The 60,948-nt window shown below is 44.6% G+C and overlaps 1 protein-coding gene across 1 annotated transcript; it reads right to left on the reverse strand.

The window, feature by feature from the left end:
• Window positions 1–15,119: 15,119 nt before the first annotated feature.
• Window positions 15,120–60,621, reverse strand: MAML1 (mastermind like transcriptional coactivator 1). Its single transcript, XM_029217494.1, has 5 exons — window positions 60,028–60,621; window positions 24,597–25,997; window positions 22,100–22,339; window positions 20,504–20,600; window positions 15,120–18,630 (listed from the first exon to the last, which is right to left on the reverse strand). Exons 1-5 carry the CDS (start codon window positions 60,352–60,354, stop codon window positions 17,651–17,653), a joined length of 3,045 nt encoding a protein of 1,014 aa, XP_029073327.1. The 5' UTR covers window positions 60,355–60,621; the 3' UTR covers window positions 15,120–17,650.
• Window positions 60,622–60,948: the final 327 nt, after the last annotated feature.

Genomic DNA, 60,948 nt, shown 5'->3' on the forward strand with positions numbered 1-60,948 from the left:
TAGCAAGAACACTGACCTGGGTAAATCAGGCAGATCCCTTTAGGGGCGGATGGAGGAAACACTGGCCATGCATTGCAAAGTTTTTACGAGGGCCCTGGCCTTGACTTCAGTCAGTAGGTTCTGGGTCTGAGAAGTGATTCAGGTCTGGAAGTGGGACAACGGATCATGAATTTTCCCGGGGCGGCTAACTTGGCTTTCTGCTTATCCACCTCTCTTGGCTGCAGCTGTTTAACAGTCCACCCTGTCGACTGCCCATCTCTCCCATCCCTAGGAACATCGTTCTGTGAGCCGTCCCTCCATATCCCAGCATCCTGATCTTGCTGTGACCATCATGGTCATCACTGACACTTTGTTTCTGACAGTTCTGTGCTGCCATCTAGCCTCTATTATTTCTGATTGTTATCATTTCCATCTTTCCCATGGTACCCAGTTCTATAATGGCATTTCCTATCATCCATCCCAGACTGCAGAGGATGGCCACTATGGGCTTTTGAGCAATGTTCCTGCCCCCTCACCAGTGCATCCCTTGTTGCCTTGGTAAATGGCATTCTCTAGGGAAAGAGCAATACATACTCTCGGGTCTTTGAGGACTATGGGATAGAGAATTGATTTAACACTGACACCTAGGGACCCAAAGCACCATCACTGGCTCCATTCTTAGTGCAGGGGTGTACTGTGGGGGTCAGGTGACAATCCAAGCTTGTTCCAGGCCCTCCAAATAGAGTCCTAGCCCAGGTCCATTTCACATGAACCCACTGGGTCCAAGACCTCTGGGTCATTTCCCTGGTTTCTGGATGTATCGTTAGAATGGTCATATGAGGCAGTTGGCAGTGTACAAAACACAGCAAACACAACAGTCCTGAGACTAATGCCCTTGCGACCTGCTTGCAAGGCTGGCCCTTGGCTGGTGTCTGGGAACTTCGATTTTGGGAGCGTTCCCACTACTAACTGATAAAAATAGCTCACTGTGCCAACCTGTTTGGGTTTACGTTGAACAACTGCTTTCCTTTTGGGACTTGAATTTTAGTTCATGCCAGCAGAGGGTACTTAGGTGACCAGCTGCCAGTAAGAACCCTGGGTGCTGAGTCTCTTATGAGCTTCCCCGGATGACAACATTTCACACGTATTGTCACAACTCATTGCTGGGGGAATTAAGCGAATCCTGTGTGACTCCTGTGACAAGGGATTCTTGGAAGCTTGAGTCTTGAGTTATCATATTGATGATGTGGTGTGAATTGGCCTGATGAGCAGGAAGTGTTGAGCACATCGAGGCTTTGTTAAGACACAGGCCCTCTGGAGGGTCACGGGCTTGTCCCCTCGGTGAGGTCACTAGGCAGCGGCATGTCAGACATCCCTCGGAATTAAATACAGGCTATTGCACTTTGCACCTCCCACCACGATAAAAGGAAGACAAGACTTGGGTTTTGGATGCAGCATATTCCACACTTGGGGACACTGCCGAGACACATTTATCAGGTGGCACAGAAGGCTGTCAGCTGTGAAGAGGACCCAGAGGAAGTAAAGGGCTTTGCAGCAGGGCCAAGCTGCAGGGCAAGCAAACTCCTGCTCAGTCCACAAGGTCCAGCAGGTCCCCTGGTACTAGAAGTAGACAGAGATGTGAGGTGTTTCCGGCAAGTCCCAGTAGGAGTCCTAGTGCACACCCTCAGGGTCCTGGAGCAAAGCTGTGCCTTACCCAGTGACTGAACACTGTTCCAAAAATGAAGCTAAACTTGACCATGGGACCTTGGGACATTGGGGCACCAAGTGACTATGTGGCCAGATCAGCCTGTCACATGAGCTGGTTCTGTGGGACCAAACATTCACAGCAGTGGCCCATCACACCATGGAACGGCTGGGTTTGTGGCACAAGTAAGAGTCACCCACCACTGTGGCCGCAGCACTTCTCCCTTGGCCACTGTCCAAAGCCAGCTTGGGGAGGGACTCCCTCTGACCGGAAGCTAGTGTCCGCAGGGTCCACATGGTGGCTTTTGGTACAGGAGCTCTTAATTTTACTATAAGACATTAATCCATGTTTTACATTATGGTTAACTCTTTTCCCATCTTGTTTAAGAAATTCTTTCCTACCCTCAGGTCATCAAGATATTCTCCTACATTACCTTATTGTAAAAGCTTGATAACTTTCACACTGACATCTTTAATCCACTTGGAATTAATTTGCTTATGATGTCAGATTGGGCTTGCATTTTTCCCCCCAAATTTTTTTAAAACATAATTTCATACTTAAAGAAAGTTTGCAAGAAGAATACAAAGGGGACTTCCCTGGTGGCACAGTGGTTAAGAATCCGCCTGCCAATGCAGTGGACACAGGTTTGAGTCCTGGTCTGGGGAGATCCCACATGCTGCCGAGCAACTAAGCCCGCGAGCCACAACTACTGAAGCCTGCGTGCCTAGAGCCCATGCTCCGCAACAAGAGAAGCCACCGCAATGAAAAGCCCATGCACCGCAACGAAGAGTAGTCCCCGCTTGCTGCAACTAGAGAAAAGCCTTCATGCAGCAACGAATACCCAACACAGCCAAAAAAAAATAAATAAATATATAAATACATAAAAAAGAAAAAAAAAAGAATACGAAGAATTGCAATATAGCCTTAACCCAAGTTTCTATTGTTTTAATACTGTATTTGATCTGTCTCGTCTCTCTCTTTTTCTCCATACACACAGACACACACAAACACACACATACACATTATCTTTCTGAGCCATTTGAGGGTAATTTGCAGACAAAATACATCTTTGCTCATCAATACTTCAGTGTGTATGAACATTCTCTTATATAGCTACAGTACAATTAGCAAAATCAGGAAATTAATATTAAGACAATACTATTATCAATATACACAAATATTGAATCATTATGTTGTTACACCTGAAACTAATATAATGTTATATGTCAGTTATGTCTCAATTTTTAAAAGATAATACCATTATCTAATCAATAGACCTTAGCCAGATACTGCCAATTGTCCCAATACTGTTTGTTTTTAATTAATTTATTTATATTTTATTTTTTGGCTGCATTGGGTCTTTTTTGCTGCACACTGGCTTTCTCTAGTTGCGGCGAGCAGGGGCTACTTCTTGTTGCGGTGTGCAGGCTTCTCATTGTGGTGGCTTCTCTTGTTGCAGAGCATGAGCTCCAGGCACGTGGGCTTCAGTAGTTGTGGCACATGGGCTTAGTTGCTCCACGGCATGTGGGATCTTCCTGGACTAGGGCTCGAACCTGTGTCGCCTGCATTGGTAGGTGGATTCTTAACCACTGCGCCATCAGAGAAGTCCCCAATACTGTTTTTATGGACTCCAGGATTACATGTTTGTTCAGCTGTCAAGAGTCTTCAGTCTCCTTTAGTCTGGAAGAGTTCATGAGTTCATGGATCTTTCTTGGTCTTTCATGATCATAGGTCAGTTATTTTGTAGAAATCTACCTATTGGGGTTTATCCAAAGTTTCCACAGATTATAATTGATGATACTCTTTGGGTGGGAATCTCAGAGAAGTGGTGTCTTTAGAGCACCATCCGTAATGTCAGTCTGTCCCATACCTGGGGATAAACCTGTGCTGTTAACATGGTGTCTGCTGGTTTCTATACCGTAAAGTGAGAACTGCAAGAACTCTCAGCCCACCCTCCCTGGACAAACCCCTCACACTAAGAGGTTTTGCCCAATCTCAGCCTAAGGCTCCACATGTCCCTGGGATGACCCAGCCCCCTTGAGTGCCAGGAAAACTCAAGGCTGACACAAGAATTTACCATTTGTTCCAGCCAACACCTGAAGCTAGGCTCTTGACCTCCCTGTTCTTAGAGCATTTATTTAAAAACCCTACAATTGTTAAGAACTTCTTCTTTCCCTTTAAGATGTATTTGTATCTCCTACAACCCAGGAGTGTCCTTCTCAAGGAGCTGAAAGTCATCCCCTTGAAAAGTCATCATGAGCTAGGCTGGGGCCTCTGTCTTCCAATCTCTGAGGGAGGAGAGAAATCTAACTTCAGTAGTGCCAGTTAGCAGACAAGGATGGCCTAATCACTTTGACACTGGCCAACCCTCTTACCGGCCTTTTGTAATCTTTCACTTCCTGTACTCTCCTGGAGTCCCCACTCTGTTACCTCCCTTACCTAATGTGTGACTTTATCTTTGACAAAAGTAACTTTTTTCCCACATTGAAATAAGTATCTTTGTAGGGCCACAGTTTGAGATTGTGTAAAAAATTCTGTTTCTTCTCATTCACCCCCCAATTTTAACAAGTATTGTTGATTCATGCCTGAATCACTTATTATTTATTATTAGATGATTGCCAAATGGTGATTTTCTAATTCCATCATTCTTTTTACCTTTATTACTAAGAAAGAACTTTCCCTTCTTCTCCACTTAATTACTTAACTGAATCATTGTGGATTCATAAGTTCTTAAATTAAAAATAAATTCTTATTTTACTTAATGGGTTATAATTCTTTATTGCCATTATTTATTTTGATGTACATATTGTCCCAGATTTGGCTAGTGGGTACACCTTTGAACTGGCTTCTGTATCCTTTTTACATGTCCCCATCTTCCTTTGAGCATTTCCTTATTTTCTATCACAACAGGATTCTCAGAGTGCATCTAAGTACTTTCCTTATTCCAGCTCTGGAATCAGTCATTCCTCCAACGACAAGAAGACCTGTTCTTTTTAGTGGACAATGGTATTTAGAAACCAAGATCTGGGTCCAGGTGTGCTCACTGCTACTCTGATCTCATTGCTTCTATGCCTTCTCAGGAGAAAAAACTGGGAAAGAGATGTATGTATACACATACACACATACATACAGGTGTGTATGTATGTATATATATAAATATATATAGTGTGCATATGTATATACACACAGATATATAGATACATATATTTACATATATCTCTATGTACATTAAAAACCATGAGTTTACACTAAGTTTTAGTTTTAAATCTAAAACCACAGGGTGCATTCTATCCCTCCTCCTTTCCATATTTATAACTCTATCTTTCTCTACTAGTGAAAAATCTGGCTCCCATTATCCACAATGTTATTTACTTACTTGCACAGGCAAGAGTTCCAGAATTGGTAACTTATGCCTCCAGAAACCTACAAGCTAGGGTTGCACATTTGTTTAGCTTTCCCTTTGTCTTCAGCCTGAGGGTATGTAGTCCAAATGTTATACATTTGAAAAACTGGTTCATGTGTTTGTCATCCTTGTTTACTTTATTTATTCTCTTTTATTTGTGAATGTAAAACATTCACAAGTCTCCAAAAATCGGCTCAGAGAAACATCTCTGCTTCCATCCCATTTCTTCAGTCTTTCCATTCCATCCCCACCCGCACTCCTAGTAACTATCCCTTCAGTTTCTGGCTTATCTTCCCTTTTTTTCTTGTTGCACAAATGAGCAGACACATGCAAATTTTCTTATTTCCTCTTTTTTCTTATACAAAAGGTAACATACTAGATATGCTCTTCTGCACTTTGCTTTCTTTCCTAACGAAAGAGATCTTAATTCTTTCTTACGGCTGCAGGCAACCCCATTGTGGGGAGATCCTGGAGTTTATCCAAAGATCCTGCTGCATGGGTAGTTAGGGTGATTCCAATATTTCGCAATTACAGATGAAGCTTCAGTGAATACTTAGTTGTATTTTTTTTAATATAATGATTTTAGAAAATTTAATTTTTATGAATAGCTGATACATTCACTTGAATAAAATATAAAAATACAAAAACCAGCTATCTTTATAAAATGAAATTACATCGATACTGATTTAAACATCATAGGCAGTAAGACTTTTTGATGACGTTCACCAAAATTCTCTACCTGGCAGTTTTCTTCTTTTTTTTTTTTTGGCCACGCTGCATGTGGGATCCTAGTTCCCCGACCAAGGATTGAACCCGCGCCCCCTGCATCAGAAGCTCAGTCTTTTTTTTTTTTTTTGAATTTATTTTTTGGCTGTGTTGGGTCTTCGTTGCTGAGCGTGGGCTTTCTCCAGTTGCGGTGAGCCGGGGCTACTCTTCGCTGCGGTGCGTGGACTTCTCATTGCGGTGGCTTCTCTTGTTGCAGAGCACAGGCTCTAGGTGCATGGGCTTCAGTAGCTGTGACGTATGGACTCAGTATTTGTGGCTTGCGGGCTCTAGGGTGCAGGCTCAATAGTTGTGCAACGGGCTTAGTTGCTCTGCGGCATGTGGGATCTTCCCGGACCAGGGCTCGAACCCATGTCCCCTGCATTGGCAGGCGGATTCTTAACCACTGCGCCGTCAGGGACGTCCGAAGCACAGAGTCTTAACCACTGGACTGCCAAGGAAGTCCCTACCTGACAGTTTTAAGAGAGTTTAAAATCAGAAGGAAACATTCCACAACACTGAAAATGTTCATTTCGCAGAAGCCCCACGCACATGCTGGGAGGCCACAGTGCTGGGAAATAGCTGTTCTCATTCCTGTAGGCTATTCTAGAGGCTGAGGAGGGTGGGCTTTCAATTGACCTGTTTTGGGCTGCAAAAGCCTTTGAAACGCTGATAAATCTACCCTCAACAAAAACATACTTAAATGTAAAACCTTCCATTTTTATGGATTGAGTTCCTCAGAAACAGAGGATTTGTGTGCGAGGAGTTTCTTGGGAATGGGGCCTGGAAACATCAGCTGTAAAAGACAGGAGGAGAGTAGGGCAGGTCACAGGGAGTGTTGAGCTGTGATGTGGTTGCAGCCAAGCTTCAGCTTGCCCCAGAGAGGGCCCTGGAGCTGGAAAGTCCTTCAGAGTGGCCCCAAATTGGGGCAAGCAGGTTAGGCCTGTGCATCCCCCACACAGGGACCAGGCATTGTACACGGGCGGCCCTGGGTCGGAGTTGTAAACTGGGGCCAGACAGCTCCCTTGCCAAGGTGATTCCCAGGGAAGGGATCCTGCTGCCATGTACCCATGGTAGCACTGCTGTGGAGAGGGTCCCTTGGTCCAAAGCAACATAAGATGTATTCTGTACTGGCAGGTCAAACACTGATCCCTTGGATAGCAGTGCTGGTCCCCACTTACCTGCAGGACAGGCAAAGCCACACCCGGACTTTGTGCCCATTCCAGGAGATGTGAATAGCTGGTGCCAAGAACATAAACAACAAAGACATAGGAACTGTCACAGACCGGGGATACTAAGGAGACTTGACAACTCACTGCAGTGTGATTCTGGATAGGATCCTGGACCAGAAAATGGGCATATGAGACATTTGGTGAAATTTGGATAAGATCTCTCCATTTGGGACTTCCCTGAGCCTACAAGCCACAACTACTGAAGCCCGTGCGCCTAGAGCCTGTGCTCTGCAACGACAGAAGCCACTGCAATGAGAAGTCCGCGCACCACAACGAAGAGTAGCCTCCGCTCACTGCAACTAGAGAAAGCCCGTGTGCAGCAACGAAGACCCAACGCAAAAATAAATTAATTAAAAAAAACACATTTGTCCATTAGTTAACAGTCTTTGTTTCAATATTAATTTCCTTTTTTTAAATAATTGTACTGTTGCTATAAAAGATGTTAACATATGGGGAAGCCGGGTGAAGGTATATAAGCATTCTTTGTACTATTTTATTTTTTATCTTAAAAAATATTTATTTATTTGGTTGCATTGGGTCTTAGTTGCAGCAGGCAGGCTCCTTAGTTGTGGCTCGTGGGCTCCTTAGTTGTGGCAAGTGAACTCTTAGTTGTGGCATGTGGGATCTAGTTCCCGGACCAGGGATCAAACCTGGGCCCCCTGCATTGAGAACGTGGAGTCTTGACCACTGTGCCACCAGGAAAGTCCCTCTTTGTACTATTAAAAAAAAAACTTTATTGAGGTATATAATTTATATACTATAACATTCAGCCAATTAAAATGTACAGTTCAGGGCTTCCCTGGTGGCGCAGTGGTTGAGAGTCCGCCTGCCGATGCAGGGGATGTGGGTTCGTGCCCCGGTCCAGGAGGATCCCACGTGCCACGGAGCGGCTGGGCCCGTGAGCCATGGCTGCTGAGCCTGCGTGTCCGGAGCCTGTGCTCCGCAACGGGAGAGGCCACAACAGTGAGAGGCCCACGTACCGAAAAAAAAAAAAAAAGGTCAGTTCAATGACTTTTAGTAAATTTACCCAGTTGTGCAAGCATCATGATAATCTGATTTTAGAACATTTTCATCTCCCCCATAAGATCCCAGTCCACCACTGATCTGTTTTCTGGACGTTTCATATAAAGGGAATATACAATATGTGGTCTTTCATGTCTGCCACAACTTCACATAATGTTTTTGAGGTCTTTGTATTACTTTCACAACTCTTTTTGTAAGTTTGAAATTATTTAAAAATGAAAAGCTGCAGGGAGGGAAAAAAGAAGGAAAGGAAAGAAAAAAAAGACGAATGTCTTCCCCTTTTCGGCATGGAAGGGACCAATGTGCCACCAAGTAGCTAGTTGGTCTCCTCGAGGGATAGATTGACTCAGAGGCTTGGCATTGGTCTCTGTCACTGGCAGGATGGACATTCAGCAGTGACAGAGCTAGAGTAGCCTTGGTGAGTTGGGGCAATACTGCTGGGATCATGTGGAGCCTCCACCACTGCCATCATAGCTAGTCCATTCATAAGCCCCTTTTTTCAGCACCAGGGTGGTTGATGGCAGAAGTTGGCTGATGTTCATCGCAGCTGCAGTTTGGACTCAACTAGGCTGAGTTTGCAGCAGTCCAAGTTCTCTGGCAGGGACTATCTGCTATTTGTAGTGGCTGGTGGATTAAATGAGCATATGGGAGGGAGACCACCACCTCTGCATCCTATAAGGCTTTTAAAACGGTGGCACTAATCTCTGCTTTTCCCTCTGGAATGCAACATTGTTTTTTATATACTCTCTTGGCTGGGAGGAGCAGTTTCCAAGGCTTCCACTTGGCCAGTGGGAGGGTTCTGTAATGATAAGGTGTGTCCACTCTGATTAAACCTCAGGGCTAGGGAAGTAGTCAGGTGCAGCTGTGGATCCAGTGGTCCCATCGTGAGCTAGACCTGGGCCAGGGCTCCATTTCATGTATTGCTCTTACACCCCTAACCTAACTTGGGAGCCACGAAGACTCCTGGCACCCCCAGTTGTCAATGTCAACTCAGACTTCATATCCAAGTAACCTAGCAAAATCTAGGTATTCCTCCTCCCTGGGGTATGGTTGTCTGAGTAAATGACTACGGGTCCCTTTGGGGAGGACAGGGAGAATCATTACTGTGTCACTCGCAGTGATGGCTGCCTTTCTGGAAACTGGGCAGTGTTTTGTAACTTTTGTTTTGGGACAGCTTCCCTCAGCCAACCAATCAATGACCCACTGTTGATTCCTTCTGCTTGTATAAAGGAAGCCAACCTCTTGTCAGCTGCCCTGCACTACACTGTTGTCCCTGCACTACACTGTGATCCATTAATAGCTCCCTAGTTCTCTGTGGGTTAGGTCCTCCAACCTGGCCGCTCATTATGATAACTGTTCACATCTGGCTTCTGAAATGTCCATGCTGCCACCTGGCCCTATTGCTTTAGGATTCCCCACAACCCCACTGCTATCAGGGAGGCTGGTTCTGTTATGCCTTCTACTGTCAGTCTGGGCCTTGGAGGAATGGCCACCCAGCTTCTCAGTGATGTGGTGCCCCTCTCCAGTGTGCCTTCTCTTTTGGGTAAATGGGATGTCCTCTGGGTCCTCTTGCAGAACATAATTGGCTGGTAGGTTTTGTGGCCCATCACAGTCTGTCCACTCTAGCATGTCCTTCACCGAGCGTGTGGAGCCCTGCCTCTACTGCCTGCTGCAGCAGCTCCTGCATTTCTACTTCCCTGAGCACAGGCCATGGCTTTCTCAAAGCTTCCAAGAGCCAAGCTAGGGGCCTATTATCAATGTTTCCTGGGAGTGTAGCGTTCAGGGTAATAAGTCCTGTGTTACAGCAGGGCACTCCCATATGGATAAAGCCCTCCCTGGACCGATTTCCTGTTAACACTGCCTTCCCCCCACCCCAGCCCTTTCAGTCCCACACACTCCTGGCTCCTGCCCATCCATCTTGGCAAGGTCCTTCAGTGCCTTCGGCATATTGTCCCTTTCTTCTCTCAACAGGCCCAACACTTGCCGAGACAGGTTGTAATTACATCACCCTCATTATTGATCCAGTGGCCAGAAGGGGAGGTGGGGAAGAGGTCTGTGCATGATTTTTAAGCAAGATGAAGGCACCAATCCTTAAGAGGGAGAAGCAGGCTGTGTTTGCAGGCCCAGGGGTTGCAGGGGGACCTGGGTTTCCAAGGCTTTCTAAGGCATCAATCAGATGTTCCCATCCCAAGTGTCAGGGACCCTCTCCTTCCTAATGAGGACAGTGACTTTTGTGTAGGAGATTTGGTGGGTTGAAAGTTCAATCTGCCCTCTTAACACCTAAGGCCTGGCTTGATCCCCTCAGCTTTGTCTGCCCTTCTCAGAGCCTGCCAAAGAGGCCCTCTGATTTCACACTCAGTCTTTTTTTTTTTTTTTTTTCAGCCGCTCCGTGGCATGTGGGATCTTCCCGGACCGGGGCACAAACCCGTGTCCCCTGCATCGGCAGGCGGACTCTCAACCACTGTGCCACCAGGGAAGCCCAATACAGTATTCTTGACTGTTGTTATAGAGCAGATCTCTAGAGCTTCTTAGTCTTGCTTCACTAAAACATTTCGCCTATTCATTAGCATCTCTCCATTTCCCCTCCCACAGCCCCTGGCAGCCACCATTCCACTCTGATTCTGTGAATTTGACTATTTTCAGTACCTCATCTCATGTAAATGGAATCATACAGTATTTGCCTTTCTGTGGCTAGCTTTTTTCACTTAGCAAAATGTCCTCAAAATTCATCCCTGTTGTTGCATATGGCGGAATTTCTTTTGTTAAAGGCTGAGGATATTCCATTGTATGCATGTACTGCACTTTCTTTATCCATTCATCTATGGGTGGACATTTAGATTGTTTCCACATCTTGGCTACTGTGAATAGTGCTGCAATGAACATGATTGTGCTAATATCTGCTGATTTCTGTACTTTTGGATAAATAAATGGCCAGAACTGGTATTGCCTCATCACGTGGTAGTTCTAATGCTTTGAGGAACACTCATACGGTTTTCCATAGCTGCTGCACTATTTTGCATTCCCACCTTCTCCACATCCTAACACTTTTTTTGGCTTTTGTTCCACAGTTCTTATAATTACTCCTTCCCTTAAACTTCTTGGAGGCGTAGGATATTGCATTCCCTTCTCCAGTATCCTATCCCGGTATCACCATGCTGAAAGCCTGTTAACTTCAGCATGCTAGTGGCTTTTCCTGCCCCATGGTTACCAGTGATGGGGCTCTCATGGCCAGGCAGCTGGCAGTAAGCCAGCTCCAGCCAGCTCTGAGAGCACTCCCCACTCCTACTGTCTCAGGTTGGCTTCCCCAGAAGCAGATTTTGGTGAGTAGGCAAGGGCAGCTGGACTGGGCAGAGGGGTGTTGAACCGAGAGGCAGTCGCAACAGAGGCCTCAGATGGTCCCACTGGCACCGTGGATCTGGGTGGCCCTTTCATGCCCCAAATTGAGGAAAGGGGCTGGGCCTTTGTACCCCCATATTGGCCAGGCTCCAGATGTGGGCTGCCCCTGAGTAGGGGGCATAGCCACAGGCAAGGCAGCTCCTTTCCACTGAAGGCAATTCCCAGACTCAGCTGAGAGCTGGCAGCAGCCAACATTCCTGGCATTTGATGGAAGGAGCCCCTCGGTCCTGAAGAGTCAGCTGGGCTCACACCTTGTCTGTAGTGGCAGGACTGGGCTCAGACAAGCCTGTTCTCTTGTTCTAGTCTTCCTATAACACTACGGCAGGGCTAAAAAGTTGGATGGATGGAGAGAGGAGCCAACAGAGGAGGCTGGATAGGTTCAACAGAAGGAACGAGAGGCAGCAGCAGAGTTTAAGCGTCTTTTACTGCACAAGCAAGTATCAAAAAGAAGAAATGGCATGGGGGGAGATACAACTAATAGAGCAGATTTGGTTTTTTTTACTACTTGGGTGAAGGATTTTCTTGGGCCTCCAACTCCAAGGGTAACATGACATAGTAGGAAGGACGGCAACATTTGCAGCTCTTGACTTTGAAGATGACTTTATGTGGTTGGGCTTCGCCCTGCGTTAAAGAAGTGGGTACTTAAAGTATATAACCTATCTAGAGCCTTAAAACTCAAGATGAGAGATGGTGGAGGTGTCAGTAGTGATAAATCCAAAGGTAGGGCAGCAAGTACTCACCTCAGCTGCGTCAAGTGGAGCTAGATCCTTCACAACTTATTAAGAATATGTATCTCCAGCTTTTTTTCTCTGTAACCTTGAAAAATTCTGCTTTCCAGATACAAAGACAAATGGAGCCTTCTGCTTGGACTCCCGGCGCCGACCACCTAACAGCCCCGGAATGCATGGTGTGCCTGTCCGGCCAGGACCCGCCGTGTCACTTGCAGCAGAGGACTCTTCCCACCCGGCCTCATTAGACAGGAGAGGGAATCCTGAACCCCCTCACCCCACCCTCGGGCAGCTGTTGTATTTGTTGCCGTATCTGTTTTTGCAGCAGATATCTTTTTCTCAGACACCTTCCTATCTTTTTCTCACACAGGTTACTTCTCTCAGAGTTTGCATTCCAGAACATTGACATCGAGGTGGAGCCGTGTGTTCTGTCCTTGCCATGCTGGATTTCACTTTGAGTGAGGGTCTGAAGCTACTTTTTCCAACTTCCATGAAATGGTCTGCAGGTACTGACTAGGGTCTGCAGCCCAGCTAACTGCAACCATTCAGAAGGCAAATTATCTTTGCCACATAAGCATAGCCTATCTGAAAAGTGGCAAGTGCATCACCAGCTTTCCAGTAAGGCAAATTGATCCCATGTGCAGAAGAGCTGACCTGTTTCCAAGACATCACCTACCATTCTTTGTGCTGGTCCCGGAGTACCTGGCACTTTTAGTTGACTGGCCTTGGACCAAGTTCACAGGCAACCACCATTTTGCATCTTTCAACACCTTTACCACTTCCACGTTGCCACTTCCACACCCTCATCAGCTGACTGGCCTTAAGGTTGTCTAATTGATAAAGCTGCTAATGATGGCAGGAGCAGTCCAACCCCAGGGATGAATGTGGGACCCCATCTTACCTTCAGCATCTCCTTGGGCTGGGCTGGCAGAGGCCCCAGAGTAGCACAGGCTTGCACTGCGGATGCTGCAGTGCTGGGGTCACCTGGCAGAGGGGCAAGGGCTCACTCTCCTACTATATGCAACATATGTCCTTTGTGCTTTTAATTGAACATGTGTTGGGCATCTGTTGATTTTACTTTCTCAGCGTTCCTCCCTTCCTGTTAACAGCACCCTCTTCCTTTGGGGAATTTCCTTTCCTGTTCCATGTGGCTGTGAACTGCTCTTCCCCAGAGCTCTGGCTGGCTCCCTTCCAGTACTCGGCCTCAGTTAGGTGTCTCCTTAGAGGGGCCTATTCTGCCCACCACATCTAAAGTCTCTCAGGCCTCCCCTCCCCCACGGCAGCCTCTACCTTATGCACTGCTTTAGTTTCTTCCTGACACCATTTTGAAATCATCTGTCACATGTTATGACATCCCCTTCACATGAGACTGAAGGTCCACAGAGCAGGGCCCTGCTCTCCTATACTGCTGCTACTTTCCCTGCTCCTAATACAATGCCTGGACATAGTGGGTGCTCTATAAACATGAGCTGAGGGAGCTGTGCCTCAAGAAGGCTGCCTCGGTCACCACATGAGTCTGGCTTGTAACTCTTGACAGACTTGGGAAGGTGGTCAGGAAGCAGAGACTGGAACGGCCTGACCCTTGGCACTCCTGAGGCCTGGCTTGTTAAACACCTCCTCTGATTCTGGGAATTAGCTGGTAACCTAAAATACAGACTGGGGGCAGGGAACGTTCAGGGTTTTATTAGCCAGTTTTTCTGTTGGCTCCCAACAGGAAGCCCAACAAAACCAGCATTCCAAGTTGCAATGTTCAAAACCTTCCTAAATATTTAAAGTAACTATATTGTATCTCATCAAGAGGAAGTACTGCAATTTACTTAACCAATCCCCTCTGACAGCTCTTTAGATTCTCCTAGTTTTCTGCAGTTATAAATAGTGCTACTAGGAACACCACTGTGCTATATAACCGTTTTCTGCACTCAGAATTATTTTCAAGGATGGCTTCTCAGAACTGGAATTTCTGGGGCGGACAGACAGCACAAATATTTTAAGGCGCTTGCTACCTTTTTCAAAATTTCTTCCCACAAAAAAGTTGTACAGCAGCCTGCCTCATCACACTGCAGTCAGCACTGAGGATGACTGAGGTAATCTGACAAGCAGAATCATCTCCCTTTGGTTCTGTTTTGTACTTCCTTCACCACTCATGAGAGCGTGTCCCCCCCCCCCCACGCCAAACAACACACACATTCTGTGCATTCTCAGCCAAGACTTCATGAGTCTTGTGTTCTTTCTTCCCTTTACTGTGCCTTATATACATGGCTATGTTAGGCTTCATTAGAGTAATTAAACCTTTTAATTCCATCACATGACAGGCTTCCTCCCTGAAGGGTGCTCTTTCCTGCCCTTCTAAGAGCTCCAGCTTCTCTAGGTCTGACCCGCTTCCAGCCTATGGCTGAGGTGAGAGGTCACTGAGAAGACTTGCCTTCCAGGCTCCCGGGATGGCTTCTGTCATCATTTGATGCCCCTTCACAGTGTGACACTGACAAGAGTGGGTGGGTGAACATGCCAGAGCACACACTTTCTTACAATAAAAAAGAAAACGAAACAAGACCTAGAGAACTGCACTGACAGTAAATCTAAGGGTTTAAGTAAAACATCTGAACTGCTAAGGATCTAAAGTATCCCTTAAGTCCAACTTCCCTCACATTAGATTTAAGGGCATGGATGAGGTCTAGAGAGGGGAGAGACTGGTGGCCCTGGGCAATGTCAGTGCTAATTTCCTATGTATCACCAAAAAACAAACCAAACACCCCCACCACCAATGTGCATTAAGAAAGCAGCTAAATCACAAAGGAAATCAACTACCAAACAAAGCAGCTGTGTACTGGTCCACCTCCTGCCTGTGGCACAGCCATGTGAATTGAAATACATGGGCAGTTTCCATACTAGCAAAATACTTTTATTATTTTATAATGATAAAACAGGAAAGTAAAGATTTCTTTTTGGTGTATACCAGAGTTAAGGGAAGTAGAAGAATAAGGGAATTAATAGGACTTTTATGTACTTTGATGACAGTAAAAAGTTAACAATACCAACTGTTTGACATAAAACTTATAGCCCCCAAAACACATATATAAAGGATCATAGTTTTAAAATCTATAAAAGTAAAAAATATACAGTCAGAAGCTCTAACGCTTATTCCATCTTTAATATAAAATTGTAAACATTTATTTACACAAAGCAAGTGTGTATAACAAAAGTCCAAGCACCCTTTTCTTTTGAGTCATGGCTCCTGGAAGATGGGGATTTGCACTGAAGTGGAGTTGTCTCCTTCCCTGACTACCCAAAAACCAGATTCATAAATAAAGCCACAGGCAGCTCCCTGGGGGGACTCCAAGCATCACATTTTATTGCTCTGACACTGCAGCAAGTGAGAAGCCTGCTGTCTGTCTAGGTGGCCCCAGGACTAAGGCAGGGGCAGCCCTCCTCACAAGGGGGAGGCAGAGGCGCGAGCGCCCAGGGATAGAGGTGAGCAGCAGCCAGAGGGAGACCAGGAGAGGAGCAAGGACCCACCACCAGCCTTCCGCCTGCTATTTTTGGTAGAAAACCCGCTGAAGTCACCCTCTTCCCCTTCAGATTGGGGAACTCACTCAGAGGGTGGAGTCTTCACTGGCTTTATGATTCATTCCCTTCTTTGAGAGTTATATTCAGTAACTGGGGAAGGCAGGGAGGGTGTTTAAAGGGGAAATGGCCCAAACACCACCCATGGTGGCAAATGGCTATTAGAGAAGAAGATCTGAGGGTCCAAGTACCCCCATGAAAGGCACTGCTGGTGCAAAATAATTACCAATGTGTGTACAACCCTTTGTCCCCTCAAAGCCACTCAAGCTGGTTGTGTGAATATTTTCCTTGGCTCAATTCTTTACATATGATACTCCTTGAATTATCCATTCTGAGGCTCCAGGGAAATAAAAATGGGGTTGTGGTTTCGCCAGAGACCACTCTGTATATACGCCACTCTTTTCAGTGTACTATTTTCTCTCCGACACCCCATTTAAAAGGGTCTCACCTTGTGCTTACCATGTTGCTTTCGTTACATCGAAGTGCTCTGTCTTCATTTCCCACAAACAGCCCACAGGTTGTTGTGGACTCTTAGCTTAGTCAAGACCTAAAAAGTCATAGACCTTAAGAGAGAAATCCATTTGAATCTTTAGAAAGGATGTATTAGTGTTACAAAACAATTCTCTTTAAAAAGTGCAAGTCATCTGACAAGGGAGTGGCAGAAGTAGTAAAACAAAGTGGAATTCCTTCCTCTGGCCCGGCCTGCGTCCTCCCTGCCAAACAGGGCACACCTATTTTTCTCCTTCCCACAAACCTTTGCTTTCTGGGGAAGGGATACCCAGCTCCTTACTATGCTAGGCTTCCCTAGGGAATTCTAATGACTCTTTCTTTTTCTCTCCAATCCAGTAAATCAGTGGCTTAAGGAGTTTTTCCATTTGGGCTGGAGAGAGAAAGAAGGGGAGGCAGAAAGAAAGGTTATGGGAAATGAAGACAGGGTGCAGGAAAGACATCTGTTCATAACTCGACAATGATCACCTTCCTAACACATTAAAGATGAGTTTTCGGAGAAACAACAAAAGAGGACACAGGAATCCCAATTGTTTCATTTCAGCATTTGGCCTGGGGGCCACCTGGGGTCTTGCTACCAACACATGGGAGGAAGGGATTCCTCAGCCCACATCCTCCTAAATGCCAGCCTGGAAGAACAGCATTCTGGGAGAAGGAGGAGCTGCTGGTAAGACCAGATCTGTGTCACTAACTCTGCTTTCTCATGGCATCCTGTTCCTTTTTGGCACATGCAGTCACAGCCTGCACTTACGGAAATGATTTTCCAGTGAGCCTCCCTTTGCCCTGAAAGCTGACAAAGAGCAGGAATAAAAAAGGCTCTTAATCAAAAGGAAACCCTAAGTTTCCAATGCCACTTATCAATTTAAACCACCACCTACCCTAATCTGTTTTAAAACCTTAAAAAAAAATTTAAATCTTTTCTATGCTACAAATTGCAAATAGTTCTGCTATGAAGTTTCAACAAAAATTTGTCCCAAAATTGGGGCAAGTGGAGAAATCTTGGATTAAGTCAACATGATAGCATAGATTTTTATAAGCCTGACATCGTGGGGTTTCACTGTTGGTTTTTTGGTCATTTGGATAGAAAACCACCTGCAGAACCCTGTCCTGCTGTCCCAAAACCAGATAACGACGCCAGCAGATGGGGTGGGGCCAGCCCAACATACCACAACTGCTGGCTGGGAGCCCTGGGCCCCACAGAGCCTGGGAGGACCAGGCCTCAGCCCCATGGCTCTAGCTCTACCTGCCCAGCTCCCCGGGCTGTGGGCTTTTGGTCCAAAGTAGTTGCTCTTTCTTGAATTTGAGAAGAAAAATATAGGCTGTATGAACACTGAAAACACCACAAATCCTCCTGTTACTGAGGCCCTAGAAGGTCGTCCAAATCATTCATCCACTCCTCCGAAGTCCTGTTCTTCAGCAGGGAGTCGATCAGGTCGGCATCTCCGGCCATGCTGGCCAGCCCGCTGCTACCTGGCTGCCCACTGTAGGCAAAGGGCAGTTCTTGGCCTGCGGTCCGCACAGGGTAGGCTTGGGCGCAGTGTAGCCCTGCCCGGCCGCCCACTGTTGGGGCGGGGCTCTGGCTGAAGGCCCCCAGCTCAGGCCCAGCTGGGCTCAGGCCTGGCAAGGCCTGCTGTGGGGCTCCCTGGGGAGGTGCTGGGGCAGGGGCACTGGTCCTCTGCTGTGTGCTCACAGGGGGCAGCATGGACCCTGCTGCAGCTGCTGAGCTCATGGGGGCCATAGGCCTGCTGGGCATCGCCTGGGAGAACTGCGGGCTGGACATTTTCAGGTGGGCCTGCTGCATGTGGAAACTGGAAGCTGCAGTGAAGGGACTTACGGAGTTGTTCCCTGGGGTTTGGCCACTCAGGTTCGGCATTCCCTGATGTTGCCATGTGGAATTCTGGCCTCCCATGGTTGCCGATACCCTTGGGACCTGTGGCTTAGTTAAACCAGAGTTCAGGGTCCCCTTATTGTGCTGTTGGGAGATACCCGAGTTCCCCAGAGAGTTCTGCCCATAGGCAGCTGAAACCGAGGTGTTCGGGCCCACACCGGTCTGCCGTGGAATGTGGGCATGTCCATTGGTGGCCTGTGGCGGGGGCTGGGCAACTCTCTGGGTCATACCAGAAGCCATGCCATAGAGGCTGCCCTGTGGCATGCTTTGCGAGCCAGTGAACTGAGCCACACCCCGGTCCTGCTGGCCTGAGCTTGAAGGGAGAGAGGAAACCGAAGTGTGTCCAGGACCCATTGGTATCAGATTCCCGGCCTGAGGGAACACTCGAGGACAGCTGGAGTTAGATGGACCCAAGTTGTTCATGCCAGGCATGGCAGAAGAGGACCCTAGAAGACAGAGAAAATTCTGTCAACTAAGCTAGCATTTCTTCACCACCACTATGGAGATACCTCCAAGACCCATGCTGCAGCTGCTATCCCACAGGCCTGAAAGGCAAAATCAGAACACCAGATACCTCATGATCAGTGGAACCTCAAAGAGAACCCTGGGGGCAAAGGTTTCCCACAGGGTGGAATGGAGCCCAGTCTGGAGCAAAAAGGAGATTAAGACAGGCACAGAGGAAGGGGCAAACTCTATGGCTAGAATGTGGGGAGAGTATAGAGAGATAAAAGGAAGAGATGGTCCCGGCCAGATTCAGAAGAGCTGCAGCCACCATAGGAGGGGACAGGGTTGCAAAGCCAAAGGGTAACTGGACTGTGACTCTGGTTTAGACCTAGCTCGGCAGGGACTGTCAGGATCACTTAGATGAGGCCCACACAGTGTGGCACTGCAGGGCGGTGAAGGGAGGAAGGAGTCGGGACTGAAATCAGAAGATATTTACTGAGCACCTGCTCTGTGGTAGGTTCTGTGCTGGGGAGACAGCACGGAATGGGACAGAGAGGTCCTGTCCTCAGGGAACTTGCTATTTGGGACTCTGTCTTAAGCAGTGGATGCATGGTGACAGCCCTGACTGAGATGTTTTTTTGTTGGTAGGTGAGCGATTGTTCAGGGATTGGCCATAACTGAGTACACTTTGTTTCTCCTCTTCCTCTCTCCATCAGCACCTAAACTAAAAACTGAGTTGAAGACAAAAGGGAAATGCTGAAACAGTCCACTTCTCTACCACTGATAGCCCACAACAACATCAGATGGGATGAAGGCAGGAAAGCTGGCCAAGACCCAGGCTTCTGAGATGCCCACAGACTTCAACCCCTGGTCCGTGTTAGCACAAGCATAAAACCCCACTTAAGGGCTTTCCTGGTGGCGCAGTGGTTGAGAGTCCGCCTGCCGATGCAGGGGACACGGGTTCGTGCCCTGGTCCAGGAGGATCCCACATGCCACGGAGCGGCTGGGCCCGTGAGCCATGGCCGCTGAGCCTGCGTGTCCGGAGCCTGTGCTCCGCAACAGGAGAGGCCACAACAGTGAGAGGCCTGCGTACCGCAAAAACAACAACAACAACAACAAAAAACCCCACTTAAGTCTCCTCTGGAATGCACAGCTGTGGTCAACTTCTCTGGGACACTTTATAACGAGAATCACTGACCAAGAGAAGCACAGGTTTCGAAGATATTCCAAGAGCTAGGAAGGCAGGTATGGCCTAGATTTTACTGCATTTGTCAACTGAAATCTCTATTTCTGGAGCAACAGCCTGAGCAATGGCAGTCAGGTTCCCTCACATATCTGAGACAAGACAGCTGAGACCTCAGAATGCTTCCTGCCCCTTTCTGGTCAACTGTCTGCTGCTGATACTGCCATCCGTGACACCAATATGAGCAGACAGGAAGAAAGAAAAGAAGCAAAAGGCCATACAAGTGCATTAAGTCTCTCCTTATCTGGAAAATAGGAGAGGGTCATTTTTTGAACAGACACATAATGCTAGAAGCAAAGAACTTTCTTAAGAATTACAGAAGCCACTTCCTATTGATAAGATATCTTCCAACTACAGATGATTTTGCCTCAAAAGATTATACAGCCAGGGACCCAGCCAAAGCACTTAGCCAAAGTAGTCTGCCTCTATGACTTTCTTCTCCTGACCTGTAGGGTAACCAGAACGCTAGGCTCCTTATGCAGAATGGAGTTACAGGAGCATATACATCCATTTAGCATCTATAGCATAAAACTGGGCAGATAGCAGGAACTCAGCATGAGTGGAACAGACTACCTGCTCTGTCCAGTGCCTGCCTTCCCTTGCCCCACTCCACTGCCTCAGACACTCCTCACCTGTGAACTGTCCAACCTGTTGTGGGAAGGTGCTCTGTGTTGGGTCTTGGTACTGGGGTGGCGGGCGGGTCAGATGGCGCTGAAACTGTTGCTTCTCCTAGAAAATGCCAAGAACAACAGAAAATTACAAGACCCACATAAAACAAGAACAAAGCGATTAGAGAAAAGTAAACTGTCCAAGTTTGTTACTCAGAGGGACTCCTGTGGAGATAATGCTCATAATCTCATTTGGGGGGCTCTTAATGAATTGTAGTATGAGACAGAAGGATGGGGCAATGATTTAAAAAAAAAAAAAAAAGGTGATGTATCAGTTAAAAGAAAAAAGAATGGCAGACCAGGGAAATGCAAATCAAAGCCACAATGAGATAGATACCACTTCACACCTACTAGGATGGCTAGAATCAAAGACAGATAAGTGTGTCAAGGATGTGGAGAAACTGGCCCCCTCACACACTGCTGTGGGAACGTAAAACGGTGCAGCTGCTTTGGAAAACAGTTTGGCAGTTTCTCAAAAGGTTAAACTAAAGAGTTACCATATGACCCAACAATTCCATCCCTGGGTGTATACTCAAGAGGACTGAAAACCTATGTCCACAGAAAGGGGAAACAGCCCAAACGTCTATAAACTGATGAACAGATAAATAAAATGCAGCATATTCATATAATGGAATATTATTCAGCCACAGAAAGGAGTGAAGTATGGATACATCCTACAATATGGTTGAATCTTGAATGCATTTTATATGAAATGTCCAGAACAGGTAAATCTATAGAGATAAAAAGTAGATTAGTGGTGCCCTAGGCTTGGGAAGATGGGGGAACAACTTTTAATGGGTACAGGGTTTCTTTTAGGTAACGTTCTAAAAGTGGCTGTGGTGATGGTTTGTATAACTCTATGAATAAACTAAAAACTATTTGAATAATACACTTTAAATGGGTGGACTGTATGTCATGTGAATTACATCCCAATAAAACTGTTATTTAAAAAATGGCAGAATTGAGGCAGTAATGTGGGCTTTAAAGTCATCCTCAATCAACTTTATTCTCTGGGTAGCTAGTTCTCTTATGTCTTAAGGATGTAATTTAAAATCCTGAGAACTCCTGTAACCTTGGTACCTGAACACTACATTTGGTGACCAAGTGGGTGAACTGCAGGACTGGGAGGGGGCTTGTCAGTCCTGATTCTTGAACCCCAGGACCTCAGGGATGTCTTCATTTCCCCGCTTTATGTTCTCCCTTATAGCAATCTCTACCTTTACAAAAAAGCTGGATCCCACAGCAAACTGGTGGACCAAGTGAGCTCAGTGCTTTGGTAGCTGCTGACAAGGGACATGGAAAAATGTTCCTAACACATACAGTTTTAGCCACAGATTCGGCCTTCATTAATCCCCACTAAGTGACATAAAGCTGCTCTGACACAGGCTACCACTGTCTGAGAAACATCACACTCCTGTTTCAAGGATACTCTAATACCGGGCATACAAACAATCACAAATCCACATACATACACACTGGAGCTTGTAGCCACTGCAGTGACTTGGGAGGCAGGAAAACATGGGAAGGGATGGTGGGGTTTTCTTCCACCTTTCCCTTTACCTGTTCTGCCAGAAGGTGCTGTTGCCTTTGCAAAAACTGCTGTTGTTGCAAATGCTTGTGTTGCTGCTCCCTCTGTTTCTGTTGGTCCAAAAGCAACTGATGCTGCTTCATTACAGCTGCCTGCTGCTGGCTACTGAGAAAGGAGGTGCTACTGTGAGTGCTGGCTACGGACACGGCAGGTGGCTGAGTCCCCACACTGGCAGCCTGGGTTGGTACAGGGACGCTGGGAGGGTTCTGGTCCTGTCAACACAGAAAAGGGGGTCTCAAGTCAGGTGGGACACACTGAAGACTATAAGCCCTGATCAGAGAAGATGAGCTGCATCCAGTGAACACCTGGCTCAAGGCTCTCTCTTGAAGCCTCTTCTTCCCTGCAGGCGACTCCAGTGAAACCACCCTCCAGGGCGGGGCTGGAGACCAATAGCACTAACACCTGAGTATCCAGGCATGGCAATGAACAGTCACTAGCTGCATGTTAGGTTTGTTTCCTATGATTCACCAGTGGCAAAGGTGTGATTTTACACTTAAGCTCGTATATTTGTATACATAGTTCCAGTGGCAACTGTAGCTTATAAATGCTCCCTTACTAGAATGCATGGGTGTGGATAGGCCCCCAGAGGAGGAACTTCTGAGGGGCTCTGGTCGATGGAGATGCTACATTCTGAGTGTGCAAACCTTGGGCCCCTGGTGGCAGGGCTGTCCCTGAACCTCCTGAAATTATATGGTTTGTCCACATGTGTACAGCATTTTCCTGGGAAGAGACTGCTTGACTTTTGTCAGATACTCATGCTCAAAAAATACTGAGTACCAATGAGAATTTTAATGGATATTCTCTATTAATACCTGGACCTAAAGTGAGAGTCATGTCAAAGGTTACCACAATATTACCCCAACATCATTACTTACCTTTAAAAGAAAAGGAAAAATTTTAACTCATACAGGAAAAAGGCAAAAAGCAATTATCATTTGAACAAATTCAACTTTTTGAGCTTTTACCCAGTCTTTATTTATTTGTATGTATGTATGTATGTATGTATGTATGTATGTATGTATGTATGTATTTGGCTGCACTGGGTCTTAGTTGGGGCATGCGGGATCTAGTTCCCTGACCAGAGATCAAACCTGGGCCCCCTGCATTGGGAGTGTGGAGTCTTAACCACTGGACCACCAGGGAAGTCCCTCATTTGTATATTTAATCTTTCTACAAGATTCTAATCTTAGAGTAGACAGATTCTGAAGTAATCTCCTCACTCCAATCACCAGAAGCTTATGGACTACAAGAGTGCCTTGTGAGGTGCAAAGTACTACTGAAATGGCAGGCATCACTGTGCCGCTCTTTCTTTAGGATGCTCTCAGTGGCTGTGTAGCAGTTTAGTGGCTGAAATAATTAGAAGTATGAATGTTTACACATGCATTCTTCTGCTGACAGATGCTTAGACTGCTTCCAGTTTTTGGCTATTAGAAATAATCATGCAATTAGTATCTTGTATGTAACTTTCTTCCTTTTTTTGGATTATTTCCTGCGGGGGTATATAATGTGTCAATGCTTACGAACATTTTTATGGCTTATGAAAAATACGAAAAGTCAAATTACTTTCCAAAAGCATTGTGCCCATTTACACACCCTCACTACTATCTGAACATGTCAATGTCCTCATGGTATTACTAGCATTTTTTTTAATTTTTAAAATTTTAGAGTGTGCTACAAATAGACTGCAGGCTTACAGCAGTGAAAGAAAGGAGGCAATGCAATACACCCAACTGCATGTGACACAACTATTGTCACACAAGTGTTAAAAAGTATCAATGGATCTATATATATATGTCTTCTATAGATATAGAAGACAATCCAGGACACACTGTGTAGTAAGAAAAGCAAGTGCTAACTTTGAGGAAGTCCGGGAACACTCTGTGTTTGTTTACTATACAAGCCCTAGGCATGAGAAGGCTTCCAGTGGGGAGACATTTTAGAACATATTTGAATGTGAGTAGAAATGCAAATAATGATCATCATAGAATGGTACTTGACCATTCTCCACCCTACAGAGCCATGTGATTCTGCAAGGCCTGAGTGTTTTGACTAAATAACCTGTTAGGAAGCAGCACTCACCTAAATGTTATAAGCTTACTAAAACTTATGGTATTTTGAACACACATGTTTGAAAAGTGGTATAAAAAAAAAAGCAGAGCCTCTAAGGACATTAAATGTGATCCTGCCACAAATAACTTAAGTTGTATGGCATGAAAGAGACACTAGACCAAGTGCAGGGGATTCCTCAAATGAGTATACAGTTAAAACCAAGTTACACTAGGGAATTTTACCCTATTTTTGTTTATTAAGAATCAATCCTCGTTTGCTTGGTCAATTTTCACTCCCAAGGGAGTCAAAGGAGGAAAGTACCAGCTCCCTCCCTCCCTTTGTTCCACAAGTACCTGGGACCTGGTAACCACACTAGGATGGATGTGGATGCAGAGTAACAGAGTAAAGCCCCATGCTCACCTGGCTAGGTGGAACCAGTGATCGGAAGGGCAAATTTCCTGGCTTTGGTTTCATTAGAAATAAGGAGTTCTGCTCATTGTTCAGATGAGACAGCTGCTGGGGAAGATAAGCCATCAGGGCCGGCTTGCTCTGGCCAGCCCCAGGGCCGCCTTGCCCACAGTCTGCTTTGTAGTGAGAAAGGGGTTTGGTGTTGCCGTAGTCCAGCACGGATCCTTGGTTAGCCACGGGATTCTGATTCAAGTTACTTGGTGGCTGGTGACTCAGCAGGTTCACATGGCTGGGCTGGAGGTAGGGGCCTCCTGGCCGAGGGGAGCTCTTGTTCACACTGGGTATCATGAGCAGTTTGGAGCTAGTGAAGTCTTGCTTGTAACCGGGAGGGCTGGCAGGTTTTTCCATGGAATAAGGGACATTTAAGGGGCTGTGGGAGGGGCCTGTCTGCTGCCACGTGGACATCTGGCCTGGAGCTGGTGCTGGGGCAGCCTGTTGTGGGTTCTGGAGCATCTGCTCACGCTTCTGCTTGGCAGCGATCTGCTGGAGTTGGTGGGCAGAGGACAGCTCTGAGCTCCCGCCTGGGCCCACCACACTGGAGAGGGCTCTTTGCGCATTCTGGGCTTGGGCTGATGCTGACATCAGGTTGGGACTGGGATTGTCCACCCCAGGCTGACCAGAGGTGTGGAACAGGGGCTGAGAGCCCCCTAGGCTGGGTGAATCTGTGTTCACAGGGCCAGATGAAGGCCCCATAAAGGTCTGTCCTGCAGATCCAGCCCTCACTTGTGGAGAGCCTAACTGTTCTTGTTCAAAGGCTGCTGGAGAGAATTCTGTTTTAATATTAATGTCCTGTGCCAAGGGGGTCTGTGTGGCAGAACCAGAAGACTCTGGATCCTTCTTCTCTTCAAAGTCCTCATTAAACAGATCCTTCATGTCTTCATCAGGCACTGACCTGTTCAGCTCCTCGATGAGCTCCTTCCACTCCTGCTCATTAAGGTTGAGGTCAGGCATGAGGTTGCTTTGAGATATGGAGCCTCCGGCCCCTGTGATCATGCAAGGCAGGTCGTCCACGGGCTCCTGCTTCAGTTCTTTATTCAGGCTCAGGGGAAATGGCTCACTGGGGTTGCTGCCTCCATTCAAGTGGAGGCTCGAGTCTGCCAGACACTTCTTGTTGATGGAGTCCAGCCCCAGTGAATGCTTCCCGCTGGCCTGTAGGGCCTCTGTGCCAGGCTTGTCAGGCTGACCAAGGGGGGAGGCTGGAGGCAGGCCATTGGAAGAGACGGCAACTCCCAGAGGGGCCTCCCGGCGGGTCTTCTTATGCCCAGGAAAGAAGTCTCCATAGCCATTCTGTTGATCACCATTCTGAGGGGATGTGGCACTATCGAGATTCCTCTTCCCTGTATCATGGAGATGCTGAAAAACAAGAAAAAGAGTGACTTATATATACACCACGTATGAGGCCCGTCTGCTTCTCATGGTGACTTAAACCAGGGGCCTGTATCCCTGTAGTGCTCTCCTGCCGATTTTGCTTGCCCAGTTTACAACCCTCACTTCTGGAAACACACCCCCATTCCCCCTCCAGGGTTGTCTCTGCCTCTTCCTCTCTTGTGGCCTTGCCTGAGTGAAGACTAGCTCAGCTGTGGGAAAGTAATCCGGCTGCAGTCAATGTGTCAGTCCCTGGACTCTTGCAGCTCTTTTTGCAGGACACAAGCCTGATGCAGCCCACAGTCGTCTAATCTGAGGGTGTGACTGAGAATGGAGCTAATGAGAAAGAGCCAAAGGATACATATACATTCTTGAGGACATCATTTGCATCCCGGATCTAGGTTATACACGAGACCAGCCATCCCCCTGGACTTTTCACTTATGGGAACCAATAAATTCCTCCTTGTGTTTAAGCTGGTTTAACTTGGATTTCTGTTGCCTTCAGCTAAAGGAGACTGGGCTAGTATAGGCTCTTTTTCAGGCCTTGTTGGGGGCTGATCACAAGCTCCAGGCCTCCATCTTGGTGCACAGGCATTTTCATGCCCTTCCTCATCTTTCTAGGTGCCCTTGCCCAGCTCCACCCCTTCTCTCCAGGCTAGGCTGCTTCCTCATATGCCTTACAGGCCTCTGCTTTTTGGCTTTTGTCCCACTCTGCTCCCCACCAACCGTGAGCATCTTCTAATCCCCTGCACCCAGTCACCAGCCCTCCCAAACCCTGCCACTTCTTAACAAGACCATTAATTTGAACACAGTCATGTCTGTCTGGCAGTTACTTACTTCCCCATGTTCTCCTCAACTGGATTTGTTCAACTAACCTTATTAAGAGTCTACCGTGTGTCAGGGACAAGTGCTGTGGGGATATCAAGACAAATGAGGTGGTCCCTGCTCTTCATGGGCTTCCAATCTTCTAGGATATGGGACATACATGGACATGGCTACAGAATAAGACAAACACCATATGCAAGCCGTAGAGCAATAAGCACCCTGAGAGTTCAAGGGCAGGAGTTTCATGAAGAGAACATGACAGGGAAGAGAAGAGGTGGTATCTTTCCGTTATTTCCCAGCCTCGTTTTCAGCTACCAGGACACAACTCTTCCACTAACAGAGGCACCTGCACTCAGCCTCTATACATGTCTGCTCCTTTCCTATGTTTACTTCTGTTACATTTTTGTCCTTTATCCCCCACTCTCAATTCCAACCTCCCCCGCAACCACTGGCCCTAAGCATTTATACTGTGCTATTTACAACATTCCAATTACAGCTTTCATTATTAAAGATAAGCAGATTTCAGAGGAATCAGAGAGTAGCACAGGACACTCTGTGCTGCTTTCTTCTGCTGCAGAGAAGGGCCACAATGACCCACCACATCCACCCCAGGAGGCTGAGCACAGAAGTACCTGACGCCCTGGGCGGGGGGTGGAGGGAAGGAGGGGGCCAAGGGCACCAGCTCTCAGCAGCAAACTACCTGTAGACACAAATGTGTAATGAGCAAGAAAACAAGGAGGGCAATTTTATCACTCCCTGAGTTCCAATTTTAATGTTCCATTCCCTCTCCTTCAAGATTTTCTTATTTCTTAACTGTTAAAGCTGACTGCACAGTGTTCTATAAATCCTGGCTAAGTATTTCTTTAAATGCATATCTGGGTACTTAAGTTAGCTCAGAAAAGGTTAGGAATGCTCAATAAATGGAACTGTAGGGCAGAAGTATAAGCAAAACATGATCCTAGGACTCAACTCAAGAACACAGCCCCTACGTATAGAGGGAACATATCTCAAGATAATAAATTTATGACAAACCCACAACCAATATAATATTCTGTGGTGAAAAGCTGAAAGCCTTCCTGCTAAATTCTGGAACAAGACAAGGATGCTCACTCTCACCTCTTCTATTCAACACAGTACTGGGAGTCCTAGCCACAGAAATCAGACAAGAAAAAGAAATAAAAGGTATTCAAATTGCAAGAGAAAAGGTAAAATTGTCATTATATGCAGATGATATGATACCATACATAGAAAACCCTAAATACTCCACACAAAAACTACAACTGATAAACGAATTCAGCAAGGTAGCAGGATACAAGATTAACATACAGCAATCAGTTGCATTTCTTTACACCAACAATGAAATATCAGAAAAGGAATGTAAAAAAAAAAAACAATACCTTTTAAAATTGCACCCCCAACAATAAAATACTTAGGAATAAACCTGACCAAGGAGGTGAAAGACATACACTGAGAACTATAAAACATTAATAAAGGAAACTGAAGATGATTCAAAGAAATGGAAAGATATCCCATGCTCTTGGATTGGAAGACTTAATACGTTAAAATGGCCATACTACCCAAAGCAATCGACAGATTTAATGCAATCCCTATCAAATTACCCATGACATTTTCCACAGAACTAGAATAATCTTTTTTAAAACATTTTTTTAAAGATTTATTTATTTAGTTAGTTTATTTTTGGCTTGAGTTGGGTCTTGGTTGCGGCACGTGGGATCTTCATTGCAGCACATGGACTCTTTGTTGCAGCATGTGGGCTTCTATCTAGTTGTGGCATGTGGGTTTTCTCTTCTCTAGTTGTGGCACGCGGGTTCCAGGGCGTGTGGGCTCTGTAGTTTGCAGCACGCAGGCTCTCTAGTTGAGGCGTGTGAGCTCAGTAGTTGTGGCACATGGGCTTAGTTGCCCCACAGCATCAAACCCATGTCCCCTGCATTGTAAGGCAGATGCTTTACCACTGGACCACCAGGGAAGTCCCTAGAACACATAATCTTAAAATTCATATGGAACCATAAAAGACCCAGAATTGTCAAAGCAACCCTGAGGAAAAAGAACAAAGCTGGGGGCATAACCCTTCCAGACTTCAGACAATACTACAAAGCTATAGTAATCAAAACAGTGTGGTATTGGCACAAAAACAGACATATGGATCAATGGAACAGAGGGTCCAGAAATAAACCTACACACCTACAATCAATTAATCTTCAACAAAGCAGGTAAGAATATACAATGGGAAAAAGACAGCCTCTTCAGCAACTGATGTTGGGAAAGTTGGACAGCTGCATGTATATCAATGAAGTTAGAACACACCCTCTCACCATACACAAAAGTAAACTCAAAATGGCTTAAAGACTTAAATGTAAGACATGACACCATAAAAATCCTAGAAGAGATCATTGGCAAAACATTCTCTGACATGAATCATACCAATGTTTTCTTAGGTCAGTCTCCCAAGGTAACAGATATATAAACCAAACCAAACAAAAAACCCAAACAGGACCTAATGAAACTTACAAGCTTTTGCACAACAAAGGAAACCATCGACAAAATGAAAAGACAACCTATGGAATCGGAGAAAATATTTGCAAACGATGAGACTGACAAGGGCTTAATTTCCAAAATATACAGACAGCTCATACAACTCGACAAAAAATGGGCAGAAGGGCTTCCCTGGTGGTGCAGTGTGGTTGGGAGTCCGCCTGCCGATGCGGGGGACGCGGGTTCATGCCCGGTCCAGGAGGATCCCGCATGCCGTGGAGTGGCTGGGCCCGTGAGCCGTGGCCACTGAGCCTGCGCATCCGGAGCCTGTGCTCCGCAACGGGAGAGGCCACAACAGTGAGAGGCCCGTGTACCACCAAAAAAAAAAAAAAAAGGGCAGAAGACCTAAATAGACATTTCTCCAAAGAAGACATACAGATGGCCAATAGGCATATGAAAAGATGCTCAACATGGCTAATTATCAGACAAATGCAAATCAAAACTACAATGAGGTATCTATCACCTTACACCAGTCAGAATGGCCATCATCAAAAAATCTACAAATAATAAATGCTGGAGGGCTTCCCTGGTGGTGCAGTGGCTGGGAATCCACCTGCCAATGCAGGGGGCACGGGTTCGAGCCCTGGTCCGGGAAGATCCCACATGCTGTGGAGCAACTAAGCCTGTGCACAACTACTGAGCCTGCACTCTAGGGCCCGAGAGCCACAACTACTGAGCCCACACGCCACAACTACTGAAGCCCCTGTGCCTAGAGCCCATGCTCCGAAACAAAGAGAGGCCACCGCAATAAAAGGCTCATGCACCGCAATGAAGAGCAGCCCCCACTCGCCGCAACTAGAGAAAGCCTGCGTGCAGCAACTTAGACCCAACGCAGCCAAAAATAAAATAAATTTATCAAAAAAAACACAACACCCTTTAAAAAATAAAATAAATGTTGGAGAGGGTGTGGAGAAAAGGGAACCCTCCTATACTGTTGGTGGGGATGTCAGTGCAGCCACTGTGGAAAACAGTATGGAGGTTCCTCAAGAAACTAAAAATAGAATTACCATATGATCCAGCAATCCCACTCCTGGGTATATACCCAGACAAAACTGTAATTCAAAAAGATACATGCACCACTATGTTCACAGCAGCACTATTCACAACAGCCAAGACCTGCAAACAACCTAAATGTCCGCTGACAGATGAATGGATAAAGAAGATGTGGTACATATATACAATGGAATACTACTCAGCCATAGAAAAGAAGGAAATAATGCCATTAGCAGCAACATGGATGCAACTAGAGATTATCATACTAAGTAACGTAAGCCAGAAAGACAAATACCATGATATATCACTTATATGTGGCATCTAAAATACGACACAAATGAACTTATCTATGAAATAAATAGAATCACGGACATAGAGAACAGACTGGTGGTTGCCAGCGGAGAGGGGTTGGAGTGGGAGGTTGGGGTTAGCAGATGTAAGTTTTTATATACAGAACGGATAAGCAAGTTCCTACTGTATAGCGCAGAGAACTATATTTACTATCTTATGATAAACCATAATGGAAAATATAAAAAAAGAATGTATATATATATGTATAACTGAATCACTTTGCTGTACAGCAGTAATTAACACAACATTGTAAATCAACTATACCTCAATTAAAAAAAAAATACATGCTCCCAATGCAGGGGGCCCAGGATGGATCCCTGGTCAGGGAACTAGATCCCACATGCCACAACTAAGGGTTCACGTGCCACAACTAAAGATCCCGCTTGCCGCAACAAAGATCCCGCGTGCTGCAACTAAGACCTGGCACAGCCAAATAAATAAATAAATATTAAAACAAAACAAAACTAAGAACACAGCCCCTACAACACAAGGACATGTGTGCTTTACTTTCATGTAGGTTTTTCTGCTTCCTGCTGCCACCTAGGGGTGAGAGGGGGAAAGGAACCATAATCCTAAAATGGACCCTTTATAAGATCCTTTGTTTTAAAAGTTTCCTTCTGGGAAGGTAAATTCATACCCATTTAGTCCGTCAGAAGGAAATAAAAATGAGTTGCTAATTTTAGGGGGGGTTATTCTTTCTATTCTTTCTTTTTTTTTTGAAAATCATTTGTTCCTCAGTGTCAGGTTTGGGCTCTGTAAACCTGGGAACTCAGTTTTCTATTTTCCTAAGGAGGAAGATGGACACCTAAGAGGTCAACGCACCTGATGGGTCAGCTGATTGTCCCAGATTAGAAACAGAATCCTTCTTTGCCATAACAGTTATAAAAGTTACCACGTCCTCTTTCAATATCCACATGCAAACAGCTGCAGACAAGTTCCAAAGTAACAACTTAATTTTGCAATACCGATTGCTTTTAGCCAAAGGAAACGCCAGGTCATTTTCTCAACTGTGCACAAAATTTAACTGGAATGATATAGGTGGGCTTGGGAAGTGTGGAATACGGTGGCTCTGGCAGATTTTTGAGTCTTGAGCATTTGCCGGAGTGCCTGATATGTGCAGGGCACTGCAGAGGAAGACAAAGATGAGTAAACCATGGAACCTGATCTCCAGGAATTTATAACAGATGGGAAAATGGTCTGAACTGATTATAAATTATTTAAGAACAAACGCAGTAAGAGCTATTAAGCATACAAGACTGGCTGTCCTTGTGCTTGCCCTCAGTGTATCTGGTACTTCTGGGTACTCAGCTCAGAGGTTTCTGTTGTAACTACCTAATGGTCTCCTGATGCACAGGGTTTCAGGAGGATTCAGTTCTGGGATAATGTGATCTGGTGCTCATTTCCTCCACAAGGGGGTTTTGTTGAAGAATACTTCATGCTTGATGGTAAACTGGAGGCCTTGCATGCTCACCCAGTCAGTCCTGACTCCTACCCTAGCCTCCTAACCCATCATCTTCTACTCTGCGAGAGGGGCCCCAGGATATCAACGGTGAGTCAAGCTGGAGTTGCCACACCTTACGGACACCAAATCAGTATACTGTACCCACACACCCACTAGATCTCACATAGTGAGGACAGTCCCTCACCTAGTCTCTACTTCCACCACCTACCAATGAAATTCCAGTGTGCTTTGTGGTAAAACTTCCCCAAATGAGAGTTCTCTCACTCTGAATTAACAAACAGATGTGGCTGTTTAAGACAGGGGTGGCTCTCTCATCAATGTTCCTTATGCACTGACATGTAGATGAAAGTATAGGTTGACAGGGACTTCCCTGGCGGTCCAGTGGTTGGGACTCTGCGCTTCCACTGCAAGGGGGCACAGGTTCAATCCCTGGTCAGGGAACTAAGATCCTGCATGCTGTGTGGTGCGGCCAAAAGAAGAAGGAAAAAAAAAAAAAAGTATAGGTTGACAATATAGAGGTTCCTCAAAAAACTAAAAATAGAGTTGTCATATGTTCCAGCAATCCCACTCCTGGGCATATATCCAGACAATAATATAATTCAAAAAGACAGGGACTTCCCTGGTGGTGCAGTGGTTAAGAATCCGCCTGCCAATGCAGGGGACACGGGTTCGAGCCCTGGTCCAGGAAGATCCCACATGCCGCAGAGCAATTAAGCCCATGAGCCACAACTACTGAGCCGGCGCTCTAGAGCCCGTGAGCCACAACTACTGAAGTCCGTGTGCCCTAGAGCCCATGCTCTGCAACAAGAGAAGCCACCGCAATGAGAAGCCCACGTACCGCAACAAAGAGTAGCCCCCGCTTACTGCAACTAAAGAAAGCCTGCGCACAGCAACGAAGACCCAACGCAGCCAAAAATAAATAAAAAATAAATTTCTAAAAAAAAAAAAAAAGGAAATAATGCCATTTGCAGCAACATGGATGCAACTAGAGATTATCATACTAAGTAAAGTACTTCAGAAAGAGAAAGACAAATACCATATGATATCACTTATATGTGGAATCTAAAATATGACACAAATGAACCTATCTACAAAACAGAAACAGATTCACAGACATAGAGAACAGACTTGTGGTTGCCAAGGTGGGTGGGGGGTCGGGAAGGGATGGATTGGAAGTTTGGGGTTAGCAGATGCAAACTACTATATATAGAATGGATAAACAACAAGGCCCTACTGTATAGCACAGGGAACTACATTCAATATCCTATGATAAACCATAATGGAAAAGAATTTTTTTTTTTTTTTTTTGCCGCAGCGCACGGCATGCAGAACTTCTCCGACCAGGGATTGAACCTGTGCCCCCTGCATTGGAAGTATGGAGTCTTAATCACTGGACCACAAGGGAAGTCCAAAAAGGATTTTATAAAAAAATGTAATATATATGTATAACTGAATCACTGCTGTACAGCAGAAATTAACACAACATTGTAAATCAACTAAACTTCAAAAAAACAGAGTATAGGTTGAAACATATAAAATCATTTAACTTTTTAAGGTAATATTGGTAATTTCAACCTAATACCATGCTCACCTTTCTTTCCCCCATGAGCTCTTCTAGTACCCTGTACATACAGTGAGGACACTCAGGAACCCCGACTGTTGTTGGAAAAGATCCTCTAAAGGTAAAGTGGATCTATTTTCATGCAACATTAAAGGTTTCAATGATTTGAGGAAAAATCAGTGAGGTCCAAAGTAGCAACTCTGATAAGGCACTAATCTGAGCCAAATGCTACAAGGACAAGTCATTACTTCCTTAGTGTGCCTCGAGGACCACTCAGCACCTGCACCTACTATTCCCCACTGATTCAGAATCTCACTCAATCTTCAAAGGTACCCTGAAGATGAGTATCACTGTTTCTGTTTTACGGCAGATTAAAGTCAGATTACATGAGGTTTCCTAAAGTTTGAGCATTCAGAGGTCTTGGGAAGGATCTGCAGCAGATCCCCACAGCCCTGCCCCTCCCCTGGTCAGTCTGAGATCGGGCCCAAATTAATCCCACCTCCACCTGTGAAGCTAAAAGAGTTTGGTAAAAAACAAGCAGCAGGGAGTGAGTCAAGAGTTTCAAACTGTAAGGAGAACCTCCCTGAGACCAAGCACAAAGAGCCCTGTTAAGACGTTACCAGAAAAATGGGCTGTGCTGAAAAATATCTCACACACCAAGGCTACAAAAGATTCTTTGTAAAATATTTAAAGAAAAAAATGTTACAGAACCTTCTATAATTTGCTACTAAAGATTCCCACTCTTAAGACATTATGTCTTAATAGTTTGGTATCATCACTGATTAGAAGCACACTGAGTACTAAGGAGATCTGTAAGCACCACTCCTTGCCACTAAATCTGCCTACAAGGACATACTGAAAATGCCAAGTTTTGAGAAATGTATTTTCCAGAAAACTTTATAGTTTCGTGCCTAGACATTTTTATCATCACCTTAAAATTTTTTTTTATTTTGAAAGAATTATAGATTCATAGGAAGTTGCAAAGAGTACAGAAGGTCCTGTGTACCCTTCACCCAGTTTCCCTCAACAGTTGTATTTTACCTAATTATAGCAAAATATCAACCAGGAAGAAGATATGGGTAGAATGTGGGTGTACAGTTCTACGTCATTTTAGCAAATGACTATCACCTTTTTAAAAAAATTTTATTTTATATTGAAGCATAGCTGATTAACAATGTTGTGTTAGTTTCAGGTGTACAGCAAAGTGATTCCGTTATACATATACATGTATCTATTCTTTTTAAAATTCTTTTCCCGGTTAGACTATCACCTTTTTTGATAAGAAAACTTTTAAAAAGCTCTTTTATAAAAAGCTATTTAAGAAAGCAGGACTATGTATTTAACACAATGTAATCTCTTCCTGCAATGGTTATAAAGCAGAAAGTTAAAATTCACACTGTATACTGAGAATCAAAATTGATAAACAGATTGGTTCTCATGCTTGGCAAGCAGTCCGCACATTCTCTTTGCTATAGAAAAACCTATTTGGGAAGCCACGTGAGGCTCAGAAGGTTGCATGGTGTACATGAAAACAAAGCAGGCTACTGCTAACCGGCTGTGTGATCTTGGTTAAGATGCAATTCTTCTAGGATCTGCTTTCATGCCCTATAAAATTAAGATCCTGGGTAAAATGACCTAAAGTTCCACTCAGCTTTAAAGGTCCACACTGCTGTCCTGTTAATATCGATCAATGCCCTGTAGAGGGAGATACCCTCACGGGTTCATGCAGTGCTCATTCACCGAGGTCCTACTATTTGACAGATAATGCCCTATACAGGCTGTGCACAAAATAATGGTGAATTCAGATATTCACTAGGTTTTCACTATATGCTAGGCAGAGCACTAGTTACTGGGGATAAAAAGATAAAGAAGACATGGGACTTCCCTGGCGGTCCAGTGGTTAAGACTCCGTGCTTCCACTGCAGGGGGCACAGGTTCCATCCCTGGTTGGGGAACTAAGATCCCACATGCAGCAAGGTGCAGCCAAAAAATTAAAAAATAAAAATACTTTCACTTAAAAAAAAAAAAGGACAAGACATAGTTCCGGCTCCACCCCCAGAATCTGATGGAGAATCAATGAAGGCAGGCCCGAGTGTTATGGGAGGAAAGAGAACAGAACAGTGTGGGGATGGCATGCTAGACTTTCCGGAGAAGGGGATGCAGAGAAGTCATCCAGAAGAGGCGGAAGGCACTTCGGCTGAGAGGCAAAGGCAAGGATATACAAATGAGCACTGAATGGCAGTAGATGGAGGGAGGTAAGCAGAAAAAAATGAGTTGTTTAATGTTGATGAAGCATAAAGGGCACAACAGGGAGTACTGAAAGGGAAAGGCTGGAATGGACTATGACTGTCCCAAATGTGATTTAATGAAAAATGTTTAAAAATACACAAAACTAGAGAGAACAGTATAATGAATCCTAATATGCCCATCACTCAACTTCAACAACCATTAGTATTTGGGCATTCTGTTTCATTTCCATCTCCTTATCTTCCCCACCCACCCCCCCCCCAAAAAAACTGGATAATTTAAAAAACAAATCCTAGGCATAACATCATTTAATCCACAAATACTTCACTATGTATCTCTAAAAAGTAAGAACTCTTAAACATATATGCATGTAACAACACAATGTCATTATCACACCTACAACATTAATAATTCTTTATCATCACCACCTCAAACCCATTAGGATGGCTACCATCAAAAAGCCAGAAAGTAACAAGTGTACAGAGAAACTGGAACCCTTGTGTACTACTGGTGGGAATGTAAAATGGTGCAGCCACTATGAAAACAGTATGGTGGTTCCTCAAAAAAAAAAAAAAAAAAAAAAAAAAAAGACTTATTGTATTAGCCAGCAATTTAATTTCTAAAGGAATTCCATTTCCAAAAGAACTGAACAGGATTTGTACATCCATGTTCATAGTAGCGTTATCCACAATAGCCAAAAGGTAGAAGCAGCCCAAGGGTCCATCAATGGATGAATGGATAAACAAAATGTGGTATACCCACAGAAGCCTTAAAAAGGAAGGAAACTTGGACACATGCTGTAACATGGATGAAACCTGAGGACATTGTTAAGTGAAATAAGCCAGCCACAAAAAGACAAATACTATATGATTCTACTCATATAAGACACCTGAAGCAAATTCATTAAAGACAGAAAGTAGAATGGTGGTTACCAGAGGCTGGAGAGAGGAGAAAATGGGGAGTTATTGTTTAATGGGTATAGTGTTTTCAGTTTTGCAAGATAAAAGAGTTCGGAAGAGGATGGATGGCGGTGTGGTTGCAGACAATGTGAACATACCTCATGCCACTGAACTGTACACTTGAAAATGGTTAAGATGGTAAATTTTTATGTTACATGTATTTTACCACAATTCAAAATTTTTAATTCTTTATTATTATCCTATATCCCATCAGTGCTTACATTTCCCTGTCTCATCAATATCTTTTGCAAACAAAACAAATAAAACAAAATTAAGCATAATAAATTATGGAAAATTTCAAACATACAATACAGTAGAAAGAAAGTACAATGACCCCCATGTACCCATTGTCCAGCTGAAGCAACACAGCCCATCTTGTCTTATTCACACCCTACCCATGCTCCCTGGACTAACCTAGGAATCACACCATTTCTCCTTAAATACTTCAGCATGTATTGCTAAAATATAAAAGCTTTTTAAAAGACAATCACCAAAGAACTCTCCAAGCACTTTAAAAATATGATCTAAAAAACGTTGGGACTTCCCTGGTGGTTCAGTGGTAAAGAATCCGCCTTCCAATGCAGGGGACATGGGTTCTATCCCTGGTCAGAGAACTAAGATCCCACATGTCTTGGGGAAACTAAGCCTGCGCGCCGCAACTACTGAGCTCCCGCGCCTCAACTAGAGCCCCCGTGCTGCCAACTACAGAGCACACACACTCTGGAACCCGCGTGCCACAACTACAGAGCCCACGTGCCGTGGAGCCTGTGCCGTGGAGCCTGTGTGCCACACCTAGAGAAGAGGAAAAAAACCCCACACACCACAACTAGAGGGAGGCCCACACACCACAACGAAAGACCCTGTGTGCCACAACTAAGACGCAACGCAGCCAAAAATAAGTAAAATAAATAATAAAAATCTTATAAAAATAATAAAAATAAAAACGTTATTAGGGATAATCAAGCCACTTTACAGATGGGGATATCAAGACTTGGAGAGAGAATGTATGTTGCTGAAGGTTGCATAGCAAAATTAATGGAAGATCTGGACTGCCTGATGATGTTTCAAAAAAATATGGTCTACACAAGGATGATTCTAGTTAACTGAACCTTAATCACTTGTAAGCAGCATGGTGTTAGATTTTTTAAAAATACACGCTTTCAAATAATATAGACCTCATTTAAAATCCACCTCGGTCGCTAACAAGCTATATGATCTTAGGCAATATGCTTTACCTTTTGAAACTCATTTCTTTCATTTACATGCAGGGACTAATAATATCCATTCCACAGACTTGTGAAAAATAAAATATGTTAGAAAAAAATTATGGTTAAGTACTTACCTTAAAATTTATGGCTAACTACCAAAAAAATAGAAATATGGTTTTTAGCTTTAGAACCAGCAATAGAACAAAAGGGATCACAGAAAACACTATCAATCTATCCAAAAGTAGGAAAGAAAAAGGAAGAAACAAAGAAGGGAGACAATAAACCAACAAGTACTAAAAGAACAGAAATAATTTCAAATATGTCAGTGATTATATAAATGTAAATGCATTAAATTCTCCAATGAAAAGTTAGAGACAAAAAAAAAAGATAACCATAACACCATTACTGAATGTTAAAAAAAAAAAAATTGTTGCTACAGTTGGTTTATTCAAATCAGTATCCAACACACTGCATTTGGTTGACATGCTCATAAGACCTTCAATATGTTAACAGTTCTTTCTCCCTTTCTTCCCTTTGTCATTTATTTGTCCAAGACGCTTAGTCACTTGTCCTGTAAAATTTTCCACTTCCATAGTTGGCTGACTGTGGCCCCGTGGTGTCCTTTACAAGTTCTATCCTCTGTATTTTCTATAAACTGGTAGTTAGAAGCTCGATCAGATTCAGATTGGGGGGTGGGTGGGGCATAAATACTTATAGGTGATGTGTTGCATGTCATTTTAATGGGACCTTAGCAGATGAGGTCAGATTTGTCTTTTTATAAGCTCTCTATAATGACTGTGTGGTGAATGGATTTCAGGGAGGGAGGCTACAAGCCAGAGTAAACAAGTAGGTAATTGCAGAAATAGTTCATGAAAGAGATGAGGATCTGACATGGGTATGGGAAAAAAGAGATGATTTCAGATTTAGGGAGGAAGAAAAGTCAGCAGATACTGGAAACCGATTTCAAATTGAGGGTGAGGGAGAAAGGAGTTTCTATCTAGTTTGCATACATGGGTAAGATAGAGAACAAAGGAAAAGCAGGGTTTTTTTGGGGTGGGGGGAGGGTTCCGTCAGTTTTAGCCACAAAGAAATGACTGGACCATCCAGGTAATGTCCATGAGGCAGTGAATAATACTGACTATGAGTTCCATGGAAAGACGGTCATCAGCAACACATGCAGCTAAAACCAAGAGCAGATCCATTTACTCAGAAAGAGTGAGAAGCCAGCCAAGGGGCAGATAAAGAGCCCATACTGAAGACAGAGCACAAGGGACAGTGATGGGTTAAATGCATCCGAAAAGTACATTGGGTCTGGTCACTAAACGATCACCAATGTTGTTGCCCAGAACAGTTCCAGAAGAATGACTGGAGTAAAAACCCTTGACTTGAGACGTGAGTTAAGTAGAGAGAATACGGATTGTTCTCTTCCTAGTTTAAAAAGGGAGATATAGAGGACTTCCCTGGTGGCGCAGTGGTTGAGAATCCGCCTGCCAATGCAGGGGACACAGGTTCGAGCCCTGGTCCGGGAAGATCCCACATGCCGCGGAGCAACTAAGCCCGCGAGCCACAACTACTGAGCCCACGTGCTGCAACTACTGAAGCCAGCGCGCCTAGAGCCCGTGCTCCGCAACAAGAGAAGCCACCACAGTGAAAAGTCCGCACACCACAACAAAGAGTAGCCCCCACTCGCCGCAATTAAATGTGAAAGGGTTAAAGGAGGGTTATTTTGGAATGATACATGAGCTCACTTAAAGAACAGCAGATAATTACTTATCGATTAGACTAGATCTCTCTGAAATTCTCTGGAATTCTGTTATTCTATGAATGCAATCAGGCACAGGAATATGAATATGAAAAATGTATCATAACAACTACCTAAAGCATAAACACCATGATCTTCCTGTTTATGGGGAAATTCTGACTTAATTAGGGACTGTGTATATAAAATCAAGGCTATGCCCTTCCGAAGCCAAGCCCTCCTCCACTTGGGTTCTCTACCCCATTTGGCCTCCTCAAGGTTCTTGCTCATTCAATTACCACCTTCTTCTCTATTTCCCATTCATCTCCCTCTTTACCAGTTCCTTCCTCCCCTGAGCACTGACACATGCTCAGTACCTCCCATCTTTTAACTTCCATCCTACTCTCCATACCATTTAGCACAGTGTTAAGAGCACAGCTAGGCTGGGTTTGAATCCTGGTTCAGTTGCTTAACTGCTGTGTGCTCACAGAGAAATTGCTAAACATCTACAGAAGCTCTGGCTCATCTAAAAAATAAGGGGTGGCGGTGGTAACAAGAACCACTTCCAGGGGGTGGGGAGGAGGGGCTGTGAGGCGCGTCACTACCAGTTATTGAGCAGCTAACGTTCTTACTGTTCAGCTAATCCTCTTCCTTCGCTTCAGAGCTTCTTCAAAGAGCAGTCTCTACTTTGTCATACTCACCAAGGTGATCTCCTGGTTCTTAAATCCAAGGAACTCGTTTCAAACTGTATCTACCTGACCTTTTTCAGGCACTGAGCTCTGACCTTCTCCAAACGTCTTCCTCCCTTAAGGCCCACACAACCACACTGGACCTGCTCCTGCTTCCAAGGCCACTGTTTGCAGGCTGCTCCTTCTCATGCCTGCTCCTTCAGTGATGACACCTGCAAGACATTCGTCCCTCTTCACTGCTGTCACCTCACCAGGCAACCCCGTCCACGGCCTGACAATCTGGCACAGGCACGCACTCAAATATTTACTAAGTGAACATTTCCCAAATCATCACCTTTGGGCCCAGCCCTCTGTCCTGTGCTCTAGACAACTGTAAACTGGTAATCTCCAAGTGGATATCAGACAGGATATCCTCCAAACTCAGCTCTTTGCCTTCCTCCCCAAATCCGTTCCTTCTCCTTACTCCCTGACTCGGTGCATGGCTCAATCCTTGACCTCTTGGATGATCAGGCATTGATTTCTGCTGATTCTACCTTTTTAATCGCTCTCCAGTAAGATCCCTCCGCACCACCTCCATCTTAGTTCAACTCCTCATTATTATTATTTTTTTAACCTAGATTACTGAAGTAACTTCATGCTGATCTATTCTCACTCTGTTCTAACCCACTCTTTATGATGCTTTCAACGTGATCTCTAAAAAACACACATATTTGAACCATTTAAAATTCCTTACTTCCCCATCACTTACACATGAAGTTCCAATTCCTTAACCTGGCATGTACAGGCCTGTTTGATCGGATCTCAATAAACTCCGTTCAATCCTCTGCTGTTCCCTTGAAGCCTAGACTTAAATGAACTCCTTTCAGGACTGAGAATATATCCCTGGCCTGGCGACCTCCTACTAATCTTTTAAGATTTAGCTCAAACCTCAACTCCTCTAGAGCATTTTTTCCCTGGCCACTTACCCCAAACCTGGTCAAGTTCCTTATTCCATCCCTTAGTGCTCTAACAAACCTTTGTACTTGTATTCCATGACGAGTCATACTGCAAATACTCACTGATCTATTTCTCTACATCTCCCTCCATCCGTGGAGGGCAAGAGCCCTGCCCTTTTCACCCCCAGTACCAAGTCCAATGCTCAGCAAGTTACAAGCACCCAATGAACATTTCTAGAATTAACCCTCCCACCTTCGCCATCACTCCCTTTCACAGTCACTCTATTGTTCTTTAGCCCCATGGATATTTGTCCTTCAGTTTTGTGGGATCTCTGCCCAAAAATGGAGGCAGTACTGGTTCACCTAATCTCCACAACTACCTATGGGGTGGGCTTATAGTGAATGGAAAGTGAGTGCTGAACCAGGATTTGAACACAGATCTATTTGATTCAAAGTCATTTCCCAAAGTTCAACTTCTGTGATTCCTTCAAATGTACCTCTTTTTCACCTCAAAACTTAATGTCTTTACTTATCAACTCTCTTCTTTCCCTCTTCTCTGAGAGGGAAACATCTCTCCTTGCAAAGATTAACTCCCTTCAGCTGCACCTTCTTATTCCCTCTGGACCTGCCTCATCTGAGACTTTTCCCCTTCAAATTCTTCCCCTCCCCACCTCAAAAAATAACTTCAACCTGTTTTGTTCTAGAGCAGTGGTTCTCAAAGTGTAGTCCCAGACCAGTAGCATCAGCATCACCTGGGAACCTATTAGAAATGCAAATTCTCAGGCATCAACTTGGGTTAATGAGACCCACTGAGTGAGAAACTTGGGGTTGGGCCAAGGAAACAGTTTTAAAAAGCCCTCCAGGCGTAGTCACATCAAAAATAAACAGGTGAAGCTAATTTTAATAATTTATTTAACCCAATATATTCCACTTCAAATGTAATATTTAAAAAAGATTTTGCATTCTTTTTTGGTACTCAGTTTCAAAATCCAGTACATATTTTACACTTTTGGCACAATTCAATTTGGACTAGACACACTTCAAGCACTTAACAGCCCTCCGTGGCTGGTGACTACAGTACTGTACAACGCAGCTCTAGAAATTAGCTCTGAACCTAAGTGTTCAGGACAGCACTAAGACGAAAGGGAGCGCCCCTAAACCTGCTGCCTGCTTCTGGCAGCAGGCTCCTCACTGCACACAAGGCTCCTCGTCACAGCCTACCCTCCTGTGTCAGGAAAGCTGAACTTCAACATACCAGGACCCTTTGTGCCTCTGCATGGGCGGCTTCCTGGCTGGGAAGCCTCTACGTTGCCCCTTCTCACTTTCTCCCAAACTGCTTCTCATTATCTCATTCAGGGTATTCAACCAAAATCTACTTAGAGCTCATCAAGCCAGCAACTGTCTGGGCCTTGGGGATATAGCAGGGAAGGAAACAGACAAATCCCTTGCTCTCCTGGAGCCTACATTCCTATCAACTTGTGCTCCCAAGGAAATAAAGCACAGAAAGGGAGTTTGTGGGGGCTTGTGATTTTTAAAATGTGCTCAGTAAAGGCCTCACTGAGTGTGAGAAGGTTGAGCCAAAATCTGTGAGAGATGAGTAAGAGGTGCCATCTCTGGAAGAGGGTCCAGGCCTAGGGAACAGTGATACAGAGGCCGAGTGGGAGCGTGCCTAGTGGTGGTGGTGATGGGGAGCCTGAAGTGATGGTGCCAGAGGCGATCCAGGGGGAGGAGACCGAGTGAGAGAAGGCAGGAAGGACAGGAGTACCAGACTGCACAGGGTCTGTGGGCCCTGGTTAAGGGTTGGTTTTATCCTCAGGTGAGATGGAAAACCTGTGGCAGGGTCCAGCAGGGGAACAAGATCACTCTGGCTGCTGGGCAGAGACCAGATCATAGGAAGATTAGGGCAAACAGGAAGACTGATTAGGAGGCAATAATCCAGGTAAAAGAAACAATGGCTTAGACTGGGGTGGTAGCAGCAGAGGTGGTGAGATGTGGCCAATTCTGAATGTATGCTGAAGGTGGAACTGTTGAGGTTTGCTGATAGGGTTTTGCCCAAGGGTCTCTGGGAAAAGAGTGTCCCTGGCAGGCTCATATGTGGCTAGAGCACAGTGAGTGATGACAGGTGGCAGCAGAGAGGTCAGGTTCACTGGTGCTATTCTGATGGACTCTGAGGCTGGCAGTGGGGAGAGGCCATGGGTGTGTGGCAATAAGGATGGAGGTGAGCAAGCAGAAAAGTGGATGTGCCAGGAGCACAGGGAGCTGTGTGGGCATCCCCCTGCACTCAACAGTAAAGAGCACCTAGTGCCCACCTTAAAGTCTTCCTCAATTCCCAGAGGCGACTGCAGAGTTTGCCACTGGCTTTTCGTGCCACCCTCTAATGCAGCACATGTAACACAGCACAGTGATGTCCAGTCCAATCCCGCATCTGTCTCTGTCAGCTCCAAAGGCAGGGTCACTCCCTCATTCACCTCTGGTCTTTCAGCACCAGAACGGGACCTGACTCATTAACACTGCTCAGTAAACAGACCCCTAAATTTTGTTCGTTGGGATTGGCTAGTTTGCCAAACCAGCTTATACCTGATTTGATGAAAAGAGGCAGGCAGGAGATCAAAAACAACAACAACAAAAAACCAAACATTTAAAAAGAAATCTCCTAAACCAGTAAGAGCTACCAGTTATTAGGCACCTATTCTGTGCTAGGCAGAGCAACTCTGCAAAGCAGGTATTATCACCATTTCACAGGGAAGGGAACTAAGGCTTGGAGAGGGTAAAGAGAGCAAAGAGGAAGAAGATTGGCAGTAACTGTAGCTCAGAAGCAGTATCAGAGTGTGTGTGTGGAGTGAACATGGGAGTGATAGCTGCTCACATCTTTTTTGAAAAAACTTAATTAATTAGTTTGTCTTTGGCTGCATTGGGTCTTCATTGCTGTGCGCGGGCTTCCTCTAGTTGCAGCAAGCAGGGGCTACTCTTCGTTGTGGTGTGCAGGCTTCTCATTGTGGTGGCTTCTCTTGTTGCAGAGCATGGGCTCTAGGTGTGCGGTCTTCAGTAGTTGTGGCAGGCGGGCTCAGTAGTTGTGGCTCGCTGGCTGCAGAGCGCAGGTTCAGTAGCTGTAGCGCACGGGCTTAGCTGTTCCGCAGCATGTGGGATCTTCCCGGACCAGGGCTCAAACCCATGTCTCCTGCATCGGCAGGCGGATTCTTTTATTTATTTATTTATTTAATTTTATTTAAATAAATGGTGCAGTGGTTGAGAGTCCGCCTGCCGATGCAGGGGACGCGGGTTTGTGCCCTGGTCCAGGAAGATCCCACATGCCCCGGAGCGTCTGGACCCATAAGCCATGGCCGCTGAGCCTGCACCTCCGGAACCTGTGCTCTGCAACGGGAGAGGCCACAACAGTGAGAGGCCTGCGTACCGCAAAGAAAAAAAATAAAAAATGTTTAGGACAAAGGTGTAAAAAGGTTATATTCTTTTTGCTTATTTTTTGGTTTTCCACACATTTGCCAACCCCTGATTCTATGCCAGTGTTCTAGATGTCTCTCGGGATGTGCATTCACATAAGACATTGTCTCTTCATCTTCTGGCAGAGTCTGTCCAGGAGTCCTCTGACAAGCTCTTGTGTGGACTGGCTACTGTCATCCTAAGGTCCCTCTTATCTCATATCTTCCTCCTTCTTGGTTCATTCCTTTGTTTTATGAAACACACTCTCCCATAATTTCCTAAGAAAAAGCATGTAGATTAATTTTTCACATGTCTGAAAATGTCTTCCTTCTACACATGCCCTTGACTCGTATTTTGTCTGGATAGATAAGTCCAGTATGGAGATCATTCTTCAGAATTTGGAAGGAACTGCACCATTGTCTTTTAGCTCCCTGTGTTGCTGTTGAGAAATTCTAAGTCATTCAATTTCTTAACATTTGTTCATCAACCTGACTGGGCCATGGGGTGCCCAGATATTTGGTCAAACATTATTGTGGGTGTGGCTATGAAGGTGCTTCTGGGTGAAATTAATACTTGCATCAGTAGACGGAGTAAAGCAGATTGCCCTCCTGATTTGGATGGATCCAATCAAGTGGGATCCTGAACAGAATAAAAAGGCTAAGCAAGAAGGAACTCCTCCTGCCTGATTGCCTTGAGCTGAGACATCGTTTTTTTTTTTTCCTGCCTGTGAACTCAAACTGTAACACTGGCTCTTCATGGGGTCTGGAGCATGCCAACATTCCGACTATTGGTTCTCCTGGGTCTCCAGCTTGCCGACTACAGATCTTGGGACTTGTCAGCCTCTGTCACTGTGTGAGCCAATTCATTACAATAAAACCAATCAATACTCCCCTCCCCTCCATATATATATATGTCTCCTAATGGTTCTGTTTCTCTGGAGAACACTGATTAATACAATAAAGTATGCAAGGCTTTTATGATTTGACATGTTTACATCTCCAGGATTTTTGCTCAATACATCCTTCTCATATTTTCCTTTGCAATTAAAACCTTTTTGTTGTGAAAGGTATCACACATACATGCATACATCAAGAGTTAACAATAAAATGAACACTGTGCATCAACTGCTCAAATTAAGAAACAACAGTAATGGCACTTTAGAACACTGGCACTCAAAGTATGGTCCCAGGACAGAACTAGCATCACCTGGAAGGTTTAAAAACTGCTGAATCTCAGCCTCCCCCTGCTCTGGCTTAGAATCTGCATTTTAACAGGGTCTCCAAGTGATTCACACGCACATTAAGTCTGAGGAGCTCTCCTTAGAAGCCCCTGTATCCCTTCTCTTCAACCTGTGACACAGATATCTAATATCCTGATTTTGTGTTAATTGCTTTTAATAATAGTTCTACCACCAACATTTAATCTATCCCCAAACAACATTCCACCTAGTCTTGAAAAGGGAGGGCAAGCAAACACCAGCCATGCAAGAAGCAAGCTGCACTGATCTCACTAGACAGAGGCTCCAGAAGGAGGTGAGCAGAGCAGTCTTGGGTCATGGTCTGACTTCTGCTTCTATGGAAGTTGACAAGGTCCCCTCTGAGGAAGTTGCAAGCGAGGTCATGAGTGAGTCTTGGGAAACACAGGTTTCTCCACAGTTGGGCACATGGCAAGACATGCAGGATGTAGACCAGGCGCTGGACATGCAGCAGAAGTCTGGTCAGTGAGAGTGGGCTGCTCTGTACTTCTGCTTCTGACCCCAACGTGGCCTACCTCCCACTCTCAGGGAAAAGCTGAAAACTTCCATGAGTGTCCTTGGCAAAGCATGAAAGGAGAGACATGATCAATACAAGCCATCCTGGTATCACTTATCATCCTCCTCCAAGTAAACCCTTGTCATTTTTTTTTGTTGTTGGGTCTCCTGTTTTCTGTATCTAATGTCTTACTCTTTCTTGATTTATTCTTTCAATATTGATGGAGTATTTCTTGCAGTAGCTTCTTAAAAAGGGTGACAGGTAAAATTTTTTAAATCCTTAATTTCTGAAAATGACTTTATTCTATACTCATTCTTGTTGTATACTTTGCCTAGGTATAGAATTCTAGGTTGGTAATCATTTTACTTCAGAATTTCAGCATTGTACTGTTGTCTTCTTGATTCCTATGGTGCCGCCAAGTAGTCCAAAGATACTCTGATTCTTGATATATGACCTAGTACCCTACCCTCCCCATGCTGGAAGTTTGTATCTCTTCTTTAAACTGAATGTTCAGAATTTATAACTGGCGTGGGTCTATTTTCTTCCCCAGTGCTGGGCACAGTGCGCCCTTTTAATCTGGCAACTCATGCCCTTAAATTCTCAAATTATTATTATTTTTAAAATATTTATTTTATTTATTTTCCTTATTTTTTTGGCTGCGTCAGGTCTTAGTTGCGGCACACGAGATCTTCGTTGAGGCACGTGGGATCTTTTGTTACAGTGCGCAGGTTCTTCGTTGCAGCGCTCGGGCTTCTCTCTAGTTGCGGCGCTCAGGTTACTTTCTAGCTATGGTGTGCAGGTTTTCTCACTCTAGTTGTGACGTGCAGGCTTCTGGGAGCATGGACTCTGTAGTTGTGGTGCGCAGGCTCCAGAGCACGTGGGCTCTGTAGTTTGCAGCATTCAGGCTCTCTCGTTGAGGCATGCGAGCTCAATATTGTGGTGTGCGGGCTTAGTTGCCCCACAGCATGTGGGACCTTAGTTCCCCGACCAGGGATGGAACCCACATCCCCTGCATTGGAAGGTGGATTCTTTACCACTGGACAACCAGGGAGGTCCCTCAAATTATTTTTTAAATCATTTCTTTCTTCTAGTAACTTCTATTTTTCAGATGTTCAACCTCCTACACTGGTCCTCTAATTTTCTTCTCTATTTTCAGCTTTGTCTTCTTTTTCTTTACTTTTTGGGAAAATTACTCATATTTCATACGTATAGTTCACGCACATATTTCATATTTTTATAATATTTCCAAGATTTTGTTTTCTGAATTAAAAAATTATTGTTTCATAAATACAATATATCCTCCTATCCCTCTCATTAACATCTCATTGGCCAAAGCAAGTCATATATCCAAGTTCCAAATCAAGGAATGGGGACGTATACTCTGCCTGCTCTGAAACTATGGCAAGGGTGTAGGTGTATAATATGACCCAAAGAGTGAAGAATTGAGACCAAACCTCCACACAACTAAGGGATACGACATATCCCCATGAATAACAGTGACTCATTTTAGCAGTGATAAGGGATGAAAGTCAGGGGACAGGTGGAAAAGGGAGGGCATCAGTAGGCAAGAAGATATATAGTTAAAAAGTGCCCCAAGTACAGTAGTTCCCCCTTATCCAGGGGGTTGCACCCCCAGTGGATGACTGAAACCGGGGATAGTACTGAAATCTATACATTTCACTTAAAGGAAGCACTTTACACTTTCTCTTTGGCATCTCTGAAATTCCGGCATCACCACTCTTGTGTTTTGGGGCCATTATTAAGTAAAATGAGGGTTAGATGCACTTAAATACCGTGACTATCAATCTGATAACCCAGATGGCTAAGTGACTAAAGGGTGTATAGGGTATACAGCGTAAATATGCTAGACAAAGGGATGATTCATGTCCCCAGGGGGACAGAGCACAAGATTTCATCACACTACTCAGAATGGCACCTAATTTAAAACTTATGAATTATTTCTAAAATTTTCTACTTAATATTTTTGGACAATGGTTGACCTCAGGTAACTGGAACAGTGGAAAGCAAAACTGCAGATAAGTGGGGACCGCTCTAATTCTGATATACATGACACTCTGCCACAGAGTATCCTTTTTTAAATAAATTTATTTATTTGTTTGTTTATTTTTGGCTGTGTTGGGTCTTCATTGCTGCGCACAGGCTTTCTCTAGTTGTGGCCAGTGGGTGCTACTCTTTGTTGTGGTGCACAGGCTTCTCATTGTGGTGGCTTCTCTTGTTGTGGAGCACGGGCTCCAGGCGCACAGGCTTCAGTAGTTGTAGCACACATGCTCAGTAGTTGTGGTGCATGGGCTTAGTTGCTCCACGGCATGTGGGTTCTTCCCGGACCAGGGCTCAAACCCGTGTCCCCTGCACTGGCAGGCGGATTCTTAACCACTGCATCTCCAGGGATGTCCTGATATGCCTTTATTAAGAAGCCCTTATTAGGGACTTCCCTGGTGGTCGAGTGGTTAAGACTCTGTGCTTCCAATGCAGGGGGCACTGGTTTGATCCCTGGTCGTGGAACTAAGATCCCATATGCCAGCAAGGTGTGGCCAATAAATAAATAACTAAAGCCCTTATAATTGCTAAAAATTTTCCAAGCATATGGTTTGGAAAATCATAGTTTTTGTCTTGTAATTAATTTTTAAAAAATTGTGGTCACAAATGAACCTATCTATGAAACAGAAGTAGAATCAGGAACATAGGGAATAGATTGGTGGTTGCCAAGGGGTTGGGGGGAGAGGGTTGGATGGGGAGTTTGGGATTAGCAGATGCAAACTGGTATATATACTGGGAACTATATTCAGTATCCTGTGATAAACCATAATGGAAAAGAATATGAAAAAGAATGTATATATCTATGTACAACTGAGTCACTGCTGTACAGCAATAAGTAACACAACACTAATTCAACTATACTTCAAAAATAATTTGTGGTCAAAAACCATATCATAAAAGTTACCATCTTTTTTATATGTACAGTACAGTAGCGTTAACTATATGCACACTGTTGTGCAACAAATCTCTAGAACTTTTCATCTAGCAAAACTGAAACTCTACGTCCACTGAACAACTCCCACTCTCCCCTTCCCTCCAGCCCTTGGCAACTACCATTCTACTTCGTGTTTCTAAGAGTTTCACTATTTTAGATATCTCAGATAAGTGGAATCATGCAGTATTCCTCTTCCTGCAATTGGCTTATTTCATTTAGCATGATGTCCTCAAGGTTCATCCATGTTTCAACATACGACAAGATTTCCTTCCTTTATAAGGCTTAATAATAGTCCACTGTATGTATACACCACATTTTCTTCATCCATTCATATCTGTTGATGGAAACTCAGATTGCTTCCACCTCTTGGCTATTATGAACAAGGCTGCAATGAACATGGCAGTACAAATCAGGGTCTACTGTCTTACCTCTGTCAACTCCACCTCTGAAATGATCCCAGCCTAAAAACATACAGCTTCTGACTCTTAATTCAGGGCTCCTTCCACAATATCATTAACATTCGTTCAACAGATGCTTGCTGACTGCCAAATATGTGTGAGGTCTGGTGCTAAACTACTGGTCTTGCTCTCAGATTGCTCATAGTCTAATGGAGAGCAGCAAACACGCTAATTAAAGCTCAGTGTGATTGTTCTGGCATAGGTTTAAGTAACTAGCCTGGCTAGAGGAGGGACTTAGGAAAGAGGTCCTAGAGGAGATGGCACATGAGCAGAGTTCTGAATGGTGAGCAGGTGTCAGGCATTATGAGACTAGGGAAGGGCATACGCGTAAAGACACCTAGAGAAATTAGGCCATTTTCAAAGAACTGCATTCAAAGTATTTTAGGGACCTTGGAGTGTTGCACATGGGTTTCATTCCCATGGTGCCAGATGCCACCCCAATGACATGCTGCTCCAAATGTTCACCGTATACCAGTCTCTTCTGTTGCTCTGCTAGGCACAATAGTTCTTCACTGACTTAAGGGCCTTGAGCACTTAAATTGCCAAAGTTTGGCCTGCGAGTTGGGATGCTTTGAATTAAGACTGCCATAGAGTGGGCAGCAGGAGTGGTGATATTTTTCATTTAAAAACATCATTCTTCCATCCTCAACTAACCAAATAACATATAGCTCTTCAAATGAATGCTTAATATGAATAAAATACATGCAGGCAATGCACAGTATTTTATGCAGGCAACAAAACTCATGACAAGGCTCCATGCTCTTGAACTCTCCCTTAGAATTCAGAAGTGAGATGGTACTCACAGGGTTGTATAGTATTATTTGTATTTGAAAAATGAAGCAAACTTTTTCTGACAGAAAGCTGATTAACTTGAAAATGGAGACTCATTTTGCCAATTAGGTAGACATTTTTCATACATTAAACAAGCTACAGTCACAGCTCTAAGGTTCTGATGAAAATATATCTAAAGCAAATAAAAATATTTTATCAAAAAATACTGTATTGGCAAAGGTGTATTGAAATGAACAGTATTTTGATTTTCCCAACCAATTTTGAGTATATTAGGTTAAACAAGGTCCTTCTAAGTGAAAGAATAACAGGTATAATCAACAATCAATTGATAAATGTAAAGCCTTTGTGTTTCATTTCTCCATAAATGAGAAAGTGAATGACTGATGACTAGATTATCCTTTTGTAAGTGAGATGGTTTCTAATTCTCTGCTTTCATTAAAGTTGAAAGTGTACCAAACCAAGCTGTCGTCTAATTGGTAAACTAATTTTGATGATACATATCACTGTGTGATTTTTGGCATACCAACTCAAATTTCAAAAACTTGATTAACATTGTATAATTAAATTTCTTCCTTTCTTTTATACTTATATGAACAAGGATTACTGGAACTTAAATGTATAAAAACAAACAAAAAATAGGAAAAGAATTAAGAACTATCATTTTGTCAACAAGTAATATTCATCCACAGTTATGTGAGCAAATTGAGGTGGGAAAAGCCTCATCCATCTCATTAAGGGAGGCATGTATAATAAACCTGTACTTTTTTTGCTTAATTATTTATAAAAATTTATAATGTGCTTGTTATTTGTTGTATAATAATTTACTGTAATTCTACTTACTGAAATAAGAAATATATATAACACACAGAACCTATAAATGCTACATACATTCTTTTGTATAAATCGACTTTTTTTTTGGCCACGCTATGTGGCTTGTGGGATCCTAGTTCCATGACCAGAGATCAAACCCGGGCCCTCAGCAGTGAAAGCATGGAGTCCCAACCACTGGACTGCCAGGGAATTCCCTATAAATCAACTTTAAAAAGAGCAAAAAGGGAATTTACTGTATAGTAATAACCTATAAGAGACAAGAATATGAAAACGGATATATATGTGTGTAGGGCTGAATCACTTTGCTGTGTGCCTGAAACTAGCACAGCATTGTAAATCAACTATACTCCAATTAAAAAAAAAAAGAAAGAAAGAAAGAAAAGGAAAAAGAAATGCAAGTTCCAAGAAAAAGGAATGATTTAACATTTCTGTTAGGACTTCCCTGGTGGCACAATGGTTAAGAATCTGCCTGCCAATGCAGGTGACATAAGTTCGAGCCCTGGTCTGGGAAGATCCCACATGCCACGGAGCAACTAAGCCTGTGCGCCACAACTACTGAGCCTGCGTGCCACAACTAGTGAAGCCTGCACGCCTAGAGCCCGTGCTCCACAACGAGAGAAGCCACTGCAATGAGAAGCCTGCGCACCACAACGAAGAGTAGCCCCCGCTCACTGCAACTAGAGAAAGCCTGCGCACGCAGCAACGAAGACCCAACGCAGCCAAAAATAATAAATTAAATAAACAGGGACTTCCCTGGTGGCGCAGTGGTTAAGAAACCTCCTGCCAATGCAGGGAACACGGGTTGGAGCCCTGGTCCGGGAAGATCCCACATGCCGCGGAGCAACTAAGCCCGTGCGCCACAACTACTGAGCCTTGCTCTAGAGCCCGCAAGCCACAACTACTGAGCCCGCGTGCCACAACTACTGAGCCCACGCGCCTAGAGCCAGTGCTCGGCAACAAGAGAAGCCACCGCAATGAGAAGCCCACGCACCGCAACAAAGAGTAGCCCCCGGCTTGCTGCAACTAGAGAAAAGCCCACACGCAGTAAAATAAATAAATTAATTAAAAAAAAAAAAAATAAACCTTGTTAAAATAAACAAAATTTCTGTTAAAGAAAAGCATTCTTTAAATGGTTGATGAAAGCATATCACTAAGGTATTCAGGTTCCACTGGCGACATTTTAAAAAATGATATAACCATTTTATTTTTAAATGTTAGTATTTATAATTCTCTGGAAGTTATATCCTCTGCAACTATAAACAGCATTTTTACCCTTTTTCTTTTCTCTTTTTAAAATAGTTGATTCACATTAAACATATGTAGCACTTATGTGTTACATAAATTTCTTATTTCATATATTTCACTTAATAAATTGTTACAGTAATTTAATATACAATTGATTAACACAACCAATGCATTATAATTTTTCATAAGCTTAAAAACTTAGGATGAAAAGTTCAAAATGTCAACATAAAATGTGTGAGGCAGGATTCAAAATGTTTCAAAATTATTCAGTCCAAACACCCAGTATCAAACACAAAGCTTTTCGTGATATGACTCCTACCTTTCCAGTTTTATCTTCCAGCCTCTCTGGCACTTTAAGCCTTAAATTCAAAGATTTACTCACTGTCATAATTTTGTGCTTTTGCTTAGTTTCTCAAAGAAATCAAAATCCTATTAGATGTCCCCTGATAAGAGCTCAAGTCCGCATGCATATTAGCCTATTAAATGTTTGGAAATATCCTAAATAAAGGAAACTTTAAATTTGTTTATCCCAGTGTCACCCAAATTTGCTCAACTCTAGAACTGTTTTAACAGCCCATGAAATTAGCGTTTCATATAACGCCCTTTGGGAAAACATCTGGCAAAATATTAAGACCCATTTTAAAAGTCAAGTCTTTAAAACTTTCCCAACTTCACCCAAGGGGCATCCCTTTTCTAGTATTCCCACAGGCTTTTCAGCCCTCAACAGGGCTTTGCAATGAACTGTTTACCACCTACTCCCCAAGAGACTGCATGACACACAGGTCTGGCACCACCACAATTTCTGGCTCCCAGCAGGAGCTCAATGTTGGTTGAACAAATAACCAACTTAAAGACGGAAATAGAGACTTCCTTGGCGATCCAAGTGGTTAAGACTCTGCTCTCCCAATGCAGGGGGCACTGGTTCAATACCTGGTCGGGGAACTAAGATTCTGCATGCTGCAGAGCGTGGCCAAAAAAAACCAAAACAAAACAAAAAAACCCCCCAAAACACAAAACTCAAAAAAACAGGAAATGAAGAAAAGGAGTGGATAATTCCCAAGTTTCTACTTTGGATGACTGGACTAGGGAAAATACTCTGAAGAAACATAAGACTGGCAAGAAAAAGGGAGAGTCCCTTTTGGACATGTGGGAAATCAAAGTGGAAATGTCCAAGAGACAGCTGGACCTGAACCTTGGTAGAGATATCTGGAGAATCTCATCATTACAGGTGATAGATGAAGCCATGAAAGAATCAATGACAGGGACTTCCCTGGTGGTCCAGTGGTTAAGAATCCGCCTTCCAATGCAGGGGATGCGGGTTCGATCACTGGTCGGGGAACTAAGATCCCATATGTCGCAGGGCAACTAAGCCCGCAAGCCACAACTAGAGAGCCCACGTGCCACAACTACTGAGCCTGGGCGCCCTGGAGTCCGCACACCACAACTAGAGAGAAGCCTGTGCACTGCAACAAAGAACCCGAGCGCCACAATCTTAAGATCCCACATGCTGCAACGAATATCCCACATGCCACAACTAAGACCCAATGCAGCCAAATAAATAAATATTAAAAAAAAAAAATGACATTAACCCAGGAAAAGAAAACTGAGTGAAAAAAGTAGAGAATTTAGTTAGTTGGGGACCATGAATGTTTAAAAAGTGTGCAAAGAAAGTTTCTCAAGCCAAAAAAATTGGAATTCCCTTCAATGCCTCCCATTTGCCCCCATCCAATCCATCTAGTCCATCAGCAACCTCTGTCACCTCTGCCTTAAGAAGCTGTCCAGAATCCATCTCCTCCTCTCCATCTGCACTACTACCACCAGCCCCAGCCTAGACAGTGTAAAAGCTTTAACTGCATCCACTCTTGCCCAGACCAATCCCAGACATCCTCCATCTAGCACCAGAATGGCCTTTAAAAAATGTTAGATCATGTGATGTTTTTGCTTCAAATCCTGCTATTGCTTCTCGCTGCACCTGATCTGATCCTTGCTTACTCATACCAGCTGCATACCTGCTGCTCTGGCCACACTGACCTCCTTTCTGTCTTCATGCAAGCTCAGAAGGTTCCTGCCTCCGAGACTTTGTGCTGGTGGTTCTAACTGGAATGCTCTTTTCTGAAACTTTCAGCTGATTCATAAACTCCTGTCATTCAGGCCAAATTAAGACAAAGCTGCTACTACCACATCTAAAGCTGCTGCTACAAATCACTCAGTATCACATAACTCTTTAAATTTTTTCTTAGCATTTATTATAACTTAAAATTAATTTAAAAAATTATTGATCTCTCTCCGTAAGAGCAGAGTTTCAATCTGTCTTGTTCACTGCTGTATCCCTAGCAACTAAAATATGCTCTGGCCCACAGTAGGCACTCAAACATTTGTTGCATGAATTAATAAGGGAAAGCAGGAAGGAGACAGAAAAAAAGTCAGAAAGCTGGAAAGAAAATCAGAAGAGAGTAGAAGCTAAGAGAAGAGTCTTAGGAAGGAGGAAGTCAAAAAGAATGATGACTAAGAAGCCACTGAATTTGGTAATTCCATCTTTGGTGTCCTTTAAGGGGGCAGCTTTGGAAAAGTAAAAGAGGTAGAAGGCAGATTACAATGGGGCAATGAGTAAATGGGAAGTACAGTGGAAAGCACAAAGGGAAGGAAGGAGATAGAATACTATTTTGAGGGTGAGAAAAGACAAAAGAAAGGAGAATATGTGCTCCTGTTTCAAGCTAAAGGGAAGGACCCAGTGGGAAAGGGGATACTGAAGATAAAAAAGGAAAGATGGTACTATGACAAGGCCGCAAATGTTACAGGAAGAAATGAGATTCTAAAGCCACATTAGTCATCTGTTCTCTAAAATTATCCCACATGATTATAGAACAATGTCTGTTTTATGTTTAGAAATATCTACTCCCTGAAAATAATTTGTTATTTACATAATTCCTACACAAGTTCGGTCTACAAAATCATTATTAAAATTTCACACATCTTTCTTAACTCTTAGAAGGTACACACTGGGTGCTTGGGGTAGAGAGCCATATGCGCAGTGTTCTCACAGGTGGTTCAGAGAACAAAAGTTTTAGGGAGAAAGAGAAGACAGAAAGAGGTATGTATGCAAATGATAAAGCAAATGGGGCATGATGATGACAATGGGTAGAATCTAAGAGGAGGGTATGCAGATGTTCTTTGTACTATTTGTGCAGTTATGTATCTATGTATCTTTTATCTATAAAAGTTAAAAAGAGAGAAGAAAGAAAAAGAGGAAAGAAGAGAGAAAGGAAGGAAGTTACAGATTAACATTTTTCATGAACTTAAATGCAAAAAATCCTCGACAAAATATGAACATTTTGAATCTAGAGATGTATAAAAGAGTTCTTAAACATAACACCAAAACACAATTCATAAAATAAATGATTATAAACTGGATTTTATCAAAATTAAATTTTTCTGTCCCGTGAAAGATCTTATTAAAAGGATAAAAAGAAAAAGAAAAAAAAGAGAAAGAGAGAAACACTGCATGCCTAAACTAAGCAGGAAAGGCAACTTCCATGAATGGTTGGCATGCAACCGTCAAATTTCTTGGTAGACTATCACAACGACTTAAGGAGTAAGCAGCACAAGTGTGACAATGGTGGATAAGGGGATGTGGCATAAACCTTTATAACATTTTACTAAAAGAAGGATTTCCCTGGTGGTCCAGTGGCTGAGGCTCTGCACTCCCAATTCAGGGGGGCCCGGGTTCGAGCCCTGGTCAGGGAACTAGATCCCACATGCATGCTGCAACTAAGAAGTCCACGTGCCATGGCAAGGATCCCGTGTGCTGCCACTAAGACCAGGTGCAGCCAAAATAAATAAATATTAAAAAAAAATTTTTACTAAAAGGAAATGTTCAAGCTATTGTAGAAGACTATTTTCATGACAGAATGAATGTATAAAGTGAGTGGATAATTCTCTATTATCTGGCATCCCTAATACAAAGAAGTCAATCTGGACTTCCCTGGTGGCGCAGTGGTTAAGAATCCGCCTGCCAATGCAGGGGACACGGGTTCGATCCCTGGTCTAGGAAGATCCCACATGTCGCGGAGCAACTAAGCCTTGTGCCATAACTACTGAGCCTGTGCGCCACAACTACTGAGCCCACGTGCCACAACTACTGAAGCCCACATGCCTAGAACCCGTGCTCCGCAACAAGAGAAGCCACCGCGATGAGAAGCCCGTGCACCGCAATAAAGAGTAGCCCCCAATCCCTGCAACTAGAGAAAGCCCCCGTGCAGCAATGACGACCCAACGCAGCCAAAAATGAATAAATAAATTTTAAAGAAAGTCAATCCTATCATTAGAAAACTACTATTTGGTTTTTAATGAGCACACACAGTATGAAGAAAACCTAATGAGGTAATTCCTTGACAATTAGAGTAGAAAAAAGTCTGAAGCACTGTTTCTGATCCATCTCTAACAGTATCTACAGTAGGAAGATAGTGGTCAAGGTTTTGTTGTGGTGGAATATCCTAAGAAGGGGAAAAACATAAGCAGAAGGTGTACTCTACTAGTAATTTGACTTGATCCCTTTTCACTTGTACAAATGGTTTACCGATGGTAACTTTGCTATGAAACGACTGCCTAAGAGTACTACAGGACATTTGGAAAAAAAATAAGAATAATATTCCTTATGTAAGGAATATTAATTAGATCAAATACATACACAGAACTGTCACAAATAACAATGACTAAGAGGCACTTTCTCCCCTCCATTTCTCTGGCAAAGCTGTGCTCTCTCTCCAAGCCAAAATCCTACCAAGGCAAGGACTCTCCCCCTCTCTGAACTGAAGGAGCCACTAAAACGGAACAAGCCACTGTGTTCTTAGTGACACTGATCTTCCATTCCTAAAACCCCACTCCAAGGCCAAAGAGCTCACCTAGAATCACTTGGAGACTGAAGTGAAAAAGGTCCTTCTTCCTAGTAAGGAGGTTGAAGAGCAATTCCATTCTAAAGTTTAACTCATGAAATCCATGGGTCAAGGTTTAATGTGATAAGACATCAACATAAACATGGCACACCTAATCACCCAAAAGAATGACTGACAGGCCAGACTCAAGTTCTAACACACTCAGAATTAATTTCTCTTCAAACAGCATGTCCAATTTCTCTCTAGTAGTTTAGGACTAAAAATATCATAGGGGATCTAAATTCTTAGTCTCTTTAAACAAACTGAATCACTACTAATATACATTCTAGGGGGTGGTTCAAGGTAACTATGTGAGTGTAAAATTGAGATTTTTATGAGCTTTCACTATTTACTTACACGGAATTACCACCCACAACTCTTTTTTAAAATTAATTAATTTTTGGCTGTGTTGGGTCTTATTGCTTCGCGTGGGCTTTCTCTAGTTGCGGTGTGCGGCCTTCTCATTGTGGTGGCTTCTCTTGCTGCAGAGCACTGGCTCTAGGCGCACAGGCTTCAGTAACTGTGGCACGTGGGCTCAGTAGTTGTGGCTCACGGGCTCTAGAGCGCAGGCTCAGTAGTTGTGGCACATGCGCTTAGTTGCTCCGCGGCATGTGGGATCTTCCCGGACCAGGGCTCCAACCCGTGTCCCCTGCATTGGCAGGCGGATTCTTAACCACTGCGCCACCAGGGAAGCCCACCCCCGACAACTCTTAAAAGTCTTTCCTTTGACTGTGAGCTGCACCCCTCCCTGTCTCCCAGGGCTTACAGTCTGTTTGCAAGACATGTCCTAAAGTAGTATGTGACGTTGTGCTTAAAATAAATAGCATAGACAATACATTTCCTAAATGTTTTGACAAAGGAGATTCTAACTGCTGTGGGGTAGGGTGGAAACTGGTTTTAAAGAGGAAGATGAGATGGCCCTGAAGGATGTCAGGATTCTGAAAGGTGATGGGGGAGGGTCCTGCAGGCAGCCTTTCCATTTATGAAATATTTTTCACATCGACACTCATTTGAGTCTTATAAAAATCCTAGAGGAAACCAAACACATCCTCAGTTTACAGACAAGAAAAGTGAGGATGAGAAGACTTGACTATGTAAGACTTGATAACAATAAGCAATGAGATGTCCAGTAGCCCAAGCTAGTGTGGGAGAGAATAAGGAAAATAATTCAAACAGAGCATAGGGGCTGTGACACACCTAGCATTTAAAGGGTGAAAGAGACTGAACACCTTAAGACTAATTAGGGAAGAGTACTGCAACAGCCCAGGTGAGACCTTAACAAAGGCATGAATTTAAAAACACACAAATTAAATTGGTAACATTTGTTCTAAACTTAAAATTACCAAGAAAACAACAGCAAGGAACCTTATAATCAGTCTCAGGAAGGAAAACCTCTAACCAACAAATTTCCTGAATATCTACTGAGAACCCAAAGGGCATAATACTTTACCAACAAACTCTAATATCATCAGAGGTTTTAAACAGGCTTATAATGAAAACTGGCTTTGTCAACAGTATTGCTGGAATCACAAATTCACAAATTTCAGGGTTGCCTAAATAAAGAATACCTTTGTACACCTCAATGAGCAGTACTATGTCTTTACTAAGATTTCCAAAGATTCTTGATTTTCCATGCAGAACAGTTTGGTCAACTAAAGGCCGTTTTATTTCCATATTTAAGCCCTGACCCTGCGAAGAGCAAGGACCCAATGAACATTTGCAGAATAAATGAAGCCACTATCACAGGCAACTTAAATGCCAGTCTCTTCCAAAATAAAGTTCTCAAAATTTCGGAATCCAGTCTGGAAGAAAAACCTTTCACCGACAGTTCGCCAGCCTTCCCACCCGGGACCTTAACGTAAGGTCCTTAGGGTCATGTTTTCCCAAAGTAACGCCACAGTGCCATTTCCCGCAGATGACAACCACTCAGTCCCTGCCATGTTAGCCTCCCCCGAGTCAGACCAGAGAAGTTGCGGGCACTGGGGAAGTCTCAAAGGGCCCTGGGCGGCGTCAGGGGCAGCGTCTCCCGGGAAGGGGCTGCTCCCCGAGCCCTACTCACCGCGACCGGGAGGCCGTGCTCTGGGCCATCGGCGGCGTCGAGGCGGGGGGCCGGGGCGGGCGCCGGGGCCGGGGCCTGAGCTGGGGCCGGGGCGGGCGGCTGCCGGTGCTTGCCGGCGCGCTTGGCCTTGGCCTGGATGCAGCGCTGGTGTAGAGCGAAGGTGTGCTGGCGCTCGAGCTCCAGGCGCTCGGGCGATACGGCCTCATAGCGGGCCTCGCAGGTGCTGTGGTGGCGCCGGCACAGCTCGATGCGCCGGCGGAGGCGCTCCATGACCGCGCTGTGTCGCGGCAGCGCGAACTCCGCCATGGGGCAGGTGGGCAGCACCATGGGCCGCGGGCTGCACGGGCCGGGCCCGAGGCGGGCCTCTCGGGGCCGGCTGGCACGGCAGGCTCCGCTCCCCGCCGGCTGCCCGGCTGCCTCACGGCCACGCCATGGCTCCGCGAGCTGCGGAGCGGGCTCGCGCGCGGCGGGGGTCTTCCTCTGGCCCCGCTCGGCCCAACCCAGGCAGTCGCTCGCTGCCCACCTCAGGCCTCGGCCTGTCCCCGCCGCCCCGGCCCCATTGTTTTCCGCGCCGCCGCCGCCGCCGCCGCCATCTTAAAATTGTTTTCAGGGCTCTCGGAAAAGGGCGGGGCTCCGGCAGGCGAAAGCGGCGTCACAGCTGATGAACAGGGACTGCGGCCAAACAGAGAAGGAAGAGCGGGCCACCCGAGGGGCGGGGCCTAGCACGCCAGAGGCGCGCTAGGGCTGCTCCCGTGCGCAGTTTAAAAGGAACTCTCAAGTGAGGCGGAGGGAAGCAGGTGGGCGGGCTTCAGTCCTCCTCACCCGTGTAAGTGACCGACAAGAGCCGGCTCTAAACGCCGCCTCACGCGGACAGGCCCTTCCGGGTCCGCCGCGGAAAGACGGCCAGTCGGCGCGGCGTAA

Source organism: Monodon monoceros, unplaced genomic scaffold, assembly GCF_005190385.1.
Source record: "Monodon monoceros isolate NGI ecotype Baffin Bay Population unplaced genomic scaffold, NGI_Narwhal_1 Super_Scaffold_12, whole genome shotgun sequence".
NCBI lineage: Eukaryota > Metazoa > Chordata > Mammalia > Artiodactyla > Monodontidae > Monodon > Monodon monoceros.

Coding starts and splice junctions, on each gene's coding strand:
- MAML1 (XM_029217494.1), bottom strand. CDS start 60,354: ATGGTGCTGCCCACCTGCCCCATGGCGGAGTTCGCGCTGCCGCGACAC. Junction 20,601..22,099: donor AGCACCTTCTGGCAGAACAG/GTAAAGGGAAAG, acceptor GGCATTTTCTAG/GAGAAGCAACAGTTTCAGCG. Junction 18,631..20,503: donor ACAGGTTGGACAGTTCACAG/GTGAGGAGTGTC, acceptor TCTGTCTTCTAG/GGTCCTCTTCTGCCATGCCT.